The 69,554-nt window shown below is 34.7% G+C and overlaps 1 protein-coding gene across 2 annotated transcripts; it reads left to right on the top strand.

Annotated features, from left to right (window-relative positions):
- Positions 1-9,033: 9,033 nt before the first annotated feature.
- Positions 9,034-56,953, top strand: LOC143252351 (uncharacterized). Of its 2 annotated transcripts, XR_013028950.1 has the most exons (3): positions 9,034-12,014; positions 45,039-46,281; positions 56,346-56,953. XR_013028950.1 is itself a non-coding variant. In XM_076504335.1 (2 exons), exons 1-2 carry the CDS (start codon positions 11,134-11,136, stop codon positions 45,376-45,378), a joined length of 1,221 nt encoding a protein of 406 aa, XP_076360450.1. In that variant the 5' UTR covers positions 9,034-11,133; the 3' UTR covers positions 45,379-46,330. The 2 variants fall into 2 exon arrangements, 1 of the variants encoding a protein (XP_076360450.1); XM_076504335.1 differs by lacking the exon at positions 56,346-56,953 and having other exon boundaries at positions 45,039-46,330.
- Positions 56,954-69,554: the final 12,601 nt, after the last annotated feature.

Consider the following 69,554-nt stretch of genomic DNA (forward strand, 5'->3'; position numbering starts at 1 on the left):
TTTCACTCTATAATTTTACTCTCTAAATCAGCCATTTTTAATTCGAATAACAAAAAACTAAAAAAAATTCACTACTAATCTTCGCTGAAGATGTAGTAAAAATTGTAGATCTATAGTTTGCGTGGTTTGTTACGTAGGCGAGCGCAAAGATATGTTGGTCAAAACTGAGTGTTGTTGTTGAATACTTTTGTGTGACTTATATTTAGACCCTATTTGACACCTAACCCGAGGTGGTAAAACTCTATCATTTCGTTAAAGTTGAAAGGAAAACCCATAAGAATTATGTATGTTTTTCTGTCAAATAAATTTCATACTTTAGGTGCGAAGGAAAAAATAATTCAATTTAAATTGGAGACATATCTCGTATATTTCATAATGAATTGCCATGAAATTTGATATGTGAGATAAGGGTATAGTAGAGCACATCCACTGATAATGTGTGATAGTTTGATTCAACATGGTCCGAGCAACAAACAGTGGAATATTGCTAAACTGCCAGTCCTGTTAATAACACACAACGTGATCTGGAGGTTGTTCTTGGCTGTATTACCCATCACGGTGAGTCTCGATCGTGCATAACAAATCAAACCTTTAAAATACATTTTGGTAAAAACAAATCAAAATGCGCTAAAATATGAGAGGTACATCTTGTTAAAAACCTATTATAGCTAAATTTGTCTACTCGACCCCAAAAGTTCAATCAGACTAACAGCAGCGCCCCAAGTGGCAGATCTGATAGAAATCAGCTGTGCTGCTTCCTGCTCAAGAAGGTTGCCTGACATATGAAAAGAACCGAGATGTATACACATATAACGTGCTCGCTATTATTTATATATGCGAAAGTTAGCGAGTTGGGAGACATCATTCTAAGTGTTGGTTCATGTGTTGAATAAATATATTTAATTATCTATTGCATTAGGTTTTAGTCATTTCATATCACGACCATCATTTTGGTTTATCCAGAATTTTTCCACGTATGCTTTTTTTCTCGGCAGCTCAGAACATTAACAAAAATATCTTATCAAGAGGTAGAATAATAATTCAATTTTAACATAATAAATCATGTGTTATTAACTAATACAGGAAATATATATTTTTAATAATAGTCCTTCCTATTGTTACATATTCAGGAAGTGAAAAATATTTTAAATAACGTGTTATCCTAGCTGGCCCGGCATGGCCAGGTGGTTAAGGCACCCGACTCGTTATCCGAGGGCCACGGGTTCGAATTTCCGTCACATCAAATATGCTAGTCCTTTCAGCCGTGGGAGCCTTATAATGTAACGGTCAATCCCACTATTCGTTGGTAAAAGAGTAGTCCAAGAGTTGGCTGCCTTTCCTCTGGTCTTACACTACTAAATTAGGGATGGCTAGCGCAGATAACTTTCGAGTAGCTTTGCGCAAAATTCAAAACAAACAAACCAAACCATTCTAGCTACCTCAACACGTGTCGTAAAAACATAGGATTTAAACAAAAAATACTGATAAGAAATGAATTGTAAAATTTGAAGGAAAAAAGATTGTGTTTTTTTTTGTCGTTCCCTGGGTTGCAGTGAGAATGCCCTTCATTACATGACTTCACTTCTTAATCTGTAATGTTACCCACGCATGGCATGCATGGGGAATATAGTGACATGTATACAAGATCGCTGAGCTCGAATTTAGAGTTTATGTTCCTAGACACCCTTAGTATCTCGGAGACACCATTTTTGAAACTTTGTTCATTCCCACCTTTTATAAGACAGCTGGACCAAACTTGGCATACAGGGGGATGCCTTAAAAACACATTCCTAATTGTAAGCTGTATATTTCTGAACAAGTCTTAAAATGATTTTAACTGTAAGGTATCCATTCTGGAACATGTTTTTTAATGTTTCTAATTGTGAGTTATTAATTTCTGAACATGTCTTAAAAACGTTTTTAATTATAAGCTACACGCTTCCAAAGACGTTTTAAAAACACATTCTTAATTATTAGCTCTAATCTCCTGTTCATGTCTTACTGAGCTATAAACTCATGTGCATGACTTAAAGCGTGTGTGGTGAAATAGGAGGCTTAGCGAATTCTGTGAAATGAGTCTCTGAATATCTTGGCTCAAATTTCATTACTCTTGTAGAAATGTGGAGTCTAATCAAGAGGGTAAGTTAAAAAAGTGCCAGTTTGATCTCTGGCACAGACCTTGTAAAATTAAATGGGTTTTCAGATGGGGGGAAAATAATCTGCTATTTATTTATTCATAAAAACACCTTCAAGTTTGGTATTACGAGAAAGTGTTTTTAATCCTTCGAGTTTTCAGCTAGCTCGTGCATTCAGTTTTTTATAATTATTTTAGCGTAATAATAAAAATAATGCGTAAGTCATCAACTCAGATGTGCATTTTTGAACAATTTCTTCAATCAGTTTCTCTCAGAAATATTATTAACTGGTTTTGAAATTTCCTAATTTTATATAAAAACAACAAAACAAAAATCATATAAACTAAAATAAGGGGGTGAAAAATGTTTAGTTTTGTTACTCTTTGTCGTTTTCGATATATAAACTAGTTTAGAAAAATTAAAATTTTCACATTTTAATCATGAATTGTTCTTATATATAAACACAATTTATGTCTTTAGTATTTCAATCAACATAACACCAACGTGCTTAAAATGTCATATTCTTGGTGTGTTTTTTCAGTTTAGAGTCAAATGTTAAAATATTATATATACATATACATACCATGTGGTTGAGTGATTCTACTAGAACAGTGTTAGTGCCTTGCCACATCTTTACAATCCATGCTAGTATGTACGATCCTCCTATACCTGACACCCGTGCGTCTTGAGAATAGCCTTGCAGCATGTCTTCCATTTCAGCTGATTCTTTCGTAAGGCTTCCATCTCCAGAGAGCACTCCCTTCTTTCTGTTTACTTTCCACAGGTGTACAAGGATCCGTACCACTGTTTCCTATTGCCCTGTCAACAGTTCGATCGCACAGAAATCCACAGGTGCTGCATCTTACAGCTTGACCTACATATCGATTAGCATAATAACAATTTCACTCCACAGATGCTTGAGATATTCCATGGTTGACAGGAAATGTTGTGGTAACAGCTTGTATACACGTGGTCTATGCCATTTTCTAGACGGAAATCCTTATTGATTACGTTGAATAATGCTAGCCAGGGCACGTGGACAGATTTTGCCACTAATCTTTGTGTCTGTAGACCTTCACCTGTCACAAGGCAATGCGATTGATTTACCACGGTAGGAATAAGACTTGTTGAACGTGGCTTTTTGCATAGTCCTGAGGCATCCAGTTGATCCATATACTTTTTTTTATTTTCATTTTTAAAAAGTTTAAAATTTCAATTTCAAGACATTTATTATCATCTGAATGTGCGTATATTTTACGTCTGAAAGCAATCAGTATTTGGTGGCATCAAGCTATCTATGAACATTAAACAACGTATTTATATTGGCGTTCCGGCAGGGCCAAGTGCTCAGGCACTGGACTCGTAATCCGAGGGTCGCGTCTTCGATTCCCAGTCGCATCAAACATGCTCGGCCTTTCAGCCTTGGGGCGTTATAACGTGATGGTCAATCCCACTATTCGTTGATAACTGAGTAGCACAAGAGTTGGCGGCGGGTGATGATGATAAGCTGCCTTCCCTCTAGTCTTACTCTGCTAAATTAGGGACGGCTAGCGCAGATAGCCCTCGAGTAGCTTTGCGCGAAATTCAAAAAACAGAATTTATATTGGTAACTGTTTTTATAAGATTTGCTGATTTACATATTCAAAATTGTTCATGTGTAACGTACTCAGCCCTCGGTATTTATTTTACGTTTTTAGTTTAAAGAATAAAAAATTGTTATTAGATAATACGATTTAGAGAAACTCATCAGTCAACATTACCATATTTATTAATTTAAACTACAGTCTGTTACTACTTAGTCAATAGTAAAGAAGAATTTTAATTTCAGCAACTTAAAATGAACCCAGCGTAACCTTGAATAGTTTGTCGTACCATGAATCCACGAGTTAATGTCTCTGTTCATTGCTGTAAAATCGTTCTCTCCACTTTGGAGAAGAAGGTGCGTTATAGTAGTGAAAATCATATCTCACTATTCAGTTAGAGTATTCCAAGATTAGGTAGAGGCTGCTGTTGACTATTTGCTTTCCCTCCAGTCTGTCAGCTCAAAATTAGGGACAACTATGTGCAGACAGACTTGGTGTAGCTTAACGAATTGCTTTAAATCATTAGTTAAATTTACAATGTTTCATCCATTTTTTGGCAAAATTAAATGACACCAACATTTTTTTTTTTTATTTGTATTGCTTTAGTTTCAACAGGTATTCAGCTAAATGGTTAAACGTCTTGAGTTTGTATAATAATTAAACAAGAGAGTGGAGGTTTTATAATGGCGTAAATGTGTTGGGTCAGTTTCGATTGTTGAACCTGAGATTCAACTTATTGTGAAAATATTTTGCACTGTTATGTAGCCCGTTTTTGATGTAAACAGGAAAATTGCGAGTTAAATAAGTACCATAAGAACTAAAACCACTCTATTATAGAAAAAAGCTGTAAAAATTTTTATTTGCATCAAGTTAGAGAAGCCAAACAGCCTTGACGGACACAATGGATACGTAAAGAAGAAACAATATTCTAATAATATTTTTATTGTATTTTCTATGAGTTATTCAGAACTAAAATGTTATTTAACCTCTAATTAAATTATTTTCACTACAAATTTCGAGCCAATATTTTCTAGTAAAGTATTTCAAGTTCCACGTAGTCGCAAAGGAATATAGATTATTTATCTGGTAGTTAGTTTTAGTTGCTCAATTTCCCCAGGATCTGACTGAAGCTGTGATGTGTTGATTTTTTTTTTCATATAAAGGTGAATGTAGTATAAGTTATATTTGGTCTGCTTCATAAGCATTGAGAGTATATTTTACTCTGATGTAGTCAAGTATATTACTCCATTCAACACTCCCCCTTCCAATATAATGACACTTCAAGTACTCAAAACTTCCTCTTCTTCAACCATGAATATAGTTTCTTATTTAGTTTAGAAACTAAGCACTGATTAGTTACAAAAGCTATCTCGTTAACATATCATTGTTTGTCATTGTAGTCTTATGTCGTCGTTGTTGACTGTCACTGATATTATAAAGTCATTAATTTTACACGAATACGTCAAACAGTATTACGTAGTTGAACGTACTGAATGCCTTTAATGTGTCTTCAATTTCCAATTGCATTTTTAAACTTCAAACATTAAATCATGACATTTTCGATGTGTTTAGATTTACTACTCACAGAAAATATAAAATTATACACAAAAAAGGGATAATCCACGTGTGTTTATAAACCCCCTTTGTATTATTCTCAGAATAAGACATTTGGAAAGCTTCGAACTACTTTTGAGCAGAGTATATTATAGACTTAATACTGTAACACATGAGCGTGTAATAAGCCGACTGCGTTGATGAGAAACTCATTCATCAGTCAGTTTGTATGAGACTGCTGGATTTATCCTCTTAACTTCTTTATGTTAAAAGCTGCCGTGAAAATATTGAGTCCCTCTTTCAGATCATCAGAAAACGAGGCGATTTTTCTGCCCGCGAGTACAAATATCACGACTGGTCCGTGATTTCAAGAAACTGCTTGTCGGAACTGGCGAACAAAACAACCGCACGCCTCAGCATTGTTAACAGACACATTATGAAGACCACTTCAACGCCTGTAAAAATCATCTAGTTCTTTTTCGTTCTTTCTATAAGATTTGGAGTTGTATGCTGGCGCCTTGAACTTTTGTTAGGCTTGACGCATCTAAAGACCAAAATCCCAAGGGAAGATGGTCTCTAAACTGCAGTGTGAGCAGTCGCGAGCCTTAACCCCACCCCCTACGTCTGTTTCTTTTCACACCGCCTATAGCGTTTCGTTAGACAACGTTGTTTCTCGCACGCAGTTTACGCGGCACCAGTCTTTACTGACGTGTACAGAACACAATCAAAATTTGTCCCAGCTTTCTTATTCCCAAAAATACAAAAAAATGCGCCCTACTGTGCAACAAAAGGTGCAGCTTTACGTCAAGTGGGCACTCTGACAAATCTCCCACTTCCTCCGTTGGCCATTTAACTATGAAGGTTTGCCATTCTAAGGTGTTTGTCGAACTGTTTGAATAAACGCTACCCTTTGAAACTTTTACCAAAGCCAGTGCTTGCACTACTTGACTGATAGGTTAAATTAGCTTTAGCTATCAACTGTTAAAAACGATTTGATTTGCGGCCAATTCTGCCTTAATGTTATACGCAGTAGGGCTACCATATTAACACTCACACTAAGTTAACTGTCTTAACTGTAGCGATGTTCATTAGTAAAACTGAACCTACACCAAGTTGTAAAAATATTTTATCTGACACTTGAAAAACGAAATTAAACAGATTTATTTAGGAACAAAGCAACAACAGACGTATTAACGAAAAGCATCTCGAATACATATAATTGCGATTTGATAACGGTATATAATCTTTTTATTATATTTCGGTATTAGACTATACCATTTATTAATTATTATTTGAATATTTTCTTTGTTCTAACTGATTTCACGTATCTCAACTGGAAATACAGATGCTTTATGTTAAAGTATTTGAGATATCAAATTATTGATAATCCAACAATTAAAAACAACATTGAACAGTTGTTTTACCAGTCGAACGGTAATAAGTAGGCATATAAATACAAAGAATAATTATTTTGTCGGTTGTATAAAACTCCTGACGAATGTCATTTTTGATTAAACAGTTTTTCGTAATTAAATATTTTAATTATGGAAAGTAAATATTAAATTTCATAGGTTAATATATCCATTTCTAATTTAGAAGAACTAAATTACGTGTCTGATAAATAACCTTATCGTTCTTAGCATAAAGCTAAAAAATGTGTCTACTATGGTTAATCGAACCCCGGATTTTAGTGTTGTAAATCCATAAACTTTTCACTGACTCATCGGTGGACTACGTTATCGTACTGATAGAAACATTATATCTTTGTTCCACGATTGTCACACGTTTATATATTTTTACACATCGTGTTTGCAATAAAAGAAGAAAACCTCATAATCAAGAGGAACCCATTTGTTTTTCGAAAACAATGCTTAAATTACTGATGATGATATAAGCTTTCCGAAACGTGATACACTTGCAAGAACGTTTTTTCTTCACTTCTTATTAAATCCGTTTACAAATTTTATCATAACAGTAACTCACTAAATACTCTGAATCAAGAAAAATGGAGAAATTATGAAGGAATGTTTGTTTTGAATTTCGCGCAAAGCTACACGAGGGCTATCTGAGCCAGCTGTCCCTAATTTAGCAGTGTAAGACTAGAGGGAAGGCAGCTAGTCATCACCACCCACCGCCAACTCTTAGGCTACTCTTTTACCAACGAATAGTGGGATTGATCGTAACATAATAACGCCCCCACGGCTGAAAGGGCGAGCATGTTTGGTGCGACCCTCAGATTACGAGTCGAACGCCTTAACACACTTGGCCATGCAGGCACATAGGACTAAAAACAGAGGAAAGAGAAGTGTTCGCTTATTAGTTTTTCAACACATAACTAAACAGTGGGCTATATGTGCTGTGTCAATATCCAGTACTAAAACCTGATTTATAGCGTTATCAAACGACAACCTTACCGCTGATTACCATGGGGTAGGAGACCTGATGTGTGATCAAACGATTTGTATGTTACAAGTACAAAGTTGAAAAAAAACAACACGTCTAAATGAATGCACATTAATTTCCAGGTAAAATTTACGTACAATGTTACATATATATTTACCCGTTTGTTGGTCCAGCATGGGCTTGGTGGTTGGGGCGTTCGATACACAATGTGCAAAACACGAGTTCGAAAACCATTGTCGAACGTTCTCGGCATCTCAGGCGTGGAGACGGTCGTTCTTAATATTCGTAGGTAAAGACTAACCCTAAAGTTGGCGGAGAGCTCTACCATTTGCCATCTCTTTCATAAACAGTTCAGAGGTAGCAACGGCGGCAGACAGCCTTAGTAAGTTTACCATAAACGAAGAGATTTGCTGGTGAAGAAATTATACCTTACTTCTTAGTAATTTAAACGTATGTGCTCTTCTATTCTTTAAAATATTCAATGAACATATGTGCAAAATTAAAAAAAAAAAGAATAAAATTACGAGAAGGCCAAAACAATAAATACGTGTAAATTTAAGCCATAACTTTTTTTATCTTTTAGAAAGTGAAGAAAATATTATTTTGATTTTAAGATATCATACCTGAAGTGAAAAAGATTGAAATGATGTTATTTACTAGGAACATCACATCTTGAAAGTAAACATAATATCGTATTAAAGGATGACCCGAAATGAGCAGAAATTAAGGAGATGAACAAAATAAGTGTGTAATTATGAACGTAAGTGTAATTTTATGCTACGAGGTAAACAAAATAGGTGTAAAAATTAGGGTTATATTGTACCTAAAAATAAAATTAAAGAACAAGACATTAGTAGGGAGTATAAAACGGTTGTAACTGGTAACATCTGAACAATTCTAATAAATTATTTTAACAAATTTTATTTCAAACTTTCAAAATAATAATATCACACAAGATTCACGGGTTTCCTCTTTTTTGTGTTTTTAATATTGTATTTTTAAAATACAAAAAAGTTAAAGTCAAAAGGTTTTTAAAAAGTGTATCTGTAGAATCGAGAAATGAAAGAAATTACGCGAATCAAAGTCCAGGTACCAGTACACAATGTGATGTGACAGAGAAGCTCTCCCAAGAAACTTACATTTGGTGATGTAGTAATAATATCCACTAATGCGACATTATATATATATAATGTTTTCATATCCAGTAATGTTTTCAAGGCACATTATTTACCGATCATGTTCTTTTCCAACATAAAATAACTTAGCTGTTAAATTTTTACATATAATATATCGGGTGTTGTGCGAATGAAGTAGCCACCCTATTTTGAAACAAAAAAGACACACAGGTTAAATTAATGCACAACAAATTTATTTTTGATTGATAAACCTAGTTTACTACATACATTTCAGAGGCTTTTACTTTTAAGTAATTGTTAAAAATCGAAACGCAAACGAACAAATGAAACTGTACGCTGCGGTTTCCCTTGTTGTAAAATGCAGTTTGAGTTCTAGATTTAGAAAAATAGCAGGTAGCACAACCCTATAGAAATTTAAAAACACTGCGAAAACTCTATCATCCATTTAGCCTACTCGTCCTGGGCCCAGATGTCCGTGTTCTAAGGGGACCCAGAGAAAACCAAACCGTGTTGTTTGCTTACTTGCATGAAAGTCTTTGTTTTATTATCTGAAATGGTTCGATTGACTTTTATATTTTAACCGAGTTTGACAATACGTATACTTTATAAAACTGATTGTGCTTAGTTACAAACAAATCAAAGTGCTATTATTGTCTAATATAATAGTAGGAATTAACCGTTCTTATTAAAGCAAATCTGCCGCCTGGCATGGCCAGATGGTTAAGGCACTCGACTTGTAATACAAGGGTCGCGGGTTCGAGTCCCCGTCACACCAAACATGCTCGCACTTTCATCCGTGCTGGGGGCGTTATAATATTCGTTGGTCAAAGAGTAGCCCAAGAGTTCGCGGCGGGTGGTGATGACAAGTTGCCTTTCCTCTAGTCTTACACTGCTAAATTAGGGACGGATAGCGCAGATAGGCCTCGTGTAGCTTTACGTGAAATCCAAACCAAACTAATGAACATCTGCGATCCCAGACTGCGGAGCTCGTTTTTGCAGCAACATAAAGTGGGATTTGATTGTTACGCTTATAAACAGCGCGAAGGTGGGGAACCATAGACTCTCTAATTCACGGTCCAGAACTCTATCTATGTCAAATATATGTAAAAAAAAAATTATAATAAAATGACAATTTATGTATATAATTATAGTAGCAGCAAGATAACAATATGTTCGTTACCGAAATTACGGTCTCGTAGAAAGGTATGTTCAGTGTTTTGTTTCGAAGAAATCCTTCAGTCAGTCAGGGATCTATAGTGGGAGAGGAATTACTTATCCTGTTTAGATCCAGCACCTCCCACCTTTAGATATTACACTATATATATATAAAATCTCTGACGAGTACAAACCTATAACTATAACAAATTACAATTAAAGCCAAACATAATAACTATAGGTAACTCGGAGTTAAAGATATGTAATAACTTTGTAGTAACATAATTAATTATAAAATAATCCTGAAAGAAACGTTTGTGTAAATGTTTTATAATAATAATACGCTGCCATATGATTAATTAATTAATACACACTGACGTGTAATTAATACGAATTAATTAATCTATGTTATCACCTTTTCTAAAATCATCTTCCCTTTATAAGTTGTTGCCCCCCCACTCGTAGCACAAAATTTATATCCCTAAAATTTATGGTTCGATCCTTGTTAACTTTTGTGCAGCACGAGAACAAAACAGTCAAACTGAGAAATATATTTCGACAATATTTATAGGTTTATTCAATAAATAAACGTTATCTTGTCTCTCTCTACTTGTTTTCTTCTTCTTATGAACAACTTGAACGTTAGTTTGTTGTTTCTCGTGTTCACAAAGTTGAACAGCGGATCATCCGCTGAAGGTGAGCTTGGTTCCAGTATCAGATTCTGGCGTTTTCCGGATACAATTTGTTTCTGTGCTTCAAAACGTTTACGATCAATGAGTGTTCTCTTTCTCTCTTAAGGAGATGAACGATGTGTGAATACGTTATATACATAAGTATGCTTTTAAATTTCAGTACCATCCCGTTGCATCGGAAAAGTATAGAAATAAGTAGCTCAAATACAGTTAAAAATCACAGTTAACTGTAATAAAATTACTTCTTAAAGATTCGAAGGCAAATACGTAATGTTTTACCGCAAACAGTCGCGCTGGCAGGCAGTCACTGACCAATCGACGCTCTCTCTTGATATTCAAGGACCGCCTGATGAAAACAGTCACCGACTGCAAGTAGGCCTGCTTATTGAAAGGGGCTGTCTCGATTAGGAGCTGGTATAAATAAACTTCCTCTTAAATTGAAGTGGTTCTGTATTTCTGATTTTATCTCGACGCAATGATGACGGAAACAAACACGTGCGACACGTTTCGTCGCAACCACACGCCAGCTGTAACCTACAACCCAAGTATGGAGGCAGGGGACTTTCATTCGGCTGTAAGCCCTGATGCTGAGGAGTTGCATGACCACTGTAGAGGTCACGAGGGACTACCAAGTCACTCTATTCAAACATTAGCGGTTACGTCAACATCAGATTGTCTTTCAATCACAAACCATTCAATTGGTTCCTCGGGGTTCCCTAATGGTCATTCTGGCATAAATCCAGATATGGCCGGCATGACTGACCCTCCAGTTGCAGTAACTAATCAAAAACTAGCTGACCTTTTGGCAGGTAAAAATCTAAGCTTTTCTCCTGAGCAAGTCGCTTGTGTTTGCGAGGCCCTCAGTCAGGCTGGCGACATTGACCGTCTAGCTAGATTTCTCTGGTCCTTACCGCCCAGCGAACTACTACGAGGTAATCAGTCGGTGCTGAGGGCCCAGTCTACTGTAGCTTTCCATCGTGGAAACTTCAAAGAACTGTATTCAATTTTGGAAAGCCACGACTTCGACAGCCAGTATCACACTGAACTTCAACAGATGTGGTATAAAGCTCACTACCGAGAAGCCGAGAAAGTCCGCGGTCGACCGCTTGGGGCTGTAGACAAGTATCGACTTCGCCGAAAGTATCCGCTACCTAAGACAATCTGGGACGGGGAAGAGACAATATACTGTTTCAAAGAGAAATCCCGAATCGCACTGAAAGAGTGTTACAACCATAACCGCTATCCTACCCCAGACGAAAAGAGAAATTTGGCGAGGAAAACTGGATTAACACTGACACAAGTTAGCAACTGGTTTAAAAACAGGCGTCAGAGGGACAGAACACCTCAACAGAGAAGGTAATGATTGTTCTTACTTATTTGAATAGTTCAGAAAGTTTGCCATGTCAGGAAAAATCACCTTTGTTCATTTGAATGTTTTGAGTGAATTAAACAAAAGTCAATCAGCGGATCTAGTTGGAAAATGTATACGCTGTTTGTGTCTCGGTAGCTAACTAATTGTTTGTGATGACTTTCGGAAGTACATTTGTTTGAAATTTGTGTAATTTTTAAGGTCTGAGATGCTTTCGACGCATACGTTTTCAGCAGTCATAAACACATGTTTGTTCTTATACTTTTAACATTGGTTGTTGCTAAAATTTCGATTTCTTGCTCGTTAAACGATTTGTTACACAACAGCTGCCCTTGTGGTTTTGGCGCTTGTCAAATGATAAGAACAAACACCAAAAATTTCATAATCACGTTCCAGAACTCAACCTGTTAAAGTGAAGATTGAAAGTAAATAATTTTAGTGCCAGAAATAATATCTGAAAACTCTACAGTAAAAGATATATTAACTTTATAGCTTCAATGATACGAAATTTTGTTCACTGTGCGGAAACTACGTAGAAGATGCATTCTCGTTTAATTCCGTACCCCAAAAGAATTTTATAAAATTTAACTCTCAAACTTAAAGTGTACAAATCCTCTTTTATTTTAGAAGTTTACATTTCCTGAATGAATTACGCCTTTTCAGACAGTAATGATGACAACGGTTAAAAATGGGGACACAAACAAATGAACATAAAACTTCCCCAACGTCTAATAAGCTGTGCTGCTATGTAAAAATGTTCTCCAATGAAGTTGTCCCTCGCTGGTACAGCGGTAAGTCTTCGGATTTAGAATACTAGAATCATGTGTTCGATTTCCCTCTATGAGCTTCGCAGATAGCCCAATGTGGTTTTGCTATAAGAAAACTCGTACATTCCAATGAATTTGTATGAAAGTGAAATGTATTGTTTGGCTCACTTGTCAGCCATTTAGGAAACTGTTTTAAATAGGGCTCAATTTATTTTTTACATGTTGAAAACCAAGGTTTCAGTTTGTAATAAACAATAAGTAGTTACATATCTGTACTTTACCTTTATAAATAAGTTACAGAGTTTTTAATTTGAAATATAACTAAAACTCTTTCACGTCAGACAGAGTTAGGTACAGAAATACGCTTACACACATCAATTTGATTGAACAGAGTCAAGAACAGTCACACATAAACCAGCTTTCTGGACTTCTGGTTGTTAACATTTAAGCAATTAGAAGAACCTCACGAACAGCGACTGCAAAAATAGAATAAAGTTTAAATAATTTAATTAATATTTATTATAATTCTCAGCTAACGATACCCTTATAATATTTTTCTTATCATAATATAAACATATGAGCAAACAGTATGCTCTATTTTTTTTGAAGTACAAGAACCGAATGTCTTGTTATTTCAAGTTACAATGAATGTAAGAGTACAAAGTTTCTGTAATGTAAATAATTAAATAAATATGTTAAATTAACTTTTATTAGTCGTATTGAAAGTTAACATAAATATGAACAGGTGTTATGCAAAGTTTCAATTAAAAAATGTTTTCAACTATATTGTAACTTTATAGCGTTTCTTCTAAATATCTGTTGCACCATAAAGCTATTTCTTAACGTAAGCAAAGATCTTAGAGTTCATTGTAACAATTAGTTTAGTTATTAAATATGATTTGTTATTAGCAAGAGCTATAAATACAGTTCAGGCGTCTCAAAATCAGATAAAGCATAGTCAAATATTTTATAAACTTTATCTCGGATTATTTATACAAACTAAAGGATCTGTGGCTGAATAATGGCTGTAAACAAGAGACATCTTTAACAGTAAATAGTTACTTGCTGTAAATATTTCATTGGTTGTCTAACACCAATGATGTTTGTATTCCGCTGTCTGCATAAAGACACACACGAGTAGCATTGTTCGTAACTGTTATTATAGTAATATTTGATGTATTTGAGAACTGATAAATGTTATCTTAATATATTCCAGGATGTTAATTTTGTTTTTCATTTATGAATTAGATGCTTATATGAAACAGATAACTGAACAAATTATGATACAAAAATGGCTGTACTTATAAACTATTGACGTAATCCGAGACCAGAAAAATTTACATTTTTACAAATTTTAACATAACTATAAATTTTAGCAAAATCCAAGGCCTGAAAATCCGAAAAGTTAACGTTTTGTTAACATATAAGTTGTTAAGAGCAGGTAAGTGTAAAAATACACTAGTTAATTAAGAAAGAAACTTTTTAACAGTTTTCATCGAGAACTTAGTTCAGGCATATAACGTTTCCTCATACTGACGTAAATCTTCGTTGATTATCATGAACTCGACAATTTTCAGGCGTAGCAGTTAAGATAAACTTTCATATCTTTTCATATCTTTCATATAGTTAAGATAAACTATGAAGTTCTTTGGACTTCACTTTTAACTCGAAGTTCTGTTCACAAAAACAGTTAAAATTATAGAATATACTGCTCAAAAACTCAAGAAATATCACTCTCGAGATATTTTCATATCTTATTTCACGAGATAGATCCAAAATTTCAACCTTACTCGACAAAGAAAGTCTTTGCGCTTCTTCAAAAATCGACAGTTCGATAATCGCTTTCAATCTGATAACGATAACAGTTTTATCATACTGACAAGGATAACGTTCGCCAAATTTATCTGGACAGGCCTTCCATGACATAATAACTCTTTATCAGTTTTATTCCCCTTTCTTAACTATGGTTTTTCAAGACATGTGAACTGTTTGAGGTACAATGTAGAAAAGGACCAATTAGGAACAATATTCCAATGTAAGGCTAATGTGTTGTAAATATAAAAGTTTCGCGTTTCGCTCATGTTATGTTTCAATCATGTTTGACCAGTTGTAGTTGCTTAATATTTGTGAATCTGCACGAATAGTTTTCGTACTTAAATGCCGTAGGTGCGTTGTAGGAGTAACTGTCGAACTCCACTATTCGGACAAAGAGGAGTTGTCTGAGAGTTGGTGGTGAGTGCTGTTGACTAGCTTCTGCCCTTTCTTTAATCTATTATTACAAAACTGGGTAATGCTATGCGTAAGTAGCTTATCTGTAGCTTTGCGCGAACAAATAAGTTATTGGTCAAGTACAGATATAAAGTTAAAAGAATGTTTAATACAGGTTAAACCTTTATTACAGTATTTGATATTTTTCCATCATTAACTGATGAACTAGATATTACCAGTTTAACTGCTTTACTCTTTATCAGTCTGTTCTCTCTTGTTCCTCAAAACACAAACAAATATTTATTTAGGTTTTATGTGTTTTCGTTAAATGCTCCCCTATACATGTTTGTTTCTTTTTAGGTGTTATGGTGTTCAGATAGCTTATTTTATATGTTTCAGCTGTTGACGTAGTTCGAATTTTTAGCTGTTATAGAGGTATGACAACTGATCCTAGATGTTGTAACTACTGATAGAGTCATGGCAGCTGATCTGAGTTGTTGCTACTACTGATATAGGTATGACAACTAGTCCTAGCTGTTGTAACAATTGATAGAGGTATGACAGCTGATCCTAGCTTTTCTAACTACTGATATAGGTATGGCAACTGATCTGAGATGTTAATACTACTCATAGAGTTACGACAACTGATCCGAGATGTTGTAACTATTGAGAGAGGTATGACAGCTGATCCTAGATGTTGTAATTACTGTAGAGTTCCAATAGCTAATGCTAGAAGTTTTGGTTACTGACAGAGTTCAGAAAATAGATTCTTGATGTTTTGGTTACTGGTAGATTTCAGACAACTGATGCTAGATTTTATGGTAACTTACAGAGTTCTGACAACTGATGCTCGAAGTTTTTATTGCTGACAGAGTTCAAATAGCTAATGCTAAATATTTTCGTTGCTGATAGAGTTCATACAGCTGATGCTAGATATTTTGGTAAATCACAGAGTTCAGATAGCGGATTCAAGATGTTTTGTTCATTAGTGGAGTTCAGACAACCGATGATAGATTTTATGATAACTTAAAGAGTTCTAAAAGCTGATGCTACGTGTTTTAGTTGCTTATAGATATTTTTGGTTATTACTAGTATTCATATAGCTGATGACATCTGATTGTTTATGAAATACATACAGCTAATGCTAGATGCCTTTGGTTACCAGGATAATCGAGACTCGACTTTTTTATTACTGATATAATACAGACTAACAATGGTTTCTGTGCTACCTCGTAGTCAAAGATGAAGGCATGCCATGAAGTTTGGTATTCGACTTTAAACTTTACCCAGGTCTTCAAAGGTATTCATTAGAAGTCAAAAGGACGCATACAAATTACACATACTTCAAATGACACTTAACAAAGGAGGTAATAGTTCTCTATAAAGATCGAGTGTAATCCAATACCTAACTAACTATGTTATTTACATTTCAAAATCTGTGGAGTCGTCACTACGAATGTACAAACAATACGAGTACACGTAAACTATTACAGTGTGGTTTTAGGTTTTGGTTTCAATATGAACATTTAAAGACGTGATCTAATAGCAACTAAAATACTTATTATTTTTTCATTGAAGTTTCTCACTGTGTACGAGAATGTTTCTCACACTGAAGATATTTTTCAACTGTTTACTTCACCTCACTATCAGTAAATCATAAAACATGTTTAGATATCAGATACTTGTGAGATCATTCATTGAGCGAACACTTTCAGCAAGTTTGGACAACCATGTCCAATCATTCTGTGATTTATTTTATTTTATCCTCAACGTCGTGAGACAGTAATAAAAAGAAGAATTATAAAATAAAATGTAGTTTTTTTTGTTTTTTTAATTTCGCGCAAAGCTACCAGAGGGCTATCTGCGCTAGTCGTCCCTAATTCAGCAGTGTAAGACCAGAGGGAAGGCAGCTAGTCATCACCACCCATCGCCAACCCATAGGCTACTTTTTTACTAACGAATATTGGGATTGACCTTCACATTATAACGCTCCTACGGTTTAAAGGATGAGCATGTTTGGTGCGACGGGGATTCGAACCTGTGACACTGAGATTACGAGTCTAACGCCCTAACCTGCCTGGCCATGCCGGGCGCTAACAATCATAATGGTAAGCTTATGAGCATGATTATTTTGTGGAATATAGTAATATGGGTAAATTTAGTGTTTTAAGTACGAATTAGCAGTGTAATCTAACGTATCAAGAGTTAAACAGACACGAATCGCTTGACATAAAGTGATGCACATATGTTTACACACTGGGTGAGAGATTCAACCTCGGATTAAGTGGTTTTATGATATATATATAACTTATGGAATACTTACATGGTTAAAATTCATCTGCCAGTACCGTTTTCTGAAATATATATATAACAATATGCTGACGTTGTCTGTTACAGTTAAACAAAAGTTGTTTCAAACAACTATGGTGACGTGTAAAATGTCACACCTTTTAAAAACCTTATCTGAAGAGATAATCTGTGATTCTTACAAAGATTATCATTCATTTGTTCTAAATATTAAGCCTAACACACTGTGCATTTTTGTAAGAAAAGTTTAATAATTTTAACTAAAAACAAACGTTTTAAGAATATTACTCTCATAAGATTTTTCAATAAAGTAAGAGCCCGTTTTAATAGAACCATGAATTTAGTTTTCAATATTTAGTTTAAAAACGAAAGATCAGGACTTGTAAGGCATTCAGTATAATAACAATATTAAAAATGAAACACTATTTGGAAATCTGACGTTTGTGAATTTTTTTCTCAGGCAGAACACGTAACTTAATAGGCAATTACTAAGAACGAAATAGACAAACGCTTGTGCAGTGCTAAATATACATTAGAACATAAATACTTGTCTTCATAATTTACATACTGAGCATAATCGCCTGGTTTACAGCATAAAAACAAAACAGAAAAAGTAACACTTCACAGTTTCGTCTCTATACACTATTTACAGAGTAAATATGCTGAATGCTTTTATGTAGTGTTAAGTTTGGTGCTTCACAAGCCCTAAAGGTAAGAGTGATATTTGTACTTGGTTTCGTTCCACTATTTATCGCCTTACACGTGTTTAAAAATTTCAGGACCATTAAGATTGTTTGTAGTTTGTAGTTAAGCATAAATCTAGACAATGGACTATCTGTGTGCCTCACACCACTGGCATCGAAACCAGGTTTATAGCATTGCAGGTCTGCAAAAATCCAGCTGTGGCACTGGAGGTCTTATTGAAGAAATTTATTATGTTTGTACACACACACACACACACACACATAAAACAAGTACAGCTGAATTAAACCGAGTAACAGAAAGTATATTTAGATTAAATAAAACGTTAACTTAAGTTGTAATTATTTTATATAATTAAAAAAGACAAAAACAAAAATAACATTTCATCAACTGTGGTCATTAATCTCTATACAAATTCCATCTGTTTTATTAAACAAGTCCATAAAGAATTCGGTTCCTCTAATATTAAGTAATAGTAAAAAAAGCGAGCCTTTATTCATTGTCATATGACACTAGCAACGTTGTAGATATAATTATAATAACCTTAATTAAGATAGTTTTTACAAATTTCGTGTCGCTTTGAAAATACTATATCATATTATTCCGTCTAGATGCACTTTACACATTTGTCCAACGCTACAAACGCCACCTGTACATAGTTCTCTTGAACATCCGTAATAAAAAGGTTATGAAAAAGCGAATAAATGACACCTGCAGTTAAGTTGCTTTGAGGTTTGCTGCTTCCTGGATGACATATGCAGTGACTTCCGATGTCTTAATACCATTTTCCAACCCAAAGTTTCACCAACTTAATCACACTGGGATATTATTTACACCTAAAAATTATTTGAAAAATCGTGTGTGTGTGTGTTACAGCGGATTAAAGTTGTTCAGTGGACTCGGATATTGCATTGTTATGTTAGGAATCGTATTTTTAAAAGCAGCGCTCTGTATGACATAGGTTTGACCCTAAACCCTGAATAACAATAATACAATATTCAATGAGTCCGGCGAAGTATATCAAGAAATGATGACGTTGAAAGTTAGCAGAATCTTACCTGAATTCTTTTTTTTTTTTTTTTTGAAATAAACATTATTATTAAATAAATACCCCTTAGCGGTAAATCCGAAGACTTATTGGTTTGGTTTGTTTTGAATTTCGCGCCAAGCTACACGAGGGCTATTTGCGCTAGCCCTCCCTAATTTAGCAGTGTAAGACTAGAGGGAAGGCAGCTAGTCATCACCACTCACAGCCAATTCTTGGGCTACTGTTTTACTAACGATTAGTTGGATTGACCGTTGAATTATAACGCCCCCACGGCTGAAAAAGCGAGCATGTTTGGTGTGACGGGGATTTGAACCTGCGACCTTCGGATTACGAGTCGAGTGTCTTAACCCACCGGGCCATGCAGGGCCTCGAAGGCTTATAACGCTAAAAACTGAGTATATTTGTGATAGGTATAGCACAGATTGCCCATTGTGTTACTTTGTGCATAACGACAAGAAACCAAAAACAACAAATGTAATATTTTTCTTAACCCAAAAACAAACAATAAACTTACCATATGTTGCTAATACTAACAAACAATAAGTTTACTGTAGGTTGCCGATACTGACAAACAGTCAACCTACTATAATTTACTGATTCAGATATATTTGTAAATACCGCATACAAAATTTTCGTTTAATATACTACCTTCATGTTTCAAGAATATTCGCAACGTAAAAACAATATATAACCGAAATATTCGATTGCACGCAAGAGTGAAAATTAATTTGGTAAAATGTCTTGACTTTGCGTCAATTACTACATTAGGTTAAAATCAACATTATAACCAGTTTATGTTTCATAGCTGACAGCGTTTGAATTTTTGTCTACAGTTTTCGTCGAACGAGAACGATTACTTTCACCTTGACAAACTTCTGTCAATGACTGCTATACGGACTAAGAGTCAAGTGGTAGCACGTTTTACACTTTCAACTGATTTGATAACAACTGTTTATAATAACGACTTACTCTTAACGTAGTTAATAATACCAGCTCAGCAACAGAGCTCAAAAGTTAACAAAAAATCATATGATTTCCTATCAACAATGTTTTGTAATACGGATGGGCAGTTAAGTGACATTTTGTGTATTAACTTTGTACATGATGTCCTTATTTTGTTTGTTCTTTTAATCATATAAAGCAGGAGTTTTATGCACAGATTTTTTACGCACACTGTTTATCCATGCACTTGTTTCTTCAACAACAGATCGCCTCTTGTATAATTCCTGCACTTTTAATAGCCATATACGAGAAATATTTGGCCAGCAAACATGTTATGATAAGGCTAAGCATGACTAACAAACCCATTTTAAAGGGTAGGGGTTAATCGTTCTTAATGGAATACCAGCGTCTACTGCAGCCATGACGTGTGAGAATTGGTACATGGTGCTGTGACGTAAGTACGAATAAGAGCTTCTCTGAACTAACTTAGTCCTTCTTACTGATATAATATATAAAAGAACAAAAAAGTATTTCTTCTTCATAACTACTAACGTAGACACTTCCATAAGCCCCAAACCATGTGCCTTGCTTATCACTTTGAATCTTATTTTTAAAACACATCCAAACCTTCGAATATATTCGTAGAAGTGTGCATGTGTAATTTCTTATATTCCATTAACACGCTTCATATTATGTTAAAATATTTGACAGGCTTGAATATTATTAGGTGGTAAAAGGTTGGTTGTTGGTTGTAATTAAGCACGAAGCTACACAATGGACTATCTGTGCTCTGCCCACTACGGGTATCGAAACCCGGATTCTAGTGTTGTAAGTTTGCAGACATGCCGTTGTGCCACTAGAGGGAAATATGTAAAATGAATGAAATTTTGGATGCATTTATGGCATTACTGATAACCACCAGATATATTTATATGTAACGTATATAAACTAAAAAACTATTTTAAAATTTTATGAGTATGAAATATTGATTTAGAAGCTGTATCTCCAAAAGTGTGAGTACAGAAAATTCGATTTTACGCTGGCTATGGAATAATAAAATTTTAAACAATAATATTTTACTTTACGCAAGTAAGCTCAGTTATAAATGTGTACATTTTGAACAATTATTGATGCCTCAGAGTTATGTTCATAAAATGATCTCTGTGTGAGTGAATCTGTTAACAGTTTTTTTAATTACCTATATTATACAAATTATACGATTTCACACACTGTTTATAAGTATTCAATATTTGATAAATAACAGGAGTGCGAAACGTTATTTATTCTAAGTTTTATACCTTTAAGGGTATGAAACTCCAAATTACTAAAAATACTTCGAAACCTTTGATAATGTTTTTTGGTATGACATCAGAGTCACACTTTCTTAGACTATAGAAAAGGTGATAACTTAACCAACTGATTAGACTAAAATACTAGATGTAATTGCGCATAGCACTCAAACGTGTTCTCTTTCAAGAGTAAATAAATCCAAAATTAAGAATAACAGATACTTTTATTTCTTGCTTTTGAAGTTCATATGTCATTCGATGTTGCAGCCTACAGAGTGCGCAATTCTTCTCGTGATTCATGACACGTAGACGTTTTACTGACGTCACAACAGTACGAACTGCAACGTTAGATGTCCTTAATGACGTCATTTTGGTGTATACTGATTGATTGACAGACAACACACTACTGTTAGATGGTGTGAATGGTTAAAATAGGTTACCCTTCCAAACGGCCCTCGGGCCCCTTTTGAGAAAATAAAGGTCTCGATTTAAGAAGTCTTTTTTGAAGTAAATGTATCAAAATGCAATGAATATATCCAACATATCCTGGGTATATTAATTAAGTTATCTGAGGTAGTGGGATGGGTTTAGACTAAAAAGTTCAAGGTTATCTCGTATTAACCAATGTGCATAGGGTTTCTCATCATTTTTCTTGTACATTTGGTGTCAATATATAAGATTTATGATATTATCGTGAAACATAAGAAACGTTTTCCGTAGCTCTGTGAAACATCGACGCTCAACTGGATTTAGGAGGTTTCTGTGTGTGTGTGTGTGTGTTTGTGTATTATTTTAGAAAAGCCATATTAGTCTATCTGCTGACTCCATCGAGGGTAGGTTACTGTGAATCCACGACTGTTTTTCATAGTTACACCCTTTATCGAATACTCATATAAAATAATGTGCTATTTTAAAACTCAAACCAGAATAGAATTATTTTGACACAATCATGGACAGTTATCAGACAGAGATTTCGATATTCTAAGCAGGAGAAAACAACAATGTTAAAATGTTGTTGAATTAAAAAAGAAAACCCAACAGCTTCCAGAGTAACCAAGGGCCAGGGTAAACTCTTACAAGAAGGACGATGGTTATCGTTAGAACTTTAATATTTCAATTTTTCAGCGTATGAGAGCCTTTTGAGTACATGAACTACATAGTTAGGAGCAAAGACTGAGCTATTTCGTTTATTATGAATAATTTGGTATGTACTGAGATTGAATTTGTTACTTTTAATGAATAAACATTTCGGTTATGCCATGATAAATGTATTTATTTGCGTTTTGACAATTTTTAATCTCTTGTTTTGGTTTGTTTGTTTGTAGCTAAGCAAAGAGGTACACAATGGGCTATCTGTGCTCTGTCCAACACGGGTATCGAAATCAGATCTTTATTGGTGATATTCTGCAGACATACAGCTGTACCACTGCAGGAGTATCCTTTGAAGCCGGGTCTGTCATGCCCAGATGATTAGTGCTCTGGGCTTGTAATCTGAGGGTTGTGGGTTCAGGCCCCCGTCACACTAAACATTCTCGCCCTTTTAGCCGTGGGAGGTGTTATAATACCACGGTCAATCCTACTATTCGTTGGTAAAAGAGTAGTCCAAGAGTTGGCGGTGGGTGGTGATGTTTAGCTGCCTTTCCTCTACTCTTAAACTGCTAAAGAAGAAGTGGATAGAGCAGATAGCCCTCGTTGTGTGAAATTCAAAAACAAACAAACCTTTTGGAGCCTTCGTTTACAACAAGATTTGATGAAGGGTTCAGTAAGGGATTTTAAAGCTCGTAAAAATATAAATACGTATGAAGTGCAAAACGTATTCATTCATCTGCGTCTTTTCACGATATGAATCTATTAAAATATTTATGTTTGCTTTTGGTCACTACAATTAGAAGTTACTGTTGAAGAAGAAGAATTCCAAAAAATGTATACTTTAATGCGTTACGGATTGCAAATTTTGGCCTTTATAATGTATATAACATGTGTTAATATGAAAAACAAATAATTAATAAAAAGATAAAATATAAAACACACCTAACATCTGCTGCAAGTGTAACAATATAGAGTCGGAACTGTAGCATTAACTAGAAACACTTAACACGAGCTTTCTGAGCTTCATCTATAACCAAAACCATCTATTCCATCAGATGTGGTCCTCCGAATGTACAGCAGTAAGTCTTCGAATTTACAATGTTAAAACCAGGAGCTCTATTCCCCTCAATAGACATAGCCTTAAAATATAAAGAACTTCCTGTAAGTAGCTTATTGTTAACAACCAAAAATATACTTCCGCCCCCTAGTGGCACAGCGGTATGTCTGCAGACTTACAGTGCTAGAAACTGGGTTTTGATACCTATGGTAGGCATACTGAAGATAGCCCATTATGTTGCTTTGTGCTTTACTTTAAACAAACAATACACTGTCTGTTGTCTTAACTATAGCACTGAATTCAAATATTTGTCACGAATTGCATGAAATCAGTCAGTAGCTAGAAATCACTATGCATGTACTTTTATTACTAAATAAAATTCTAGCATTAGCCATACTATTCTTTTAAAACTTACCTCCAAGCTCTCTGTGTTATAGTAATGAGCAAAAACATGAAGTGTATTCATAATACTAGGAAATCACGCAGTACCAAAAACTAGACGCTTCGGTAAATAAAAATTTCTATAAATAGAACGCGTTCGAAGATGCCTGAAGTCTATTTCTAACCAAAGACACATCGTATAAGCTGCATGCACTTTAAAATAAACTAGCTGTCCTTACCCGGCGTTGCCAGGGTATTACCTATCTTGTGGAGACTCACTCTGTGACTTTTGTTTCATACGTTTAGCTGCTTTTTATGATAATCTGAATTAATGTTGTTGTTTTTTCTTTTCTTGACGTTTCATCCTGACGTACATAAGCACCAACAGCCATGTTTATCGTACCTACCTCTTCTCTCAAGATAAAGTTAATAAAAACATTTTTTTTTCAAAATTTCAAGTTTATCTTGTTTGTCACAAGACACGACAACGTTCAACGGATTTATATTCTGACACCACAACGGCAGTACACCACTTTAGAAAATACACATACATTTATCTGACGTCATTTCCACCCAAGGCACACGAAAAATCCTGTCCGTCTTCTGTGTACAAAATTGGATTACAAAGTTTTCATTAACACTAAAAATGTGACGTCACATATATTAAACCTGAGTACGCTAGCTCCACATCTTTAGAAGTATACTACTATATGGGCTGAAAAGGTACGAACAAACACAAACTTAGCTTTATATGTTAGATCATACAGCTACCCTCAGCTGTTTGTACTCTTAGAGCAATCACCACCATAGCTCCATGTAACAGCGAATCGTTTCTAATGTTTTCATATCCATTTTTAATTTCACTTGTGTGTTTGTGTTTTTGCTGTAGCAAAGCCACATCGGGTATTGAAGAAAGACCTCGTCGGCATTGCTTTCACTTACGGGTTCTAGAAAATTTTAAGTTTCGTTGTGTTTACTTCAGTGACTCATATCTTTGAAATGAATATAGAAATGGTAATAACAATTATCGTGAGTCAATATTCGGAAATGTTTGCAGGTTTAAAGGGTTTGATTATTGCCTCTAGTAATATGCACCGTCTTATTATTTATATAATAAGTAAAATACAGATGACTGTTTTTACCAAACTGAAATTTAATGAAAGCAACATTGATATATTTACGAGTTCAACAGGCCTTATCAGCGATAGCGTAGTAACCGTTACTATGCAAATAATTTTCATTGTGCTTTTAAACAAATAAACACTAGCTTTGAGACAGACAAAATACAATTTTAAAATAAACAACGTAAGCATTAAGTGCCCGGATTGGTAAGTATAGACAAGTATTATATTAACAGCGACATGACATAGACATGCTAGTTTTCTCGATAAACTTGAAATAAGCCGGAAATCTATAGTTTCGTGAATATTTAGATGGCATTTCATTGAATGGGAAAGCGGGAATTTTTGTTTGTTTCTATAGCGCAGAGATAGGCAGTGGGCTATCTGCACTTTGTTTACCTTGAGAATAGAACCCCAGGTTTTAGCCATGTGCATAATATAAAACGTCAATAATCAAAGTAATTTCAAATTTTGCAGTGTTAGAAAGATTGTGTTTGTCGTACAAGTAAGTTTTCTGAATTTCGCGCAAAGCTACTCGAGGGATATCTGAGCTAGCCGTCCCTAATTTAGTAATGTAAGACTAGAGGGAAGGCAGCTAGTCATCACCACCGACCGCCAACTCTTGGGCTACTCTTTTATCAACGAATAGTGGGATTGACCGTAACATTATAACGCCCCCACGGCTGAAAGGGCGAGCATGTTTGGTGCGACCGGGATTCGAACCCGCGACCTTCGGATAACGAGTCAAACGCCTTAACACGCTTGGTCATGCCAAGCCCGTACAAGTAAGGAAACGATAGGACCGAACTTCTTATGGTTAGCTTTCTGGATAATATTTGTTTTGTTTTTGTAATTCCCCGCAAAGCGAAATGGTGTTTTTTAACATTTTCAATAGTTTTCTTTTTATTGCAATTTTCGAAGGTTTGATGTGTTTTGAATTTCGCGCAAAGCTACACGAGGGCTATTTGCGCTAGCCGTCCCTAAGATTAGAGGAAAAGCAACTAGTCATCACCATCCACCGCCAGCTCTTAGATTACTCTTTTATCAACAAATAGTGGGATCGACTGTAACTTTATAACGACCTCATGGCTAAGAGGGCGAGCATGTTTGGTGAGATGGGGATTGAACCCCATGACCCTCGGATTACGAATCGAGTGCTTTAACCACCTGGCCATGCTGGAACAGGTCTGTTGGGTGAGAGAAAAGTAGTCTAAGCGTTGGGGGTGGGTGCTTTTAATTATCTGCTTTCTTTCTAGTCTATTAGTTCCAACCACGTGCGAATAGCGCAGATAATTCTTGTATAGTTGTGAGAAAATGTCCAAAAAAACCAAAAGAAAGAGATAAATATAAGGACAAGCGTGAAATCGTAAACAATGCCCTTCACAATCATGCATGGATTATTGAGGGTTTTTAATACTGTACTCTCATGATATTATATTTGATGACGGAAACCTTACACGGAAAATTACGGTTATTTAGTATGCAGCACGAAGAACACCTATGTGTGGGTTTCTATTTATAATTTTCAAAACATATATTGATAAATTTATTCTAGTGTAAAATGCTCTTTAGAATCAATTTATTTGAATTAGGAATTCAAAAGCATTCCAGTAAGAATCGTTAAAGACACACTTCCTAAAAACTTCAATTGTTTAGATGCACTCAGAGTTTCAAAAAGATAGTAGTGAGTAATTTATTATCAACAGTAGTTGCGACATTTTTAATGCAGTCGACTGCATATATCAGAAGCAGGACTAATTTTAAATTAACTTTTTTTTACCGTGTTTGATTTGATATTTTGTTTGTAATTAAGCAGACAATGGGCTAGTTGTGCTCTGCCCACCACGGTATCGAAAGCTGGTTTCTAGCGCTCTTAGTCCACAGACATTCCGTTAGTCTACAGACATTCCACTGTGTCACTGGAGAGCACTTACTTTGAATTTCGCTTAAAGCTACACGCGGGCTATCCACACTAGTCAACTCTAATTTAGTAGTGAAAGACTAGAAGGAAGGTAGCTAGTCATTACCACCAACCGCAAAGTGTTGGGTTACTCTTTTCCCAACAAATAGTGGGATTGACAGTCACTTTATAACTCCTCCAAGGCTGAAGGAGCGAGCATGTTTGGTTGGATGTGGACTCGAACCCGTGACCACAATATTGCGAGTCAAGTGCTCTAACCACCTGGCCATGCCAGATCAAGTTACGCGTCTGTATTACTCACCCATCATCATCTTCCTGGTGGACCTGCAGTAAGTCTGGAGGAATATAATGCTAAAATTTTGGTTTCGATACTGGCGGTAAAATGAAACTTCAAACATTTGTTGTTTTCCTTCCCCTCCTTCCTTAGTTTCAGTTGATGTCATTCTGTACCTTCTCTCTTTTCGTAAAATATATTCCGTATTTTGGGCAACGACAAGTATCTTCATTTTATTCACAAAATTATTCATTTTATTCTTTCCACATGAAGCTTTTGAAAACTCCAAATCAAAATTTAATGTTATGCTATGGCGCACATGCAACGTTATTATTTCATTATTTCAATCTCTTCAGCTCAGGTTCGTGCGATCTAATGTGATATAACACTTGTGAAAACTGACACTTATCTCCCTTCCCTCTCTACTTCAGCATCTCATGGGAAGCTGTAGTGAAATTTCATTATCTGCCCACGAGGATTAAAGTGGTTATTTGCCTTGTGAGAGGTGGCGTTATACTGAAGGACTACAGTGATTTCAGAAGTCAAGTTTCAACCGATCTGTGCTACATAACTTATGCACTAAGAGGCCTCAAGTAGGGCGGGCTTACGCTCGCGCAGATTGAGCTGGTGCAGAACAAATGGTGCTCGAAGAGCGGCCTATTTCTTGGCAAGCAGACTTCTTTCTGCGTTGGAAGAAATTGTTGTAATCGCGACCTTCCGACATGACATTGGCGTTCAAACATGAGGTAGTAAAATAAACACTGGATTTGATAAAGCGATGAAAAGATATCCATTAAACTGGTATTACAATCACCTCATTCTGTCCACACGAATGAATTAATAAAATACTCCAGAAATTAAAGTTCTTTCAAAAATCAGTACACGTGCGTTCGTGTTTTTTTTTTTAATTTAATTTCCGCGCAAAACTACACGAGAGCTGTCTGCGCTAGCTGTCCCTAATTTTGCAGTGTAAGACAAGAAGGAAAGCAGCTAGTCATTACCCCCCCACCATCTCTTGGGCTACTCTTTTACCAACAAATAGTTGGATTGTCCGTTGCATTATAACGTCCTACACCTCTGAAAAGGCGAACATGCTTGGTGGCACGGGTATTCGAATCCGGACCCCTCACATTACTAGTTGAGCGCCCTAACCAACTGGTCATGCTCGACCTAAATCAATAAATATCAACCTGTGTGCATTCACTTCAGTTTATCCTAATTAGTATATTTTGTTAAGAAGCAATTATGATAATGTCAGCAATGTCATAATTAATTGATAGTAAGTAGCTATTCGCAAAAAATAACGGAAAAGAAAATATATTTATTTTAATTGGATTCAAACTGTAGTGTTATCCCTGCTAGCTTAGCGGTAGACTTGACGATTTATAACGCTAAAACTCGGTATTCGATTGTGTAGCGTTACGCTTAATAACATAATAAAAGCACCACCAGTGGTAAAGAGGTATATCTGCGGACTCACATAGCTAGAAACCTAGTTTCGATACCCATGGTGAGCAGAGCACAGATAGGTCATTGTGTGGTTTTGTGCCAGACAAAGAGTCCGATTTATGAACTATTTAGGCTTAGAGCAGTAAGGAAATGTTTAAAGTTTTCGCAAAAACGTAATAGAATTGTATGCTAATTCTAAAGGTCTGCGGCTCTTTGAGGATTGCATTTTTTACAGCTTAAAATGTCTTATAATTTATTAAGGAGGTAGAGATATTAGTTTTGTCTTTAGTATTTCTGTGTATGGTGTGTTCAAAGTTGTCTTGGAACTTAATAATTAAGTACAATAAATAGCTCATGAAAACTTAATGAAAACTTCGCAGAAAATGTCAACAGTGTTAAGCAATAGTAATTACCCATGACCGAGCAATCAACAATGGAAGACGAAGCGCTTCTAAGAGCAGGCAAGAGGTAGAATACCGTTGTTATAAACACAGTTAACCCTCAGTACAAGACGACACTTCAACGGCTCACAACGGTTGTTTGTGAGAATTTAAGCACAAACATACACAATGCGATATTACCGCTGGGGGCTTCAATACGTTCTTACTATTGTTTTAAACTGATTTAATAACTAGAATAGACAATATGTGCATCAAAAACAACAATTATAATAAAAAATAGGTAATAACAAACATACAAAAAACAAACAATATCGTTTGAGTTTAGGAAGGCAATAGTAATTTGAATGATTTTAGTTGCTGTAGTTAAGCGCAGAGCTACACAATAAACAGCCTGCGCTGAACCCATCACAGGTATCGAAATCCTGTTTTTAGCGTTATAAGCCAACAGATTTAACGCTGAGTCAGTATGGTAGGGGCAAAGTAAATTTAATATAAAACGTTAAGAAGTAGGCCCATCATGACCAGTTAGGTAAAGGCGTTCGACTGGTAATCTGAGGGTCGCGGGTTCGAATCTCCGTTTGCACCAAAAATGTTCGCTCTTTCGGCCGTGGGGGCGGTATAATGTGACGGTCAATCCCACTATTCGGTAGTAAAAGAGTACCCAATGGTGGGTGGTGATGACTAGCTGCCTTCCCTCTGGTCTTACACTGCTAAATAGGGACGGCTAGTACAGATATCCCTCGAGTAGCTTTGTGCGAAATTTAAAAAACAAACAAAGTAAACATAGAAACTATAAAATATTACAGACTAATATTCTAATATTTTCGAAAATAAAAGAACCTCCATGATTGCCTAATACTATTTCAATTCTATGTGATAAATGTACTTTAGATAAAATGCTGTGTTGGCAGATTAAACCTTCTACTAATTATATTCTATATTTTTTTCTGGAGGATTTTAAATCAGAGTTTATTTTATTAACAAATTCTTAATTTTGGTGTACACTAATATTCTACAGTTAGTCAGACATTCGATTATTAGGGAGGGTAACAAGTAGTCTACAGTTAGTCAGACATTCGATGATTAGGGAGGGTAACAAGTAGTCTACAGTTAATCAGACATTCAATGATTAGGGAGGGTAACAAGTAGTCTACAGTTAATCAGACATTCGATGATTAAGGAGGGTAACAAGTAGTCTACAGTTAGTCAGACATTCGATGATTAAGGAGGGTAACAAGTGGTCTACAGTTAGTCAGACATTCGATGATTAAGGAGGGTAACAAGTAGTCTACAGTTAGTCAGATATTCGATGATTAGGGAGAGTAACAAGTAGTCTACAGTTAATCAGAATTCGATGATTAGGGAGGGTAACAAGTAGCCTACAGTTAGTCAGACATTCGATGATTTATTGAAAAAACTTCGTTGGTTAGTGAGTTAATGAGTAATTAGTGCATCATTTAGTCAATTTGTCTTATAGTTTCCATACCGTTAGTGACTAGTTAATTCAGCATTATGAAACCGAGTTTGTATGTTTGACGAAAAAAATACGGATTTAAATTAACAAGTAAGTAAAATAATTTATTTATATAGTTAGGTCTATCCTGAAATTTATTTATTCTAATTGAAAACTTAAGAAAATAAAACATTTTTGTTGTTTGTAAAGTAGACTGGACTCTGTACTATTTCTATTATTAAAGAATAATTCAAGATAACACACAAAAAAGAACCCATTATAGAATATAATCTCAATTAAACTTGATAATAGTAAAACATATTTGAACCATCGAACTTGTAGCACCTTTTTATGCAACTGTTCAAAACGTTCGCATTTTGAAGCATAATTTTAGTGATTTCAAGAGTGAAGAGATGGAACATTTATCCTGCTGTAGCCGCCATATTTCTTGCCCAGTTATTTTTATCCAGATACTCCACGTGAAATCATGGATACGTTGATAGGTAACTATTTCATGGACGCTTTAGTGGGTGAGGAAAATACGAATTAGAATTAAGCAAAGCGAGTTTCCTTTTTAAGGCAATGAAACTATAATAAACTAAAGTTGTGAGTAAAGAAAACTCCCTCTGATGGAAGCCTAGAAAAACAGAAAATGTTAAATACATTCTGAACTGTTTATTCAGAATGGAGGAAGTAAACCACAGGACAAAATGTATCTTGAAAGAGGACTTTTACACCAAGACAAAAATATTTAGGATGTAAAATTGCCTTCAAAAATCTGATGGTCGCCGGCTCGAATCTCGATCACACCAAACATGTTGCCCTTTCAGCCGTGGGAGCGTTATAAATTGACGGTCGATCCCACTATTCGTTGATAAAAGAGTACTCTAAGAGTTGGCGGTGGATGGTGATGACTAGCTGCCTTCCCTCTAGCCTTACAGTGCTAAATTAGGGACGGCTAGCGCAGATATCCCTCGATTATCTTTGTGGAAATTCAAAACAAACCAAACCTTCAAAAAATGCAATAAATAAGAAACTATAGTAACTGTGAAAAACGTGGGAATCTCATCCGAGATGGTTATGAATTAACCATCGATAACATATCAAAGAGCCGAAATCCTAGAGCTGAGAATGCTATGGTTTTCTTAGTTGAGATAATTAGTGCATTCTTTTTAAGAACCAGCCCACAAGTCAATGAACTCATTCACGGGAAAACTCGTAACATGTTGATTGACATATGTTCTATGGTTATTATTGTTCAATCTGATGGGATAGCGTGAGCTGGTAAGCGACCTTCAGAAATGAAGCACAAAGATGGATTGATATGAGCATTAAGTGGTTGCAAGATTTCAACAAAATGAAAGATGGAAGACGCCCTCACTGTGGAAAGTTGCAATATATGACATAGTGAGAAATGACTTCATGTAAAAATCCAGACGTGAGGCTAGACTTACTTTCTGTAGTTTTCTAGTATATGGCCTAGAAATTCTTGTGCACCGTTTAACAATTAAACCACCAGAGTCTGAACTTCCAGTGACGAAGCAAGATGGAGGCATAAGAAAATAAGCACAACCAACCTAAAGTGCAACGGAGCAGAATCCAGAAAGATAGGAAGTTCAACAAAATACATTTGCGAGAAACCAACAGCAACAAGACAGTACGTTAAGGATCTGGGATCATTTATTTTTGTACCATAAGACCTGAGAAAAATAACGCCAAAAATACTTGATGATTGGACAGTTTAGAAGCAGTAATCAAGAGAAGAAGTAATTTATCACGTGAACCAAGTTCTGACCGTATTTTAATGTTTTATATTTTTAGTAGTAATTTAATAATTACAACGTTTATATATATTAATCTTGTTATAAGTTACGTTATTGCTAATTATGGAAGCTTGAGTTTAATGTTCTCCTTATGCAACAGGATAGTTCAAGGGAATTCACATTCCAGAGACAAAGGATCACAATGGAATATTGTTAATCTAAACGTTTTTCGAAATTTAAACTGTTGTTTGACATCTGAAACCTTATGCAAAACTTATGAAACAATTCAATGATACATACATATCTATAGTAACAAATTAGACTTATAATTTGTTCGTTTGCTGTTTAGCACAGAGCTACACAGTGGGCTATCTGTGCTGTGCTTATCACCACTATCGAAACCTAGTTTTTAGCAGTTACTTAGAATTAGTTGGTTAAACAGCCAATGAGGTTGGTAGTTTTTCATAGAATGGTTTGTTAACGAGTATTCTATGCATGATTTAGTAATTTTGTCTGTTTCAGTCAATAAGTGATTGCGGTAATTAATTCAGTGCTGTGAAATAGCTGTGTTTCGACAAAGAAATATATATACAAAGTTGTCAAGTAAATGAAATTCATGTTTAAAGTAGTTCAGTTGTAAATCAGGTTCATTATTAAATGTCGATTTCGTGATTTTGCTAATCGTGAAACTTGAAGTTCAAGAAATAAAACATATTTCTTATTGTTAAGAGAACTGTAGTCTGAGTTATTATTTACTGAATAATGCAAAAGAACCCGACAAACAATGGAAGCTATTACAACAATATTGAGTTTCCTTCCAACACTCTCATTTGTATTTTCGGCTATTTGCTCCTGTTCTTTGTTTACAGAGCAAAGCAAAAGGTCTTGGCATATGGCATTAGTGGATAATTCTTATCATCTTATTCTATAGTACCCTATCGCTTTCAGTGTAGATCACTTGCAGTAATTCTTGACAGATCGTACTGCAAGTTCCAGCTGAAACCCAGATTTCAATCGACTAAAGTGCCAGCTTGTTTTCTCAATAGCTTGTTCACCAATCTTTAGACTCTCTTTAATTTTTCTTAAATGTCATCGACTATTATCTCAGTGCAAGTATAACTTTTTCTTTGGCAGAACTTGTGCATACCACCGACAGATGAGATTAGTTTTGTATCATCATATTTATTACAAATATCGTTTCCAGTCACGTTCATACGAACATCTGGATTTCCTGGGAGTAGCTTGATGTAAAGAATTCTTAACACAGTCATAAAGAAAACAAGCAATCGATTGTTCTTGTCAAGAGTACTGTAGCTTGATGTGTGCTTCTTCATTTAGAAAGTTTGGTGTCACTGTGGATTCAATACCAAAGAACTGCCGAATCCAACAGACTTCGTTCACTCACCCTGATGGAGTACTAAAACACCTAGGTTTTGCACTTGAGTTCTTGGATGATTTACATCGTTTCCTCGATGTCGCGAAATCCAAGGGATCCTCAGAAGTACCGCTAGATATTTCATCTTTATCATTCTCCATTGGAATGGTGTAATCTATCCTTCCTTTTTTATTTGTTCGTACCTTTAATTACCTCTGTGGCTGTTTTTCACATGCTTCTCGTGCCATTTTGACTTCTGGGTCTAAACCGTTACATCCACCTGACATCGAAGGCATTTCCCACAAGAACCACATATATTCACTTTACACTTAGAAACAATTTTGTTTTTTTCCTCTATTAACTCTGATTTATCAGTACAAGATCAGTACATTTACTCACTGAATGTCGATATCTGTTCTGTGGCCAACCGCGGATCCAGTTTCTACAAAGGATTCAGCAATCCCCTGATTTTTTCCAAACAGAATTTTATAAAAGTGTTCGCCGAAAACCAAAACGATTCAAAATGACTTGAAAAACTAGGTTTTGCCAAATACTGGGTGCCTGGCCTGTGGAAGCGCTGTTAATATGTGTTGTTAATATGTGTTAATATATAAACAATTTATATATAAAACTTGTTTGATAAACAAGAAAAAAATTCACGTTCCAACATCAAACATGTTTTGGAATATCGCACAAAGCTACTCGAGGGCTATCTGTGCTAGCCGTCCCTAATTTAGCAATGCAAGACTAGAGGAAAGGCAGCTAGTCATCACCACCCAACTCTTGGGCTACTCTTTTACCAACGAATAGTGGGATTGACCGTCACATTATAACGCCCCCACGGCTGAAAGGGCGAGCATGTTTGGCACGACTCGGGCGCGAACCCGCGACCCTCAGATTACAAAGCGCACGCCTTAGCGCTCTAGGCCATGCCGGACCCCTAACATGCTTGCAATCAATATGCTATTAGAGCATTACCAAGGATTTCTGATAAAATAGGATAGCTATATCTGCAATAATTTTAAGATAATAATTAAATATCATATATTCACTTGGTTTTCTTGTGAAATAATATCATTTATTCGTCACACATTTATATGTCCATGTTATGAAATAATATGTCATACATTCATCTGCACATCTCATGATCCAATATAATTTATCCGTCATATACTACCTCTCTGTCTTATGCAGTAATATCATTTATTCATCATACATTCACCTCTCTGTCTTATGAGGCCTGGCATGGCCAAGCGTGTAAAGGCGTGCGACTCGTAATCTGAGGGTCGCGGGTTCGCATCCCCATCGCGCCATACATGCTCGCCCTTTCAGCCGTGGGGGCGTTATAATGTGACGGTCAATCCCACTATTCGTTGATAAAAGAGTAGCTCAAGAGTTGGCGGTGGGTGGTGATGATTAGCTGCCTTCCCTCTAGTCTTACACTGCTAAATTAGGGACGGCTAGCACATATAGCCATCGAGTAGCTTTGTGCGAAATTCCAAAAACAAACAAAACAAACTGTCTTATGAAATATAATAATAATAAGCACTAAACAGTTAAGTACTGGAGGTACCGAGTATTGGTTTTACATATAACTTTATAGAGCTAAGCAGTAAACAAGGCATGAAAAAGTGCTTATTTAGTGTGCCCGAACTGTAAAACTGGGGGTTCGTAGATGGTCATTAAATAGACATGAGTGCTAAAAATAATCTCATAATTTCATGAAGTGTTTCAGTTCTTAAGGCTATCAATGTCTAATTTTTTTTAGCTTGGCACTTAGGCAGAGGTTTTAAATTCTCATGAATAACATTAACGAAAAACACAATTTTATATCAGAAAAATATTCATCGATGTTGAGTAGTTCACCAACATTCAGAATATTTGGTATAATTATCTGTACGTAGGATGCCACCAATAAATGAAGTCATAAGCAAATCAATTTTATATTTTTATTCTGTACGATAATAAGGTATACTTAAGATTGTTATTCTTAGATGGCCATCTTCTACAATAAGGTACACGTAATGTAGGCATTCTTAGCTTGCCATCTTCTATAATAAGGTATACATAAGATAGGCATTCTTAACTTGCCACATTCGAACTTATTTTCTCTTAAGGTGGCAAATAAAACAGTTTTATCACAAACACAGTAATTCTACAAATCCTTGCAATTCAAATTAGATCCCGGTTCTCCTTGGGCACATAATCCATGCCTTACAAGTTGTATTTGCTGTGGCATACACATCTTTAACAACAAACACCAAAGCAAAAACACATTTGTATGATTTATTATTTTAAAGTCTGAAAACCATTCATTTTTTGCTAAACTGCAATATTCTCTCATTATACTGTCAAAAACAGTTAGTACATTTCCTCCCATTGTATTTTTTGGATGTGTTACGATAATTACGTCAACATTTGTGTGTACAGCAAATTTTAGAATCGGTTAAGCATATGTATATATGTTTTCAAATAACATCTATTATAAGAGATCACAAATACATTGTTTGCTATTTCTTAAAAGTATTCAGATATTTGTCTCTATTCCTATAGAAAAAATTTCCAATAGAACCAGTTACTGAGGTAAAGATTTTTTATACCTTATTAACACAGATCATATCTGGAACAAAATGACTATCAACAACATAAGGTGTTATACAATACACAATCGTGATCCCAGTCTTTGTTCTTTAGCTGTGAAAATATTTTATCAAATCAATTTTATTAAATTATCAAATATACAGGGTGTTTCAAAAATGTGTACACCCTTTGAATGATTACAAACACCATGTTTATTAAGATATATCTAGGTTTTATAATTCAAGTTTAAGAAGACAAGTGTAGAACCTTTTGACTTATCGCAAATGTTCGAACTGATGACCGTTCTGATCCAGACACTGCTGATAACGCGGAATTACAAACTTCACGAATAATTTCATTTGGTATTTGAGTGGAGTGCATTCTCTTTCAATTACTGCTCTCAGCTCATTGACTGTTGCAGGTTTTGTGCTATAAACCTTATATTTGACATATCCTCATAAAAAAGTCCAGAGGTGTGAGATCTGGTGAACATGGGGGAAATTCAGTGCTACCTCTTCGCCCAATCCATTTGTTCAGCAAATTTTAGTCAAGATAGGCCCTCACATTACGATGTTAGTTGGGAGGTGCTCCATCTTGCTGGAAATAAAACTCCTCATCTCCAAATTGTTCTCAATGTGTGGCACAACAGATTCTTGCAGAACGTTCAGATAAACGAGACCAGTGTCTGTGGTTTCGAAAAAGAATGGTACAGTTGCACCCAACGCTGATACTTTACACCACACTTTAATCCCTGGTGAGTTTACGTTGTGTTCAACCGTAACGTGCGAGTTTTGAGGTGTCAGTAGGTGCAATTGTGGCGATTAACTGAGCCATTTAACTTAAATGTGTCCTCATCGCTCCAGACAATCTTGTTTGGAAACTGTGCATCCTCTGCAGATTTTACCAGATACCACTCACAAAATTCAACTCTCCGGTCAGGATCATCTCATCTGAGGGTGTAGACTAATGCTGAAATAAAGCTTTTCCAATGAACGCGCTTCAACATGCGATGGACGCTCGATTTTGGGATTCCTGTCTCACGGGCTGTTTACATAACAGATTTCCTTGGAGATCGGTGGAGACTTCCAACAGCTTTGCTTCTCGTGTGGGACTGGTGGACGTCCGCGGTCTTCCAGAACGCCTTTTATGGACGTCTTGAACATTTCCATTTTTTCAAACCTATCTCTGATGCGAGTAATGGTTGGTAACGTTGGTGGATCTGTTCGAAACTCCCTTCTAAACCGTCTTTACACTTCAGCTACGTTCTCGCACTTCCAATAACACTTTAAGTTAAATTTCTTTTTCAAATCTTATTCTTGCTTCTGTCATTACTTCAAATAAGTTGCATCTGTAAAAAAGAAGGTTTGAGTGAGTTATGATCATTTAAAGTGCGTATACATGTTTTTGGGACATCCTGTATATACAAATTTAATGGTTGTCTACGTATAAACCATGAATGACAATGACGGACGCTAACACACAGAAATAAAAATATATCTAGCCTAAATTTACGGAAAATCTCCGGAAATCAGTGGATGTTAACAATAGATTTGATGTCGAGTATTATACATCCTTTGGGTCAAAGTACAACATCTGTAATGGTACCTTTTAAGGCTGAGTTTAAAAACAACACAAAAACTCTTCCTTAGGATCTTCGTGTGGATTACCAAAAATAAAACAAATAATGTAATGAGTTCAGACACCAAACACTAAAGTAACAAAGATGGTTAAAGTGTTTTTACCACCACAAATTTTCGTTTCAAAGTTATGTTCAAGTATCCAAGGTCGTAACGTTCAAACGAGACAGATGTTTGGTTTGGTTTTGAATTTCGTGCAAAGCTACACGAGAGCTATCTGCGCTAGCCGTCCCTAATTTTGCAGTGTAAGACTAGAGGGAATGCAGCTAGTCATCACCATCCACCGCCAACTTTTACCAACGAATAGTGGGATTGACAATCACATCATAACGCCCCCACAGCTGAAAAGGCGAGCATGTTTGGTGTGAGAGGGATTCGAACTCGCGATCCTCAGATTACGAGTCGAACGTTTTAACTACCTGGCCATGCTGGGCCCGAGGCAGAGGACTGGTGGCCGAATTCTCCTTATCCAGCGGAAAATTATTTTAAGTTGGTTTTAGGTGATCTAGACAGTGTCTCTTGGTTTCATTTTTTTAGTTATCAGGACCAGTTGTTGGTGTTATAAGGTAAACTTTAATATTCGATCATTGCGACAAAACTATGAACTTAATTTGGAATATTTTCGTGAACCTCTATTTGCTATGAAAGAAATACAAAATTACTATCACAAAACGCGACTTGCTCTTGTATTATTTCCAAGCTATTTCATCATATCTTGTAATATTGTATAATTGGAAATCATACAGTTTATGCAGACTCATAGAAAAGCTTTGTTGTCTCAATTTATAATCAATAACCTAATCATTTAATTACCTTCATATGTTAATTATCTAATAAATAATATGAGCCACATTCAAAACATATACATAATTATCTATCAGCCACAGTGCATAATTTTACGTGTGGATGTTTTCAAAAGGAAACTGAGAGTTTTTGTTTTGATTTTAGTGAAAAAAAAAAGATAATATAAAAGGCTTAAGTCCATGTTCAGCAAAATTCCAGACAAGACAGTTGCTTCGCCTACTTCATTACTAGTTACGACACAAAAAAATATATTTTGTTTCATGATGTTAGTTACGAAATACACTAGAAGCAATGTAGCTCCGTAGTCTAAGTAATTCGGCTGTCTGTTCACAATATAAAAGAATAAACCACAAATGTTCTTTCACCAGCTACGCACATTCAGTCTCCCTAACTTTCAACTAATTAATATATTTGTTTGTTGTTTTATTTCTTGTAATTAAAATTAACTTTCGGGAGGAAACTTTTATGTAAAGAGACATAATAAGATTAATATTTGTCATGTGTGATTTTTGGAACATTTAGTTGAATGTGAATAAACTTCAAAATTGGTGAAATAAAATATTTTATTCAGTAAGTAATGATAGTATATATATATATATTAAATTTTCATGACCTGAAAATTTACTCTCGCCTCGCGCGACAGTTCTTTGGTTGACTTCCCGGAGATGGCGGGATGATGTGTGTGTGTGTGTGTCATTCGCCATGAAGGTCCATTAAATACAGACGATTAGTAAAGGTACCTGTGCTTCGCAGCGCTTAACATCACTTGAATAAGTAAATACAGCTTTTGCTATCATAAAAATTAACCGAGTTTTTACGTGCTCTAATCATTTCCTTTAAAAAGAAATAAACCTCTGTATTTTATTTGATACTCGGTAAATTTGGGAATATTTCTCAAAAAAATTTTACTATTTGATTTATTTAGTGCTCTGTAGGCGTTTCTGTTGTTAATTTATCTAGTTGATTGTGGACTGAACTTTAGAAGAAACTCTTTTCATAACAGATGAACAGAAATGACAACTGATCAAGTTAGTATCAGCAAAAGCTAACATGGGGAATTATAATACTCAAAAAATGTTCTTAGCTTTTTACTTGGCTTGTTTCTTATTTCGATGTGCATATATATATATGTTAGGTATTCGTTATTCAGAAACCTAATAGCTATTAAATAGTGTTATGCAATATTCGAACAATTAAAAATTACACTCAAATACATGCTAGATTAAACTGTTATATCAGACTAGTATGTGGCTTACTTACGAATCACTATACAGACATTTAGGTAATTTTAAGTCATTATCACCAATATATTTATAATGTAACCGAAAGATGCCCGTTTTAATTTTTACACTACTTTCTACCATTTTGTAATAAATAGAGATCGGCTTATCCCTCATCCCCCGATGGGACAACGACAAATCTACGGTTTTACAACGTCAAAATCAATGGTTCGATTCCCTTGGCAGACATAGCAGATAGCTCACTATGGCTTTGGTTTGCAAAAACACTCAACCTAACCATCCATGCTTTTAAGATGTTTATGTTAAGTAGTTTTACAAGTGGTTAATATTGCAAATAATGTATCGCCTTTTCCTTATCTACATAGGCTGGACTAATTTCCTCCCGCTAGAATAGCGATAAGTTTACGGATTTACAACGTTAAAATCAGGGGTTCGATTTCCCTCGGTGGACTCGGTAGATAGCACGATGTGGCTTTGCTATAAGAAAAAAAAACACACGCTGGACTATTTAGAGACTATACGTTAAAGAAAGGCAGAATATTCTAGTAGTAGGTCACATATACCTGATTCACAAGCAAGTTAAATCCAAACATAAGTTTATGTGTTTTGTTTTACCCTTTTTATTTTTTATAGAACTAATGAGCTGTTTGTCATAAAAGTAAGTAGAGTAAACGGACATGAGAATCAATCAGAATCCAGAACATTTTCGGTCATAAGCTTGTGTTCAAACAGCTTATCAAATATTATTAATAATTTTTATTCTTTTCCGTCTTAATAAAAAACAACATTTAAGTTGACATTCTCCGTTTATCGAACGGAAAATCACGTTTTCGCTTTACACGGGAGCGCGCTCGTCACCTGTGTATCAGAGAAGTGTATCTCATTGTAGCTGATACGATACACATCTAGATATTGATGCCACTATGCGATACCTATCTGACAAGATAGAGACGTTTTACCAAAGGTTTGTTACAAAGTTTGACAATCTTGTCTCTAATTTATTATCTATATTACTAACAGTGTCTTATTTAATTACTTCATACTTTACTAAGTGGGAGCTGACAAGAGAAATGAAAAACAAATCTGTCTGTCTTTGTTGTTATTGTTATGAAATGAAGACATGTACTACTTAATACTCGCTTTCCTTTATAAAATCATTAAATTTTAGCAAAAATACTTTGTTAGAAATTCTGATTTTTTTTCTGAAATCTGCCCCCGCCCGTGGCAAAGCAGCATGTCCTCGGACTCATACCGCTAGAAACCGGGTTTCAATACCTGTGGTGGGTAGAGCACAGATAGCCCATTGTGTAGCTTTGTGTTTAATTCTAAACAAACAAATATTGAAAGCTTACTAAATTTCGTGAATATATATAAATCGTATCGGACAATGTATCGACACAATTGTATCATGACTTCACAACATGATACTCGTATTGCTGTATCGCTGCACCTTCACAATGCATGATGGCTAATTACTTCTTAACTAACATAAAATACCCACACTCCGCTTCAAGGCTCAAATCCCATATCATGGTTTACAGAGGTTCCATTGTGCCAGCCAAACTTCTCTGTTATTCCCAATAACCTCTACAACTATCTCAGTGGGGGCGAGACGTACACACACAAAATAAATAAACAAAACTAGGCCTTTGCCAGTGGTATTTGGAGATGAGTGCCAAGCTTGGTCCCTTTGACATGTGAGTTGGAGTATGATCACGGACCTAAATAGTGGTCCACATAAGATTTGAGTGATATTTTGGGCATATTTTAGCTCACCACCACTTATTAAGGACTATGTCATATAAATAAATTCACCAACTGAGCTTCCGGAGTCCGCCGACTGAATTTGGTCCTGATAGCTTCAGAACTATGGGAAAGGTTCGCGAGTAAACAAACAAATAAATTCACACAACGCCAATTAATATAGGATAACATTTAGTTGTTTGTTTGTTTTTATTGCAAAGCTATAACATAGATTTTGCATGGCTAAGTCCATAAATTTACTGATTAATCTTTAGGAAATTATAACAATTATATTTCAAGTTACCGTCCAATACGCTAATTAATGTAAATAAACAGGTTTACTGCCAATGAGTACATTGTACGGTTAAGATATGTTTCAAAACGTATATATATACACAGAATTATTGCGATTATAATTAGTTTTAAATAATTAAATTGTATTTTTATTTCGTTTAAGACACAAGTTCTTATTTCAAACAGAGACAAAAATACAATCTTGATTAATATGTTTTACAATATAAAACTTAGTTAATAGCTTTATTTCTGAACTTAGCAAATAATGTAAATCAGATAGTCAACACAAGTGTATATTTTTACCCGTTACAACATGAAACATGTTTTTTTTCATTAAAATTTTGGACTCTTCATGACAGTGAAATAATGTTCTATAAATTATACAAACCGTGTTTAGAATATTTGTATTAATAGCTGGAACTAACCATGACCTCTAAATGTATTTTTATTTACTCATATCTCATTGAAAATCAGGTTGTGATCATTCATGAAATATTTAGTCTCTGATCAAATTGCTTTTCTATAGATACATATGATGAGCAATTTCAAGTAATCGGTAGAATATAATTTAAAATTATACTTCTCATGATATAAACTGTCTCTTTAAACTAACGTTCGTGAATAGCATTTCACAAATATGCAAAATTCAGATCCTCAGCTTACTGAACGTGGATAAATAAAGATCGTATTCCATACGAAATTGCTGAGAAAAAAAACCTATATCAGTATAAGTCCGAGATAACAAATGATAATAGATTGCTATTCAGTAATATCAAATAAGTGACTATACATATATATAAATGAGGTATCATGATACAGATATTTCAATTGTGTGTCATTGATTTATGTTTTTTTTTCATGCTTTTTCCATCGTTTTTTGAAAGAAAAGTGAGTTAATACGTCACTAGCACGAGCTACGCTGTTTTTTATGCTGTTGTTGTTGCTTTTAAATGCACTACCGATTAAAGTATTGTAAGACAATTGAAATTACAAATATCTTCACGTGTTTAAACAATAAGAGATGTTGTTTATGGTATACACCGTGTTTGAGAAGGTCTGGTGTCTTTAAGTTTAGGTTATGTAAGAAATTGTGGATGTATAACAAGATAAACCAGTTGATACCTTCGTAAAAAACTTGTAGAAACGACTGATATCATTAACAAATCAAGTAACTTTCCTACCATGTTGTGAAGAATTCCAAACATCTCTATGTTCGGACTACTGAGATACAAAATATAGGTTATTTGAAGTTTGTTTCTCCGTTTCAGAGCTACACGATTACCTAACTGTAGCTCTGCTCACCAAGAGTATCAGAACCGGGATTCTGTAAGTCTTCAGACATACCGCTATACAACTGGGGAGGGAGGTTTTAGATATTCCAGTTCATTACTGTTTTGTTGTTGCAAGACATAATTGGAGCCTAAGGCCTTGGTTTATAGTAAAATATGAAGAACTTCTCAGTGAATTACTACATTTATTAGGTTTGTTTGTTCACGTAAGAACAACGCCACGTTAAGCTATTTGCTGTGCCCTTTGCGGGGAACAGAAACCCGGGTTATAGCTTTGCAAGTCTGAAAATTTACCGCTGTCCCACAGGGACAACAGTTTCAAGTTACTTCGAGCCAAAGTCCAGAATATACAAAGAAGATAATCGTAAAGTAACTAGGATATGCTATTTTTATTTTATAAAGTAAAGTGATATAGATCTAACCAGGTCAAATTACCGTTTCTTATTGGGTGAACAAGGGCAAATTACAGTTTCTTATTGGGTGAACCAGGGCAAATTACCGTTTCTTATTGGGTGAACCAGGGCAAATTACCGTTTCTTATTGGGTGAACAGTTTAAAGAAACTTTCAAGTCACTTTTACTCGTTAACCCTTCAAACCAAACTCTTCTCTATTACAGTTACTTTACTGACCTGATATAAAATAAAAGAGGACTTTATTAACCAGTCCTCAGTTTTCCAGGACTTTAAAAAAGGAAATTTATTGAAATGTCTTCACCGAGCCGATATTTTTAGATATCCAATAAGACAACCTTCAATATTTCTATTATCTTACATTTATGGATGTTAAAATTCTTACGAATTCGTACTATAATGTGATAGTCGTTTTGTTGGTGTATTTAACGTTAGTTTAATAACAAATTACACTCTCCATAAAAAGAAAACATCATCATATAATTGACGAGAAAAAACAAACAAACCGACGACACACGTAGTTTACAAGGATTTTGCCTACATTAGAAATAGTCAACTATTGTATGTAAATGTATCTTACGTAAAACTCGGTTATTTCTTTGTATGTTAAAACGGCTGGTATGGGTATTAACACTTTTACAAATAAAGTAGAGAACAACGTTTCGACCTTTCTACCTGAAGATGATGTAGGAAGATCGAAACGTTGTTGTATGCTCTCCTTGTAAAGGTATTAATACCCATACCAGCCGTTTTGAGATACATTTTTACTTCAAGTAGGTTTCTCGTCATCAAGAATCGTTTTTTTTTTTTACCACTTGCTTATATTGAATATTTTAGTTGTGCATTCTGTAAGTGTAATCAAACTGGACATCTTTCTGGGTAAAATAAACTTCCTGTTTCTTTGTTTAATGTATTTATGGTTCTTCTCGTGTCTACTAAAAAAATCAAAATACTTTTAAGGATTTTACAAATTGTCGTTGACAAGTAGAATATCCCGTCTTTTCGGGGGCCTGATAGAGATTCCAAGTCTGAATATATAAAACCGTGTATATGTCATAACATTTCATGATACGTTGTTCTCTTGTGTCTGTAAGATATTTCAAAACTTATTGGTAAAATACTTCATATGCTACAGTTTTCCATGTGTGCCGTTTTCTTGGCTTCTGTGATATATTTTAATAATGAAATTGTAATACCATATATATCATAATTTTTATGTTAGCATATAGAACATTAATCACCCAGAGCCAAGTATATTATAGCATTGAATATAATAACGTAGATAAAAATACAAAGTCACGTTAATTTTTTAAAAAGGTTTTTGTGGAACTATTTTTTCAGAAGTTTGGTTGTGGAATTGTCTTTGAACAAACATAATCTATACTTACAGAAAGCATGACGAGTTTCATATAATAAGTTAACAGTAATCCACATTTACTTAGTGACATTTCTAATTGTTTTTCAGTGACCTTTGCTCTACGTCTACAACTTCAACTATCCACGTAAATGCCAGTTCAGCAGGCCAGCCAACGTGCGGACTCCAACCGTCGTCGACCAATCATGTATCACAGCGATTGTCCCCGTCATTGTGTGGACAAATGAATGAGATACTTTCCCGGGACATGATTCGAGAAATGCCATCGTACGTTCAGAAGCCAGTTGAAGACGTTGGGCTACATTCAGTGATGACCATGGTAAAAGCAGAACCAGGGTTCTTTCCGTCTGGAATGTTCTATTCGTCGTGTCCTACAACTTTTGAACCCACTCCTCTGCATCATCCTAGTGTCACCATAACACATTTTTAACAAAAAAAACTTTAAACTGTTTTTTCCTCAGTTCCCCATCAATATCAATATTAAACTGCGTATTTACAAAAATATATATATTATAACTTTTAAAGAAAAACAACAACAACTACAGTTAAAGTCAATTATAATGCATCGCAAATGACATCATGATCGAGAACAAACCGGAAGACAATGGAATCATATACTATGATTGATCTTAGTTACACATTCCATGGACATGTTACATGAACAATAGCTGTAGGTCACCTTCATAGATTGACTTGAAGAGTAAAGAATTTATTATGTTGTTCTTTACAAGCAAACAAATAATATATTCGTGTACTATTGATCACGCACGTAGATATATGTATATATTCACGCTGTACATTGTATTATTTTCACCTTTGACCACTATAATGTATACGGAAGAATTGGATACATGCCATATCCTCAGCTCTTGTGTCAGTGTTAATGTACAATGTTGTTTGATGAGTGATTCTTAAATATTTATTAATCTTATCTAACTTACTGTCAACTGTTTGTATTTTTCTTCACCTCACCTCTTCATCTACCTTCCCTTCCCATAAAAATATGAAAAACTTTTGTATAGGATCATCCGACCAAAGAGTTGTTTATAGGGTCACCCGATGGACATTCAAAATCGTATTTTGCGTGTTCATTGGTAATTATTTTAGGAATTTGTGGATACCAGGAGGTCAAGGAACGGCAGTACTTAAAAAACAAAAGACAATTTGTGTTCGTGTTCTCTTACAGCAGAGCCACATCGGGCTATCTGCCTGAGTCCACCGAGGGGAGTCTGTGTTTCAAGTATGCGCGTGAACCTTACTGCTACTACGCTTGTTTCTTTTGTTTATGTAAATCGACATGCCTGAAACAAAGAAACAACGTGGAGAGAAAAATGTGAGTATATATGAATCAATAAATAACACAATAAAATGAATACAAATAATATGAAGAGATTTGACCTTGTTTAAGTAACACATTCAATAAGAACTTAAACACTGCTATACAGTCATGTTCCTTAATTAAATCCTATTTCTATGTCAATATGCTGTTTACCCTTTATCATATCTATTTTTATTTCATTTCAAACAATTACACTTCAACTAGATATTATTTGTAAATATGTTATATACGCTATTCACTTTTTTTCACAAATATCCCCAGTAGTTCGTCGATAAATATAAGGTTTTTTGTTTTTTTTAATTTCGCGCAAAGCTACTCGAGCGCTGTCTGCGCTAACCGTCCCTAATTTAGCAGTGTAAGACTAGAGGGAAGACAGCTAGTCATCACCACCCACCGCTAACTCTTGGGCTACTCTTTTACCAACGAATAGTGGGATTGATCGTCACATTATTACGCCCCCACGGTTGAAAGGGGGAGCATGTTTGGTGCGACTGGGATTCGAACCCGCGATCCTCGGATTACGCTTGGCCATGTCGGGCCCTAAATATAAGGACTTATAACACTAATAAGTTTGGTTTCAATACACGTAATGACCACAGTAATGATGGCTCATTTGTACAGCTTTGCGCTTAACAGCAAACAAACAATAACAATGTGTTATTTTTCTTTATCGCTTCATTATACCTTGAACAACCTAAATATTTTATTTTCTCTCCCTTTCGCGAGTTTAATTTCAGCACAATTTACATAAAGATTTAGACAGTTTTCCGATTTTTTTTATAGCAGAACTGTGAGGAAAATGTGTTGGTGCGCCCTTAATTATAATTTAATAATTGTCTATCCCCTTCCAGTAGCACAGTGCTATGTTTGCGGACTTACAACTCTAGAAAACAGGTTTCGATACTCGTGGTAGGGGAAGCAAGGATAGCCCATTGTGTAGTTTTGTGCTCAACTACAAACAGACTTAATAATATGTTAGTGTACTGAACTTGCAACCTGCTAATCGCAAGTTCGAATCCTGTCGCCAAACATACCCGCCCTTTCAACCATGGAGGTTCTGTAACGTGACTATCAGTACACCTATTTGTTAGTAAAATGAGTGGTGTTGGCTAGCTACCTTCCCTATGGTTCTATCACTTCTAAATTCAAGAAATAAATAGGTTCTAACTATTGTACTAAAATAGCCTACTTCTGCACATGTATGATACAACAATATATTTTTTGGGTGCCAGAAAATGCATATATATTTTACGTGTGTGCATATGTATGCCAGTCAATGTATACATTATGACATAGATATGTTATAGAGTACATTTTGATCATGCAGCGCATGCCTGATATAAACTCCTCCCATTACACAAAAGTAGCACTAATATATATATTTATATTTCACTATAAATATTTCTTGGTGGATTTCGACATACAAGCTTCAAAACATAGTCTTGCAACAACCATCATTTTACACATTTCAGTATCATTCAACATGGAGTTTTATCTAATATGGCTGCTTATTCTTGTTATTGTTTTAAACAAAACTACTTAATGGGCTATCTGTGCTTTGTTCACCACAGGGAATCGATCCTCGAACCTTAATGCTATATGTCCTTAATTTTACCACTGACGCGCGGAATGACCAAGGAGGCCTATCTGTTAAGGACTAATGTGGCTTTTCCGTTGAAAATAAACCTAAATAGCTGCATAAGGTGTTTCATTCTGATATTTAATACAATTAATGAGCCTCCCACAATGGCTGAAAAGTAAATATGAAGGTTCATAATCCAAAAAATTGTGCTATACCCGTGGTAGACACAGCACAGATAGCAACAAAGCACACAAATATATTTCAACTGAGAACTTAATCATTTTTTGTCATTTTAGTTGGACAACTGAAACAATCTGATGTTTATTATTAAGCACAAAACTACATAAAGCGATATAGCTGTGCTCTGTCGACCAAGGAGATCGAAACCTGGTTTCTAGTGGTATAAGTTTGTAGACATACCACTGTGCCACACACATCTTTTTTGTGAGGACACTTTAACTAGAGATATGCTAATTCATTATTTAAACACCAATCGTAAAAATAAAAAATGACCATTTTACAAGTTTTCAGATAATTTACGATATTATCATCAACTCAAAACTTTATTTTTAGTATTCCAGAAAGTTTACGACTCTCAAAGTACACTAGATCGGTCTAAATCATATAACGTTCATGCAACAAAAACATGTTGAGAAAAAGTATTACTAAAGGGTGTGGATGCATACTTCTCTAGATTGTACTCCATATTTACCCGTGTATTTCAACATTGGTATAATGTTTTATTGTCTGAGGGTAATGCTGCACCAAAAACATTATAATGACAAATATTTTAGCAGGAGTTTGGAACCGTCCTGAAGCAGTTTCAACATGGAAATATTTAGCGAAAGCTTTCAACTTAAGAAATATTAAAGATTATCATAATGATTGAAGAAAATAAAGATTCCGTTACATTTTAACTTGATCTTTACCAGTTGTTTTTTATAATGAAAGTTTTAACGACTTACACAGATGATGAACCTAATTATATTGAAACATATCTGGACTCTAACCACGTTTTCATGTTTCGTCGTAAAGCTGTTACGTTTAAACCACACCCGCGTTTCTGCAGGCTTTCCCTGAACCATCTAGTGAAGGAAGATGACGGTTTCTCAGCGTTTGTCTTAAACATAATCTATAAGTGTCGTGACTGGTATGTCTTTGTAGAGAATAACATGATTATTCGTTTGGTTCTGTAGCAGCTTGAGTTAAAAAAAATATGTAATGGAACCAGCTTGTATGCACGTATTTTGTATCATTTCTTCAGACAAAGATCTCTTTTGGTCATGGAACAAGTGAACGAATTTTGCTGTCGTCATAAGACACCACACTTTGTTGCCACAGACGAAGTGCGACGTGTTGCAAGTCTCTTTCTGAATGGTCATTGTACCCAAAATTGATCCATATTCTTTTATTTACCTATACTATTAAATGTAAAAGATATATTATTCCTGGAAGTTATAAATCACTGATCCAAACACATGTTTATTATCAGAGTATATAAATATATTGCGTCGGAAAGAACTGTCACACTCACTTCCCAAAAGCGACAAAGTTTTGGTGACATCATCTACTTACAAAGGCTAAACAATGTTAAAACGTAGTTCTGAGACATTACGTTCTTTCGTGACCTTATATTGACTTTGGTTGTCACGTTATTTGCTGATCTAGAAATCCAAAACCTGTGTAGGCCAGTATTTACGGAACGTAAATTAATGTTGTTTTAATATGATATATATTAATAACATGATGGTGGAATCTTATATTAATGTCGTGTGTTAATTCATTTGTTTGTCCGCAAACTTCTCTTACAGTTTACAGCTCGCAGGACCAAAGTTGGCATGAGGTTTGGGAGTGGGTGGAGATTGTCCTTATCTATATGGTATACCTCCCTACCAACGGGGGATAAAACGCTCTTGAATGATCAACTAGTCATGATGAGTCATGAGAGAGAGTTTGTAAGGTTGTTGTACTGAAATATAACATAAGATATTTTATTCAGTGTTCATACCCCATTCCTCTTCAGGATCTCAAAACATAATATTTGAAACTGTGTTCATAACACCTACTCATAAACTAGCAGAGCTGAACTTGTCACACATTCTCATTATCACAAGCCAGCAAGACTAAACTTGTCATACATGCTCATGAACTACACGCAAATGTCCTTTTTGTTTTCGCGTACATTCGGTTTTGTTTTGTTTTAAATTTCGCACAAAGCTACTCGAGAGCTATCTGCGCTAGCCTTCCCTAATTTAGCAGTGTAACACTAGAGAGAAGACAGCTAGTCATCACCACCCACCGCTAACTCTTAGGCTACTCTTTTACCAACGAATAGTGGGATTGACCGTCACATTATAACGCCACACGGTTGAAAGTGCGAGCATGTTTGGTGCTACGGGGATTCGAACCCGCGACCCTCAGATTACGAGTCGAACACCTTAACCCACTTGGCCATGCCAGGCCAGGTACGTTCGGAAAGCTATAGAAGTAATTGGGAATAAATGGGTCTTGGTCGGTGTGTTGGGACGTCTTTGAGCCACGAGGGAGTCCTCTGAACATCCCAGCGAAGTGCGGATATTTTATGGTAAATTCACCAAGTGTTTCAATTAACTCTAATTATGTCAAAGTTTTGTACTCAGAAAAAAATATTTTTCTCATCTGCAGAAATTACTTTGTTTATTAAATGAAAACTTTAACATTTTAAATTTGCTCTGTAGAAATGAATAAGTGATAATTTTAATCACAAAAACAAGTTATGCTCAATGAGTGAAACATCTCTTTCCGGATAGTTTTTGAGCACAAATTGTCCAGTTACATTAAAACTTACTTTTGCCTTTGTGTTTACATTAACATTAAATTGTCTTCGGACAATTTGCTGATATTTTTCTGAAGACAAAAATGATGAAACAATCAGTTAAATACCATTATTGACTATATCAGAGTTTTGGAAAGTCAGTACTAGACAGTACTGCAGTACGTTTTGTTTTATTTTATAAATATAATTAGAGTAAATTTTGGAGTACTTCAGCTAGTCGTTGAATGATAATTTTGTTTCAGAAAAAAATATTAAAGGTCAAAGTGAGCAAACAACAAATGTTAGAAGCAATTAAGAAGAGAATTTGTTAAACACTGAGAGAACATTTCGACATCTTGTTTCACTGTTTTTATGCGACATGCCATTAGTTTAATTATTAATAATTCCCTAGCTCTAGTAACTTTGATATAATTATGATGTAAAATGAAACTTTAAACAGTTTCTTACCGGAAGGTGGTTCAAAAACTACTATAGTTCAACGTAATTACATGTATTTTAGAAAAATATAGTAAATTAGATATATTGGCTCACGAAAGTGTTGTAATTTATGATGTTTCGCAATTCCAGTTCAGATGTTCTTCACAAAGTAATATTTATTTAACTTTTTTCATAAATTCTATATAAAACAGTAAGGTAATAAATACAAAAGAAAACGAAAACATTCGTCATCGCTCATAAAAGTGTATGCGTTATCTTATGTGAGAATAGAAACGATATTTTTTATTTCTTCTACTGTTTAACGTTAAAACACACAATAGATTATTGTGCTCTGCTAAGAGCGGGTATCGAAACTCGAGTTTCAACTGTTTAAGCCTTCAGATGTACTGGTAAGCCACGTGGTGACGCATTGAAACTTAAAACTGATATTCAAAGTGGGTATACCAGTAAACATAGCTTGTGTTGACTTGAAATTTTGTTTTACTTCCAAGTGTAGCGCAGGCAAATATTTCGAGTATTAAGGGTCCAATTCCACTTCACGACAAACACAACAACCACGTGAAGTATTGAAGCTAGAAGTTCACTTTGTTTACGGATAGGTGCATCAAGAAGCGCAACAAGTAATAATGTGGAAATTGTGCTTCGCTCACTAAACTGTTGTATGAACAAAGTAGAGACAACAAATGTTAGAACTGAAATTTCCCTTCACTTAATAAGGACTGATCAGTGCAATAAATCAAATTCGAGTTTATGTTGATTTATCAGATTTTCGTGAGATTTGCACTTTATTAAATTAAAAAAATAAACATTAAACCAGTAATCAGACGAAAAGCAAAAAGGAAAATCTTCAATTGAACTAGCAAACATTAATTCAGGCCTTTGTTTTTCCGTTCAACTATTGTAAAAATAAAAACCGAAGCAATTAATTATTTTGTGATGAAATAGTTAAATAGTTGTATTTATTAACTGTTTCTACCTTTAACAGTTTCGTAACTATTTTTGAGGTTAATACCAACCTCCGTAATGTTGAAATAATGGTCTGATAATGTAGAAAATTAGAAACCAAAATATATATCACGTGTAAAAATCATGTCATATAGGAATGTTCATTTAATATACGTATAACATAAAATAGAAAAGTGCGTATAAAACAACGGCTTGTACTGATGCTTTTAACTGAAAAAACAACTCACACAAACAACTTTATCTGATACACAGACGAGAAGAAGTAAATATTGCACGTAGAGAGGAGAGAAGCTACTGTAATCCAAGACTACAACGTGGTAAATTCTATGGGTGTTTTGGCGTATGATCACCACAAATTCTGGTGTTTGTAGATTTCAAATAAAGTAATATCTAAGATATACACGATAAGACGCTGAAGGTATTAATAGGTAATCCATTCTTCTTTAAATTATGAATTAAGCAACTGTATTTTTGTTTGTAGTTAAGCACAAAGCTACACAATGGGCTATCACTGCTCTGCCCACCACGGATATTGAAACCCAGTTTCTAGCATTGTTTGTAGGTGTTAAAACTTGAATACTTAACTTATTGGTCTTAGGCCTACATTAGATGGTAGACTGAAAAACACTATCACTCATGGCCCGGCATGGCCAAGCGTGTTAAAGCGTTCGACTCGTAATCCGAGGGTCGCACCAAACATGCTCGCTCTTTCAGCCGTGGGGGCGTTATACAGTGACGGTCCATTTCACTATTCGTTGGTAAAAGAGTAGCCTAAAAGTTGGAGGTGGGTGGTGATGACTAGCTGCCTTCCCTCTAGTCTTACACTACTAAATTAGGATCGGCTAGCGCAGATAGCCTTCGAGTAGCTTTGCGCGAAATTCATAAAAACAAACAAACAAACAAACTATCACTCACCGTCAGTAGTTGTACTTACAGTATACATCATAACTCTAAAAAACAACAACAATGATTCTACAGTGAACTTAATTCAGATGTTAACAGTTGAGCTTTCATCTGCTAATGAAGAAACCATGCTAAATGATAAGATAAAGCCACTAATTCATATATATACTTGGTAACTATGATCCGAAAATTTAAGCAAATAAAAATCTCACAAAGTTTAGGTGTATTAAAGACCAAATAGTATTGCATACTCTCTCATTCAACATATACATAAGTTTAGACTATAGTCAATCTTATATTAAAACGAACTTAATAAATAAAGGGAAACCTTACGCACAAACAACCTCTCGTTATAAGTCGGTAATTTTCAAACTGTACCATAAATTTTGTTGTTTTTTCACATTTAAGAGCAACTTTTATCCAAACACACCAAAGTGCGTTTGAAGTTTATGTCACGTAAGTCTATACTCTGAACGCTCAATAATGCTTACAGGACCACAGAGAAAAGCGTATAATGAACCAATTATTGCTCAACCCAATTACACTGTGCCATCATTTTCCTGTTTGAAGAGTATATATCTACTTGTTACTCTCGAAACCAAAATTCCCAGGCGTGTTTTCTGGTTTAATGTCTCCGTCTCTATAAGTTTTAATAATGGAGGTTTGTAGTAATAAAGTATATAGAACTTCCTATTTATATAATTAATCAGAAACTACAGACACACAAAAAACAAATATATATATATGTATATATAGAGACAAACTCCCAAAGCATAAAACACGTCGTTTGAAAGCAGGCAATACAGGCTCAAACCATTTGTTATCACGTAAAACGTAATAATTAATAATAACACAATAACTGTGTATTCTTGTTGTTTAAACGTATTTACGTTACTTTTGAAACATGCTAACTTCTCTCACGTGCTTCGTGCATGTTACGTATGAAAACAAAAAACTAATCACATAAACAATTTTAAAACTAATAAAAGGAGGAGCTGATTATGGAAAAAAATCTGGTATTCATAATAACATCTATATCTAAGAACTAACGTTATACAAATATCCCTTTTTAACAAGTACTTTATAAAATAAATGAAGATTTAACACCAGTGGCTCTGCTGGGCATGGCCAGGTGGGCTACGGCGTTTGACTCGTAATCTGAGGGTCGCTTATCGAATCCCCGTCGCACCAAATATGCTCGCCATTTTAGCCGTGAGGTTATTATAATGTGACGGTCAATTCCACTATTCGTTGGTAAAAGAGTAGTCCAAGAGGTGGCGGTGGGTGGTGATGACTAGTTGCCTACCCTCTACTCTTACACTGCTAAATTAGGGACGGCTAGGGCAGATAGCTTCCGTGTAGCTTTGCGCGAAATTCATAAAAACAAAACAAACAAAACAAAACCAGTAGATTTACCTGGAAATCCAAAGTCGTGGTGTAATATTATCCAATATTAATAACTGATGTAGAAAAATCTAACTAAACGTAGTTTTGCTGTCATTTGATGACAGATGACAGTCTTTGAGTAGTTTTATTTTTTTCTAGAGTTATTTATGATACATATTTTATGAAATAATGTACAATACATATTGATATTTGAATGTTACATGTATTACGCCTGCAGTGTAGTGATTTTTTTGTCATGCGATAACAGATAATTAAATACGAATAAAATACCCTTTTCTTTCCTGGTATGAATAACTTGTATTTTCTTAATGATACGACAATAAAACTGTACAATTTTTAAAACACGTCAAAATTCCATTTAATATGTTTAAAGTTTTTCAAAGTAACTGACGTTAGCTGAATAGATATGGCCAAAAATAAGAACTTAAAAATAATTCTAAGAAATTAAGTAAAATGTTAACTTGCTTTTTTTACGTCTTAAAAAAGTCAATTTTACTTATTACACTTGAAAACATCAATAAGTTTGTTGACATATGTGTGATGTTCTGTATCTTAGAAATGTTTTATTTATGATTAACAAATTTAAAATGTTAAAGTTTACAGATAGATAAATACATTATTTGAAAACAATATTGAATGAGCAAATCAGTAAGTAATTGGCAACCTCAATCGATATGAGATCGCAGTGGAACAAAATGTATCATAATTACATGACCCGGCATGGCTAGGTGGTTAAGGCACTCGACTCGTAATTCGAGGGTCGCGGGTTCGAATCCCCGTCACACCGAAGATGCTCGCCCTTTCAGCCGTGGAGGCGTTATAACGTCACGGTCAATCCCACTATTCGTTGGTGAAAGAGTAGCCCAAGAGTGGGTGGTGATGACCAGCTGCCTTTCCCCTAGTCTTACACTGCTAAATTAGGGACGGCTAGCGCTGATAGCCCTCGTGTAGCTTTGCGCGAAATAAAAAACAACAACAAATGACAATGAAATTTATACGTTGGAGTCTTGTAGGTAATGTGAGACTTCAAAAACTGATCGCTTTCAAGAAATGTATCAATATTCTTTACGAATATCACTATGGCTAAATCATGAAAACGTGGTTAGATCGAGAATTTATATTTGCTAAAATGTTGGCATCCATTGTACCTAATGACTTTGGAAAACAATGAAGTGTGGTTGAATTTGGGGTTTTAGGTCCAGTGTTGTACCCCAGCCATGGTAAACGAAGTGTTATCGGATGAGAAACCATGAATAAAAAGGTGGCACTAACAATATAATCAAGAAATATCTTGTTTTGTTAAAACGATACAAGTCAAGTCTACACAAATTACTTCTACGACACGTTCAAAACTCTCATACATCATGCAGCTTTAAGAAATTTCGTGCTATTCCTTGTAAAGAAATACTTGTAGAGTCGCGGAACGTAGAGCCTACAGATTCTTGTGTAATAATAATGTTAAAACGGAAGCTAGAAAACCGTCATTCTCGTACTCTGAATAGTATATGGAAAGTATTCAGGGAAGAGTGGCGTGCTTTGTAAATGACGGCAGTCTTACAATAAAACCTTTTACTGCCAAAACTACACTGCAGAGCCATTGACGAGATTAAAGTTTGTTAGGCAGAGCATGACTGAACATAAAAATATGAATTGTGAAGGTGTGAGTGAAGTTTCAAAGTCTTTTTAATATTACAAACTCAATCTCAACACTTATACCTTAACATAACGAACTAGTTCTACATATACATTAGAACACTAAATGTCTAAATTTGGTTTAACAATTAAAACACTTCACCATATTGTGTCTTAATGTGACATAAAAATTAGATAAATGAGTGTACGAAATTTTGTAGAAAACAATTTGTAATAAATTTTATACTGCAAATTTTTTCATCGGTTTAAAACTCAAGTTTTCCTAACAGTGTGTGTGTTTGTTTTCTCTTATAGCAAAGCCACAGCCGGCTTTCTGCTGAGCCCACCGCAGGGAATCGAAACCCTGATTATAGCGTTGTAAACCTGTAGACTTACCCCTGTACTAGCGGGGAGATTTTGTTAACAGTTCTCATATTTTACATTTTACGTGTCCAATAAATATATGAAAGATTCATATATCCTGGTTTGCTTAAACTATTAACAATTGTAATTCTCATTTTAAAATCGTTTAAATTAAACAAGCAATACAAGTTATACTTCTCAGTATTTATTAAACTGAAAACTCAGTATTCAGTATTTTTAAAAAAGCATTACGAATTTAAGAAACAAAAAAGCAACATTTGACCATTCTGTTCGACCTGTTGCCGAAAGAGAGCTTTGAAAAGAACCGTTTGGTTGTGTTGCAGCGGTAGTCAGGTCACGTGACATCTGAAGTCTTGGAGATAATAGAGCATTTGGCGGTTAGAGCCATCACACCAGTAGATCAAGGCTAAAAAAGAGCGGGAGTTGGACCAACTTGATGACGTCTAACAGCTCTCCACAACAGAGGACGATGATGTGAAACACGAGCCGCTGCCCGTCTGCTTGATGATTACTGTGTGCAACCAGATCCGCTAATGACAGCAGTACTGTGTAACACGAGTACAGGGGAAGGGGAGAGGGGTTAATAACACAGCAGACTCGCTTTTCGATGGCAGCTAAACTGGGCTGTTTGGGGCCTTCAAAGGGATTGAGGAATGTAGAAGTAGGAACGTTAGCACTGTGCTAAGAATAAGCTTAATGTACCAAACAACGACAATACTTGACTCTCTCTCTCGCTGTCTTTTAATATAGTAGATACGAAGACATTGAAAAGTTGTTCCAGAATCTATGTATAAATCTTCCATCTCTATTTCCCTCTCTTTAAAGTTTCTTCCAAAATGTATCTGTACTAAAAATGTTAGGTTGTTAATATCTTGTCGGTGTTTTTGTTTGTTTGTTTTATGAATCATTTTCATTACATGAATAAGTTTTGTTCGATAGATATGAATCCAGTTGTTAAATTGGATAATTTCACCATCTTCATGTATATAACATACGTATATTTTGCTATTGTGTTTCTTATTCTTAGTTTGATAGGTATTGAGTTTTATTCTAAGCTATCTAGAATAAAGATAGATAATTATTGTTTTTTTACCGAAAGGTCTCCTTTTCCTTACTGACGTATAGTAAATCTGTATATTTCGAAAATTGTACTATAAAAACAAAACAAAATAAAGTAACATTTAAAGTTTTCTTTTATAAATAAACTAAAATTTTAATTAAAGTCACTGAATATGTTTGTATGCAGTTAAGCATAAAGCTACACAATGGGCTATTTCTACTTTGCCCACCACGGTTACCGAAACCAGTTTTATAGCGGAAAAAGACCACAAACGTACCGCTGCGCCCCTGGGGAGTAAATTCGTAGTTTCAGAAAACGTACTTATGCCATGAAGTCAAATGTTTTTTACCGTTTTGGCTGTACTGCCCTGATCGACCATAATATTAATAAATGGTTGATCATGAGCAAAGCAAATGCATTTGCTGCTATTTTATTAACCAGTTTATTTTAGCAAATGTTGACTAAAGTATTACAACCAACGAAACATGAACAGCTAAATAGTCGGTTCTCTTTTGTTGTCGGAAAACCTAGTATGATAAAGTCGAATTGAGTTAGCTACCCTATAAGAAGTTTGTAATTCATGGAAGTCATATCAATGATAAAGACATATTTGGCCTTACGGTATGATAAATAAATATATGTGCATATGTTGTACAGGTTCGTAAATTTAACGTATTTAATATCCGAGTAGCGAACGAATAATACGGTTTCTAAATGTCTGGGGACTAACACGCTCACTTTGATAATAATACGTTACATCTAATTGGTACAAAGGAATATTTAACTGAATTATGAGTGAAAACTTAAATACAAGGCTTTAGCTTCATAAGGTTTATATATATCTCTATATATCAATTATGCATAAGAAAACAAACATTTATAATACAAAAGCATAGGAAACAATTCTTTTTTTAAAATAAGATTTTCAGTTGTTTTCTTTAAATAGTTACTATATAAGGAAAGAGATAAACCATTAATAAGAATAATTATCACAAACAAACAGAACAATTTGGAACTTTTAGACCTTCTATAGCAGTAAAATATTTCACAAACATAATGAAATATCACGCTTGTAACGAATAACAATAAAAAAGTCTCTTAAACAAAAATAAATAAAACACATCCTTTCTATTCACTTCAAATATCGTATTTGTCACGATTTAAAATGAGTGACAATCTATTTCAACCATAAACAAACAGAGTGTGTCGATGTTCACTATTGAAGGTTTATCGCATTTCATGTTGTTTTTGACGATTTAAAAATCACAGTATATGTTCTTTATAATTGTGTTTGATTATAACTTCCATATATAACACATATAAAAATAATCGTCAGCTACAACAAACATAGAGACAAGTTTGTAATAACAAAGATTATTGAAGACTTATAAAGATGTCAAATTTTAAGGTTTAATTTTTTTTAATAAATTCTGGAATCATTCTTTACGTTTTAGGACTTTTTATGTTATTCATTTTTCTTAGTTCAGGAACGTCATTTTCTTATCTACTCAATAGTCGTGTAGATTATTTTGCAAATGCTTTCAGAAAGTATTCCATTAAACATGTGTTTCATTTGCAATTGAAGTAGGAGAAGGTTGAACATCACGAAGTGCCTGAATATTTCTTAAACGGAGTTCTACAGGGAAAATAAATTAGCAAGAAATAAAAGGAGGTTTGAAAACAGTGTCAGGTCAGAAGCTTAAATTTAAAAAACGAATGAATGTTTTTAGGAGACGTGTGTACATGTACGAAGAAAAACAGGGTTTCATAATCTTACCCTTCTAATATATTGAGCACTTTAGCTTTTATTTTTACCTTATTACCTCCTTAATTTCAGTATAACTACAGCATTTTCACTCTCAACAGAGACAACGCCTTACAAAGTGTTTTTTCTGCATCACACACTCGCGCTGCCATACAAAAACACAGCACGAAGACCGCTGCCCAGTTGCTGAAAATGTTAATACGTAAGTTGTTGTTGCTTACAAGGATACATGTACTACAAAAAATCGTTGCAAAATATAGAACGGGTTACCTGATTAATAAGTTATTATGTTTACTAAGATTATATTTCATATTAAAAATAAATAATTGTTTGGTCTGGAATGCAAATCAAGTAATGCCTGTCTTTCTTTATGACAACTTTTGTTGTTATTATTTTCTTAACTGATGTGTATTCTGTTAGTTGTTATCTTATGCGCATGAGCACAAACTTTTACCTTAGCTAATACGTTTGAGTTTCTAAGATAATTGTTTCTAGCTAATAAACAGTTTTGACATTAAGATCTTCAAGATAATTTTAGTCTTTCATTTCTCGACAAATGATTTTTGCAGCTACAACAGAAATCATTTTTTAGTGTTCCGAACGAAGAAGTTTCGTTTTGAATAAAAATCTAGTAGTTTAGTTTTCAAACGAAATTTTGATCGAAGAATATTTTCGACAGAATAGTATTTAGGTATTTTTGAAAACACGTATTTTGAGGCAAGACAGTAAAGTTACTTTAACTGTACACTCCTGTGCCTTTTTCTGCTACAATTCGTATTTGTATACAGATAAAATAATTTATTAATATAGCTATTTTTATTTAAAAATATATAATATTACTTGTATGAAAGCTCGTCAAAAATGGGTTTGGATCCCGGTGGCACCAAACATGCTCGCCCTTTCAGCCGTGGGGGCGTTATAATGTGACGGTCAATCCAACTATTCGTTGGTAAAAGAGTAGCCCAAGAGTTGGCGTTGGGTGGTGATGACTAGCTGTCTTTTCTCTAGTTTTACACTGTTAAATTAGGGACGGCTAGCACAGATAGCCCTCGAGTAGCTTTGCGCGAAATTCAAAACAAACAATCGTCATAAATGATTAGAAGGTGTTGTTGAATGAGTATTGAAAATTGTAGAATTTAAATAAAACAAATTTATCTGTATTTCCAAAATGCCTCTGTCTTCACTTATTTGATCGGTCCTGAATATCTTATTATGCAATTAGAAACGAGTTGAGCTGCAGAAAAACTGTAATATTATGTGAATAATATGGTTTCTAAATGAATGATAAAAAACACGTTCAATTTAACTTTAATATATCATCTATCAAAATTTGACATTACACAACTACACATTATTTGTTTTTGATGTTTCGTGGAATTCTAACATCTCACAGCTTTCAGGACAGCAGTTTTCTCCAAGAACCAGTTCCTAGTCAATCTTGAAAATATTCCTCATTTGTGAACCTCAGGCTCAAACTACGTAAAATAAAAGTCGTTAAATAAAACTTGGTTGACCTCGTGGTTCAGTGATCAAGGTAATAAATGGGTATTTCAAGCTGAATTAGCTTGTCAAGCCAAAACCTCACAGGATTCTACCAAGAACTAGGAAACTATTGGTGATATTCACGAGAAAGATGCTTGTAAGTGTCAAATCTCCCTATGCAGCTCCAGTGGTCTGCATGAATATTATCTTAGGAATCGTCAGTCACGTGCAGTGCAACATTGGTAAAGAGTTTGTCAAATTACTCGGTTTAAGACTGACCTCGTCCTTCTTCGCAGAAGTCTGTTAAAGCGGAAATCGCGATGTCGGTCAGTAATGTGTCACAATGGAAGAACTAACTCCACATGCAAGATGGGAACAGGACTGTCTGTTGTACAAAGCTTAACCAACTGTCATCAACATATCAACATTCGCTAGACAAATCTACTAATGATCAAGATACGTGATAGTGTGTCGTAAGTCAAAACAACACTGTGAATTATTAACAAGAGTATTTTACTTTATCTCAAACTGTGGCAACTCAAAATTTATATATTTCAAGTGGATATGTAATACTAGACTCTTATTTTGTATACCAAATTTCAAGGCACTCCATTAATAAATACCTGAGATCTCGAAATTTGATTGACTTCGTTTTATTTTCACTTCACACCAAAAAGTACCGAAACTTTATTTGATATAGAAACAACTAAACTTTGATAATTTTTCAAATTTGATTACGCTGATAATTTTTTTTACATTCTATACTTAGATGTCAAATTTGCTCTAACTATAAGCCACATGTGCAAAGTTATTTAACAAAAACTACAAAATGTTACGTGAGCTATCGGTCTGAAGTTTTTACTACTGCTTTACCTAGTAGTAAAAATGGACGTTTTTTTAGTTTTTGGCAGTCAAATTGAAGAAAGTTGACTCAGAGAAGCAAAACTATAGTGTGAAAGGCGTTGCAGATGCATAGGTATTAGTTAAGTCAAGTAAACCAGTTTAGCAGTTTCTGGGTCAACTTTTCAAAGAAATCATTCGAGTGGATGGCTATTATTTATTATTTGTTGACAATTTTAAGTACCAATTTGCTAAATTTTATGAAATTCTCCTAATTAAAAAGCGTTTAGCGTCACATGATATTAACTTAAGCAATTAGCTTAAGTAATGATGCTTGATATAATTGTACCAAGTGCATGCGGGTGATGACAAGAAACTATTAATCTAGATTACATGGCGCTACTATAAAGGAAGTTATTAGCATTATTTTAGAGAAGAAAAACTACCATCATATATTTTAAAGAATCTGTTTTGTTCTGTAAGGTATACCTCAGTTCCGAATTATAGGATTGCGATCACAAAGCTAACGTTGGTTACTATCGAGTGTCAGTTTCTTACTTGCTGTGATCTGTTAGAATGTATTCAGAAAAATGTCATGATAGCTAAACAAAAACATCTTCGGTGTTAAAAAATGGTGCGGTCAGAAAAGAATTGAGTATGCGACTCAAAGAAATGAAAACAAATTTCACAGCCAAACTGATAACATTCATCCGGTTTCACGGTAAATATTCATCCATTGATTAACCAGGCTCTGTTTTTGGTTTACTCGCTATCATACCCTGAGCTGAACAAACAATACGTGGTCTCTCTAATTAATGAATGAATATTTGCTGTGAAATTCTTATGGACGCTATAAGAGTGGCTAATACTTTCCTATAAATTACAACATAACTTAGCCTGAGAAAACAACATAAAACACTAAGGTCCATCGCTGGGACAGCAATTTACAATGCTAAAATCAGGGGTTCGATTACCTTTGGTGGACACAGCAGACAGCCCGACTGCTAAAAGAAAACACACACACACAAATACTAAAACGAGTTAAGTAATAAGATTACAATCTTGGTTAGATAATCAGTGATGACGAGAAAACCCACTTGTAGAGAAAAATATATATGTAAACACGGCCGTTAGAGATATACTGACTGATTACGAGCACGTCTGTAAAAATCTTATTTATTTTAATATGTCAAATAAACTAATCATGTGGTGTGTCAGGTGATTACCGTAACCACTATAAATGAAGAATTATAACCAAATCACGCTTAGCCTTTAATACAACGGATCAAAAAAATCAGGGATTTATAATAATTGCATCGCAGTCTGACAAGACAGTCGTTGTTGAAATACTGGTTTCTCTGGACAGTTGATTAAATATATTTATCATCAAAATTTATAAACAGTGGTAATCAAAAAGAAACTCTTCTGCTTTTAGGAAAAAATTAAATCAATTGGCAGAGCACAAATAGTCAATTGTGTATCTTTCTGCTTCACTTCAAACAACAACTATCTATTAGTTAGTTGTCATAATAATGTGTGAGATAAATATTTCCCTCGAGGTTAGAATTATGAGGGTGTAGGTTCATATTTCACGAAGAAAAGTATTTGGCTCCCCCTGTAGCACCACGGCATGTCTGTGAATTCATACCGCTAAAAACCGGGTTTTGATACCTGTGGTGGGCAGAGCACAAATAGCCTATTGTGTAGCATTGTGCTCAACTATAAACAAAAAAAGCATGTGAATTTTGATACATCAGATACTCGTATAAATTCAGAAATCACTTTTAAATTACCTGTCATTATATAGAGTCAAAGTGACTTCATATTTAAGGCTTTAACAACTACCAATTATTTTAAACGGATTTGACAAGATACTGAAAAACCCCTTTAGTATCACATAGAATTATTTAATATAACATATGTCATATACAGTTTATGAAACATACAGTTGTTTAATACCGGTAATGGGTTGCTCTCGGGAAATTCTATATTGTTCGTATTATATGACTTCTAATAGTTACATATTTTCGATTATTACTTAGAGAAAACCATGTTGTAGAAAACTTTTCTTAAGTTGAAAAAACAACAACAAATCATTATCAATTGTAAATGAAGAATAAACGCTAGTTCACAGACGTAGCAATAGTTTATTTTACTTATGTTAGGCCCTAAGCAGTTTTAGTAATGGTTGTGTTATTCATATTGTTATAAATACTGTTATTTACTGCACATCCATATATTCTTTTCCCTCCTCTGTATTCCTCAAGAACCTTTTTCTGTATAATGGTTTGGAAAGTTGGGTGTTTTATATTTTGCGTATTGTTTCCAAATACGGCTAGTTTTGACACTAGGCTAGTATCAGATCTATTATATAAATAATTAATATTCATGTAAATTTGTATATCTATCAAATATCAATAAATACACATTGCCATGATTTAACGGTACGCAAATAAATATGAATAATTCAGGTTAAATAAGTGGGTTAGCGAAAATTACAATGTGGTTTTATATAAATTAAGGGACTGTTGATGTATTTGACTTAGATTTGTAGTTTAAATGCCATAAATAACATTGTGTTTCTGAAAACGTCCATAAATTTTAAATTCAGCCTAAAAGTAATCGAACTGACCACAGGTTGATAGAGTTCGGTTGAAATTACACGAAGGGGTAATTTCTATAAAATATATTACTTCAGTAAGTAATTACCATGGTAAGGCTCGACCAACCGTCAAAGTGAATGGAATGTGATTCTATGTAAGTCCATTTTAAAATAATTAATTAATTACTATATACGTTGCACTTCGAAATTAATTCTTCTGTAGTAACACTGTACACTTGAAAGAAGAGCACGTTTCAATGTATAAGAAAAGCCAATACAAACGGTTGTACTCGTTTTTTGGTTTTGGTTTTGTTTTCTTGGCTTAATTCAATTTCAAATTATTTCACGCGAATATTATAATTATGCAAAGTTATCTTGACACGTGGAAGTGATTATTAACCACAGGAAGTGACAGATATATTTATAGTGAGCAAATATATATATTTATATATATATATACAACGACAAATGAAGTTCATTAATATAATAGAAAATATCACAGATATTCCAGCAGTTAACAAGTGTTTATAAAGAATCACGAAAACTCAAAGTGGTAAGTTACGGCCTTGCAACACTAACATCCGGAGTTCGATTTCCATCTGCGAAGACCCAGCATGGCAGGTTGTTAGGGCGCTCGACTTCTAATCTGAGGGATACGGGTTCCAATCCTCATCACACCAGACATGCTCACTCTTTTAGCCGTGAGGGCGTTATAATATTACGGTTAATACCACTATTCGTTAGTAAAAGAATAGTCCAAGAGTTGGCGGTGGGCGGTGATGACTAGCTGCCTACCTTGTAACCTTTACACTGCTAAATTAGGGCGGCTAGTGCAAATCGTTCTCGTACAGCTAATCGTGAAATGTCTAAACAAACAAACATAGCTACTGTAACTAACAAGTCAACCATTACAGGATCGTGAATTTTTTTTTTAAATAACAAAGTACTACAATATGCCCTAAATCTGCTTCATTAACTCCCAGTATTAATATTTATTGATTTTATTCTGCACCAATAAACATAGTTAAACTAAAATCTTGTAAAATTGCGGGTGATTTTCTTGAAACGAAGAGAAACAAAATATATATATTGCTGCATATCGATCTTTTTTCCCTACAGCCTCCCAGTAGCAAAGCGGTATGTCTGTGGGCTTTAAATGTTAGAAATAGGGGCTCGATACCCGTGGTAGGCACAGCACAGATAGCCCAATGTGTAGCTTTGTGCTTAACAACAAACGAACAAACTTTGCTTCTTGTGGCTACCTAGTGAACAGTATAATAGCTAATACATTATTTATTTTGGATGTGTTTCCTTTCAAACATTACTGAACACGGGTAATAGACAAACACTGACAACTACTATAACCTCTCTTCATAGCTTCTTTTATGTTTCAGTTAATCAGCAATGTCAGTAAACAAATGTTCAAACGAAATATCCTCCAGCATTTAGAACCGTTTCTTCTTTTTTCGTGCTGGATAGGACAAAAGTATCTATACAATTGTACCAAACGATTGGTACAGCTAATGTTATTTGGCCGGTACTAAAGAATATATAACAAACACAACTGAAACAGAAATAATTATTGTCTGTTTCAGGGTGATAGTTACAACCAAACTATTTTGTAAATGAAACAACTTTAAAGTTATTTCTGCCCCACCCTGTATACCCCCCCAATCTATTATAATTTAGTCTTTCAAAGCATCTAAACCAAGTAGGGGGAAGCCAGTAATTGTTGTTGTGCGTTAAAAGATGGCACAAGAGAGTCATTAAGGTAATGTTTTTGCTTTTGCTGCATAACTTTCAAAGGACCAACGTAAAAACTGAAACGTGATCGATTGCAATGTGAAATATTAACTCTTTTGTTAACAATATAATATATCTATCATTATTCATTCCACGTTCTCTTCAGGTTTCTCTTCTTTCACAAAGCAATTTAGATTTCACTGTGCCCTATCACATCGACAGTGTGCAGTGACGAGCCGTATGAAATAAGAACCTAATTTACCAAAAACTAATTTGTCATCATAATTTTTTTGGCTCAAATGTGTATATCTTGTCTGTATGTTTCCTCGGTGGTCGTTCTTATGTTTTCTTTCAGAGTGCGTTTGTTGCGAAACTATTTGACGTCATTGTACAGGTGTATTTGAACACAGTTAAATATCAGATATACGATCAGTGATGTATGATATTCTTAACAGTATTTTCTATTAGAAGTGTAATTTCTTTTTAACAAGTGGAATCACAATATCACAGCTTAACACGTCATCACCGATGAACGTGATGAACATAGCGTGGTTGAAGTATTGCTGGACTCTTTAAAAAAAAAGTCTACTCAGAGGCACACAACTGGCTCAGCGGTAAATCTGCGAGCTTATAACTTTAAAATCCGGATTTCGATACTCATAATAGACACAACACAGACAACCCATTGTGTAGCTTTGCTCTTAACAACAAACAAACAAATCTTTTCAGAAAATCCTAAAGGACCGAAATATTAAGGCAGTACTAAACAATTTGATACGCCTGGTACTGCTGTTTCTGTTTGTTATTAAGCACAGAACTACACAAAGAACTATCTGTGCACACTATGGGTATCGAAACCCGGTTTCTAGCTGTAGAAATACGTAGACCTGCCGCTGTGCCACTGACACAGTGATTCGTTGTTTAGTGAAATATTTCTTCTTTAAAACAATATTTTTTCTTCTTCTTTTTCTCTTAAACTTCATCTTCCTATGATCGTCCATAAACTTACATATACGTACGTCCATATTTTAAACCTAGTAAATTGTCATTCGGGAACTGGCAAGTTTTGGTAGTTAGAGTTCTCGACTCGCAATCTGTGGGGTTGTGGCATCGAAGTTCGACATGCACGACGTTTATCCATGGGGTGTTATAATGTTACGATGAGTCCCGCTATTCCTTAATAAAACAGTAGACAAAGAGTTGGTAGTTGGGTGGTGTTGTCTAGTTGCCTTCCCTCTCGTCTATCGTTTCAAAATTAGAGACAGCTAACACGGAAAACCCTTAAGTATTTATGCATGATGTCCAAAACGACACAAAGAAATAGCTATCTCAGTATTTATCTGTTATTAACTTGCATTTAAAAATGGAGTACGTTAATTCTTCACTTTATGTAGTAGTACCTCGCTAGTACAGCGATAAGTCTTCTGATTTACAACGCTAAAATCAGCGGTTCGATCCTCCTCAGTGGACTCAGCAGATAGCCCAATGTGGCTTTGTTATAAGAAAACACACACACATAAACACACATTTCATGTAGAATTTCAAATTAATCTTCTGGTTATCCTAATCTAGTTATTATAGTGTGCTCTGTTATTGTTCACAATCAATAGCCTCAGAAAATCAAATTGAAGTTTAAATACTGTAATACATTTGCTTGAACAAAACACCATTAAGTCAGTTAAGAAGGAAACATTAAATTTGTGGGGAAAACTATACACAGAGAAATGCGAAAAATTTTATTTCACATATCGAATACCTAAAAGTCTTGATGTAAACTTTGCCGTAGTGCCTAGACCCAGGTGTTTCAGCATTCAATTCCGAATCTGAGAGTTGCAGGTTCGAATCATGTCACCGAACATGCTCGTCTGCTTAGCCATAGTGTGCTACAATGAGACTATCAATCCCAATATTTATTAGAAAAAGAGTAACCCAAGTGTTGGCGTTGAGTGATATTATCTAGCTACTTTTCCTATACTCTGTTACTTCAAAATTAGAAATGGGCAAACGAAGATAGCCCTCTTGTAGCTTTGTGCGACATTATTACCATCATCATTGTATATAACGTCTCGAGAACACATTATAACTTTATAACGAGTTTCATTCGTTGCCTAGTTATTTATTTTATTTTTTACATTAGTTGAATAGCCAAGTCTTACATATTTAACCATCGCGACTTCATATAAATACTTTGAAATTACATTGGAGGATCTTTTCTTTCATCAGTTGTAACGGTTGTGTTCATCTGTAAATTTATGGAAGTAATAACGCTAAATATCGTTGTTCAATACCTCAGGTGAACACATAACAGGTAGTCCATTGGGTAACTTTATGTTTAAACACAAACGAACATACAAAATTTCAATTGTAATATCTCATTATATATTCAGAATACCTTAATTAATCATTGACATTTCCAATACTCACTAACGCGAGTCACACGCCAATTAATTTACCTGCTTTTATCAACCAATCAATAAACAAATTGGGGTCCGTGGTTTGTTTTCTAGTCTAGATAAATTGGCTTTTTTTTTTTTTTACTCGTAACACGCGAACTTAAACAAAAAGAAAGAAATGTTAATGTATATTTGTTCTAGCACAAAGTTGTTTAGGATACTAGTTGTACTGTATTCACCACAGAAATCAAACACTGAATGTTAAGATTCTAAACTTTTAACCTTACTCCTGAAACCACTTTGGGGTAAAGCATTACACCTATAATTCAATAAATAAATAAAGTTACACAACGAATTTTTTTTTCTCTCTCTCTAGACGCATAATGTGGGGAAAGCTATTTGTATAACAAAACAAGAAACGTGATATAATCATATGTCTACAATGAGAAATTCTCATGTATTGGAAGATCGAAAATCCTCACCTGTTTGTTAATAACAGCGATATAGAAATCACATAGAGTTATTGTGATTAATAAATTCGAATAAAATAGTGTCGTTGAATTTCAAGCCGTACGTGTAAACAGCCTCACGTTTGATCAATGATACATTTACGGACTTACAAGACTAAATTCTGGGTTTGATTCCCTGCTATTAACCTATTGCGTGCATTTAGGCAACAATAATAACAAAATAACAAAATTTCCAGATATATATTAATACTAGATAAAAAATGAGTTTATAAGTTGTTCAAAGATCGTTTATATCTAATGTATCTTCCATACACCAGTATACAAAGCAGAATTTGAACTCCTAGAAGATAACAGATACCAATCTGCAGCGTCATCTATTGACTAATGAACATAATGAAAAATTGAGAAAAATAAAGTAAAATAAAATTTTAACATTTTATAAGAATTTGAGGAATAAACCTCATTGAACTTTTGATATATATATTTTGTTCTATTTTAGTTGTTCAAAAATGAAGCTATATAAAGATGAAAAACATTAATTGATTTTTTATTAATTTAAAAATTTAAGGATATATCGCATAAGAAAAAACACGATACACATGTTCACCCATTCTTATTTCCCCTATTATTTCAACGGTAATTCTGCGAGATTATAACGCTATAAATTGAGTTTTAACACCTAAAGTGAGCAAAGCACAGGTAGACCATTATGTAGCTTTGTGCTTAATAATAAAGACACAAATTATTATTTTGGCATTCCTTACGTGACATAAAATATAAATGTA

This window comes from Tachypleus tridentatus, chromosome 6, assembly GCF_004210375.1.
Source record: "Tachypleus tridentatus isolate NWPU-2018 chromosome 6, ASM421037v1, whole genome shotgun sequence".
Classification (NCBI taxonomy): Eukaryota; Metazoa; Arthropoda; class Merostomata; order Xiphosura; family Limulidae; genus Tachypleus; species Tachypleus tridentatus.

Excerpts from the sequence above, each read along its gene's own strand:
- LOC143252351 (XM_076504335.1), top strand. The coding sequence starts at position 11,134 with ATGATGACGGAAACAAACACGTGCGACACGTTTCGTCGCAACCACACG. Across the intron at positions 12,015-45,038 it reads AGAACACCTCAACAGAGAAG|TGACCTTTGCTCTACGTCTA; the intron begins GTAATGATTGTT and ends ATTGTTTTTCAG.